This window comes from Glycine soja, chromosome 3 (assembly GCF_004193775.1).
Source record: "Glycine soja cultivar W05 chromosome 3, ASM419377v2, whole genome shotgun sequence".
Taxonomy (NCBI): domain Eukaryota; kingdom Viridiplantae; phylum Streptophyta; class Magnoliopsida; order Fabales; family Fabaceae; genus Glycine; species Glycine soja.
In genome coordinates this window covers 32,367,947-32,440,035 of record NC_041004.1, presented here as the reverse complement: position 1 = coordinate 32,440,035, position 72,089 = coordinate 32,367,947, and the positions used below count along the sequence as shown (strand labels likewise).

Below are 72,089 nucleotides of genomic sequence, written 5' to 3'. Positions count from 1 at the left end.
ATAAGTACGAAAGACACACAAAGCTAATGTCTCTAGGTTTTAAGTTGAATGGGACATCAAATTCACTTGTATGGTTTGCTCATGCATCATTGATGAAGATCTCTTAGTGTTACCCATTTGATTCCCAATAAATGGTATCAGAGTCGATTACTCAACTAGGTGACCGTATCGGCTCAAATGAGTATAATGGAATTGGCAATGGATTCAGGCATGGAGATTCCATGTATTGAAAGTCTTCCTGACGATGGATCCATGTATGATAATCAAAAGTCTTCTTATCAACATGGAGGTTGGCGACATGTCCTGTTATGTGATCTAATGGCAATGTAATTAGTATATAAAGCATGCCAACATCAATGACTAAGGTCTAAGGGCGTAACGACAAAGAGCATACTAACAAGCGTGATTAAGCTCTAAGGATCACTATTGAATACTCATGGATTCAAAAGAGCCTTTGTTTGAGGAGGGAATGTGACACCCTCTATCCCAACATACATATAGATAAATAAAACATATAAAAATACTTATAAACAAATTCACATTGGTAAAATGTTCACATTCACTTTATTATTACCAAATAGAAGTTATTAAAAGCATATCCGACTTAGAATAAGATCGTCAAAGTTTACAAAAGAAATTTTGTTAAAATAGTGAGGTAAAATAAAATAAAGTAACATCATGCAATTAAAATAAAAACTCATCCCTAATGTCATATCCTATCAAAGCATTGTGTCCCAGCATCCTCTAGCACGAGGTTCTTTAAAGTCATCCACCTAGTCATCTGCTCCCACAAACACAAAGTTCAAGATCATCACTGGATCCAAACACAAATAGCATACAGGGAGTGAGTTATCACATTAAAAAAACAAATAAATAAAGACATAATCAAAATAAATTATGGAAGTAATTATAACATAGCTTAACTTAATACAATCCATGTCACTTCACCACTTTATCATTTAAAATTCATTTCTCAAACACCAATCACATTACGCATGAATCACATACTCAATCAAGATGAAATAACACTCATCAATTTCATAATAAACAATTAGCAAGCGTTATGCAACACGTATACTAAGATTCAAGCCTATATGCAATGTGATACCATATCAGTGAAAAACCACCCTGGGACACATAGGAGTACATAACAAGACACACCACACAATGGGTATGTCAGGTCACTCTCACTAAGTAAAATCATAAGGTGACTAGTCAGGGTCACTCTGTTTTGTGAGAATGCTCCAACCACATGGGATCAACATAGGCTTAAAGGAGCACTCAAACCGAGTGTCTTTATCCCCAAGGCTGAAACTCTGAAGAATCCGTTAGGGCCTCACCTTCATGATTCAGGTCCAATCCCTAAAACAATTTTTGCACGGAAACACTGCTCATGAATTATACAATACCCACGACCTCACACTCGTGTTTCAAACACATTCAATACATTGCGCTACAATTTAACGCTGGTTCCTTACTAGGAATCCTACACTTTCCCTTTAACACTGGGCATAAACACTTTTCTCAAGGTAAACACTGGTCGGGTTATTGTATAATTCACAGCTCACAATACAAGTATTGTCATATTAAGTCTTAACCACATACTTATTCACTACCAAATCTCATGTCCACAATTTAACATCTAATAATGTCACAATCCACCATCACATGTTTACGTGTATCTAACAAATTAACACATTCAACTTTGCACTTATACTCAATCTCAATAACAATGTTATAATCTCAAAGCAACATGTTATTTCACAATTCATCACATATTCAATTTATAGATACTGCTCGTGAATTATACAATACCCACAACCTCACACTCGTGTTTCAAACATGTTTAACACATTGCGCTACAATTTAACACTAATTCTTAAATAGGAATCCTACATCTTCCCTTTAACATTGCGCATAAACATTTTTCTCAAGATAAACATTGGTCGGGTTATTATATAATTCACAGCTCACAACACAAGTATTGTCACATCAAGTGTTAACCACTCACTTATTCACGGTCAAATTTCATATCCACACTTTTAACATCTCACCATGTCACAATCCACCATTACATGTTTATGTGTATCTCACAAATTAACACATGTTGAGCATTACACTTATACTTAATCTCAATAACAATATTATAATCTGAAAGCAACATGTTATCTCACAATTTATCACATATTTAATTTATCACTTATACACAATTTCAACCACAATTTTAAGATCTCAATATAATTATTTATCACGCTAAATCTTATTCAAAAGAGAAACAAATCATACAAAAATGTTTCTCACAACACGGGGAGTAAAATCCCTAAAACAGTTCACATAATCATACAAAAAGAATTACAATAATTTGTATAAAAAAAATAATTAAAGAGAATATTATTTAGAGTACAATTCATGCTAATTAACAAAAAAAACTCAATTTTTAGGGTTCATACTCAACACAAAAACACACCAATTTCACGATAATTTCTCATTTGGACATCAATTGGTTTGTCAAACATGTATAATTCACAGTTATAATTGTAAAGATAGAATCAAAATTTTCAAAAACACCCCAAAAACCCATTCTAATTTATACTCTAAGGATCCCTACACATATTCTCACTAGTCCCTAATTGTGAATAACTCATCCTTTACCTCTAGTGGTTCCCTAACATTCCTCAAGCTTTTTCTCTTGTATCTCTGATAAGGTTTCCAAACGTTAGAGAGAAGGAGAAGAGATTGAAGTCTTCATTCCATTGTCTACGTGTAATGAGTATTTCTCCCTCCCCATACATTATACTTCAAATCCCAATGATGAAGATGTGCGGTAATAAATTGCAAACCTTGTGCCCCAATTTTACAACAATCCAACGGTTAACGAGTCCGGGACTTTGGTTTTACTAGGACAAATTTTGGATCTCTGTGGGAAAAGGAAAGGCTATGATGCAAAGGGAAATTCTCTAACCTTCGACATTTTTTCACACATTCCAACGGTAATAGTGTCCTGAAATGTGTTTCAAACCTGATGCTCAAATTTCACAACAACCCAACGATTAATGATTTTGAGATCGTCATTTTATTGAGATATATTTGAGTGTATGTGGGAAAAAGAGAGGGTTTTGGGAGGAGGAGAAGGGAAAATGAAATTGAGAGGAAGAGGAAGCGTAGAGATGTATCGTCAGCCTCTGTTTATAGCTAGGGTACTCTCTACCTATTATTTACTCTATTTTTATTTATTTATTTATTATTTTATAAATAAATACTCTATTTTATTTCCTATCAAAAGAATAAATCAAATATCCTTTTTTATTTTCCTTCAAACCATTATTTTAATAAAGCTATTTCTGCTTATTTATTTAATTACAAAAACCTCATTATTTTTTTTCTAAAATTCTATTTATTTTTAATGAAAAACCTTTTTAATTTATTTCACGAAAAATGGGATGTTACAGGGAACATGCCATCTATAAGAGACTTACCCCGAAGGACAACATTGTTAAAGTACAATTTGTAAATCGAAGGTCAGGTCCCACAATAGACAAGGAAAAGTTGAGCAATACATGTGTGAGAAATAGTCACAAATCTAATGTCTTATGTGTCAAATTCACTTGTGTGATTTTCTCTTGGCCCATTAGTGAAGATATCTCTTGTGTTTTAGCCTCCTTGTATTTCCAATTGTTATTGACCACTTTAGGACACTATTCATTTTTTGTCACTTATTTCGGTGTCCCTTTAGGGGCATTTTTGGTGTTTGGAAAACATTATAGATTTTTTTTCTTATTCATTTGAAAAGATTTTGTCATATATAAAAATGGAGAAATTAAAAGCCAAAAATCTCACCCTAGCAAGGATGTTTACCAATGAAGGATCATTTTTAAAAAAATGACTACAATTTTCGTGAGTTGCCAAATGTTCTACATCATCTTTTGAATTTCTTTATTTTGTTATTCCCTTTTCGTTGGGTAATGGGATTTTTGTTGAAATGGTGGTATGAGAAATGGATAATGTTTGTGATAGAAGTGACAAAAATTGGGTGTTGTGGTTTTGAAAGCAAGTGGTTGGATATGAGGTTTTTAGAGGCATAATGGTTGAAGATTTGATGGTGGGTCTTGTCAAAGATCTCACAGTGTGTTTTGTGAACTTCCATATTTTGTGTTGTCTTTCACTTTTTTGTTAGGTGGTGTATTTTGGGTTGTTTGGTTATACAAAAAAAAATGATAGTATTTGTGATGGTGGCAATGATGGGTTTTGTGGGTTGTTGAAGGAAGTGGCTAGATACTTTTTTTTTAAAACAAACTTTCAGTTTTGATAGATTATTTCATTGTTTGAAGTAGTTTATTTGGCTTTTGAGGTGCTTGTATTTCAAGTCGAATAGTTGATTGATGATTTAAAGATGAGTTTGTTTGAAGTTTTGTAGTGGGTTTCATCTTTTTATGTTTATACCTCTATTTTATTTTAAATAGGTTTTCTTCATTAAATGTTTGATTAGTTTTGTAAATTATTTAATGTTTCATTAGTGTCGTAAAATAACAACTAACTAAATATTTTTCCCTAAAACATTTATAAAATGGAACGAAAGGAACATAATAATTCTCATTTTATCATAGGAAAGTTTTCTTTAAAATATTCTACAAGTCAAGCAATTACTAAGGGCTACATGATACCTAAATTTCATTTCACGATGTTCGTGTTTCTTTTATTAAATTAATAAACATAATTGAATACTTCATTTTGTATTATTTAAAATATTTACTTGTTATTTTCTTATACTTAACAATATAGTATAAATTAATAATAAAAAAAACTATAGTCAAAACTAATGATAAATATAGTATGTGATGTATAAATAAATTATACATTAAATATAATTTGTTGTTAAATAAATTAATAATAAATAATATTTATAAAAAATTAATAATAATTTATCGACTAGAAATAAATTTATTTTTTGTTATTATGTAAATCAATGATAATATACAATGTTTTATATTAATTTTTTAAGTTAATAAAATCTTCATTTTGTATTCAATTTTAGAAAAAAAAATTAAATATAAATACGTGGATTTGTAATCCTAGATTGTCTTTTATTCTTCCAGTTGTGTTTTTTCATTATTTACTTTTTAAAACAAATTATTTTTTTATTGTTGGGTGTGAAAATTTGTACAAAATGTTTAAATAGGGGTGATCAAATAAACCCAACCTAACCTAAAATCGAAAAAACTGAAAAGGTGCATTTTGGGTGGGTTTTGGTGGGTATACGAGTTTGATGGGTTGTAAAAATGGGTTGAAATGGGTTTTGTTGGGTGGGCCAGGGTTGGAATTTTGACACATTGGTTTTCCATCCTAGTTCTCATTGTTTTTCCATTTCCTAGTTCTCGTTACCATCCTAGTTCTCATTGTTTTTCCATTTCCTTACATCGTCTTGTGCCTTTGATTTCAATACTCGTGGACAATGACCGACACTTAAGGTTTCAAAGGTACAGAATTTGTACTTTTTATTTTACGACTTGTATTTTTTTTTTTAAAACTAAAGGAGTTATTTGACACATGAATTAGACTCCTTATTTTTTCATCTTGGTTAGGTGGTTCTTGATGCATTTTTTTTCTGTTTATGGCAATTATCATGGTCTAGATTCGAAGGTAGATTCTGAGATTAGAAAATCTTTGAACTAGGAACATATATACTTGTTGTTTTATTTTGTATAAGTGTGTTTCCTTTAGTAAAAAATTCTACCTATTTATTTTTGAAAGGTTGTAATTTTAAAAGAAAGATGTGTTCCGTATTTTGTTCCCATCTTAGTGTGTTGTTAACTGGTCTTGCATAGCACATCTAAGTTTTGACTTGCATTTGGGACTTAGCAGGTAGCATTGGAGCTGTGCAGGTATTTTTTTTTTAATCGATACAATTTTAGATTTGTGCTTTCTCGATAACTCTTTCCATGTAAAGTTGTAAACTCAATAATTTTAAAATGTGTTATGTATTTTGTTTCCATTTCAAAATATTCATGTTTTACCTCAAGTTATTTTTTTATGCAACTAGATTTATGCTTTTTAGGTTTATCTTTCCATGTAAAGTTGTAATTTCAACTGGAGCAAATTACCCTGACCTCCCTTGTGTTGAGCACTTCTTACACATAACACTCAACTTTATTTTCACCCTACACTAATCTCCCATAATTTTTGGTCATCTATTACACTAGGATCCCCCTAAATCACCAACACTATAAAATAATTTAATAGAATCTAAGCATGTGACTTGCACATACTTTTTAATGATTATTTTCCCTCAAATACCATTACCCTCTTCCTTGCCCATGTAAACAAGAAACAACACGCATAAAAAATTTCATCCATCAATTTATACATGTTTTAGTTTCTTGATCGTTCCTTTAAAAAAGTTTCAAAACCTCCTTTAAACAATGCCATATCCACCAATAAAGGTTTCATCATGGAAATTTTTTTGGTTGTTGTTGCAAGCTCTCGGAAGGTAAGTATTTGAGCCATAACAAGCCATTAGACACGAGCAATAATAACATTTGGTTCTATTTAGCAGAAAACAATAACAATTGAATGACATCCCACTTTTAAAACTATAGCAACATTTTTAGAAAAAAGAACAATTGATAAAAAGTAAAAGGAGAGAACAAAATTAGGATAAGAAAAATCTTTCTAAAAACCAGCGTCAATGGGGCATGAGAAGTTCCACCAAAAATTATTTCTCCCCTTGGACACCAATAGTGGCATTGAAGAAGAAATTACCTAGGCAAAAATCAAACATCTTAATCATTGACGATCTTGTGTGCCCCAACATTGCTGGAAAAGTGCAAAGCCATGCACAACGCCTATGACAACAAGAGAGTCATCGGAGGTCAAAGCCGGCGTTAATGGTAACTAGATAACACAATAGAGAGAGATCTGATTGCGAGGAGGTGAGATTTGGTGACTTTCATATCTTTAGGGGCGCTGTTTCTGAGGGTGTTGAAGGTAACAATGAGGGTGGTCTTGTCATGGTTCATTTCACTGCGGAAGGTGAAGAGGCATCACAGGGTGATGGTGCAGAGAGGGGTGCATCGATCGGTGAAGGTGCAGGGGTCAAGGAAGGGAGAGGAGAGAAGTGTGAACTGTTTGTGAGAGTAAAGGGTCACTTTGTCATTCAACATAAATGTAAATCGTTGACTAACATTGTCTCGTCAAGGGTGGCCTAAGTAATGTGAAAATAATTTACAAGGGGTGTTAAATGTCATAAAAACAAAACACATGAGAGGTCAATATAATTTACTACTTAACTGATCTTTAGGTTTCATGTAGGAATCAATCTCATTACTCCTCCTCCTCATTCTCCACAAAATTAAAGAAGAGGAAACTCAATACTAATGACCTACGCAAAACATTACTTGCATGGGTTGGGAGCACTACACCATAATGCTTGAAATTAAAGAACCCGCAATAGCTTGTAAGTTTTATCACCATAGGTATTTATGTGACCCTAAGAAATCACATATCTACTATGCTAAACCATCTTAAGAAATGTCTTGTATATATTGGGCCTATTTGCCTGTTCCTAGTCAAACAATGCTTACTTTTGGCTTGGGTAGGAGTGGCGATAATTTAAATTTGGTGCTAGCCATAGGTTCCATGTAGAAGTAGTACTGACCTTAAAAATTATATTTAATTAGAGGCTTTTTTTTCAGAATGAAATATATTATAAATTTATTTTTGTATCACTATTAACCCATTATAGACATTGCTATTCAATATCAATCTAAAATATAAATATGAATTTTTTTGTTGCTAATTAGAATATAATTAGAAACTGATTTTTTCCGTAACTGTTAAATGATTTCAGATTGGATAAAATAATATGTATATATATATATATATATATATATATATATATATATATATATAATTAGAGACTAATTTACCAATTTCTAGTAAAAATATTATTACAAACTAGTTTTTCAATCAATATGTAAGATATAATATACAAATATAAATTCTTAAATTTGTTCAAATTTAAATTTATAAAATAAGAATCTATGACGCCTAACTATTAGTTGCTTTCAATTTATATTAAAAAGAAAAGGAATAATTTATCTTATTAAGATTTTAAAAACTTTATAATATATAAATATAATACGAATATAGTCAAACAATATATATATATATATATATATATATATATAATCTATAAAATATTTGTAATATTATTAATATAAATATTTTAATTTTATGTTAACTGTATTACTATATTATAATTAACATTTCTATTTATTATTTATGAAGTATTGAATATATTATTAATATTAATTTTTAAACTTTATATTCACTGTTAATAAAAAAAATGAAACTAAGAGGGAGCTTAAACCCTAACTTGCACCATTTGTCATCTAAGTGTTTCTTTGGTTTGACTTATGTTATTAATGTTTCTTTCAATTTGTACGTTGAAAGTTAGTTCTAAACACTAGGCGACACTTACAGATTGTACTTTTTTGAAGATATGTTGCACAAAAAGTATTTGTGGTCCCTACTCTCTCTCTCTACATGGTAGCAACCTCGTGTCAAGCGTCAAAACTATTAGAAAATGGCTAGTTGGAATCTCTCATTGGATCGAAGCTCTGAAGTCTATATAAAGCTTGAAGGTGTTTGTGTTAAGGTTGTTGAATTACAAGAGAATAACCTGAGACAAAACAAGCAAAATATTATAATGTTGTCAATTTAATAGACAAAGAAAACTTGAGCAAATTGAGTGAATCTTAACTTTGCTAAGTTAGTGAATTTCATTGTATTTGAGCTTGTTGTGTAAACACTCTTTGAGTGATTAGAATACATTTTCTATCAAACATATATTGTTTGTGAAGGCTAGGAATGACTTAGTGACAAAGAATACTTAAGTCTTAACTCATGAGGAGATTAAGGGTAGTGCCATGAGTGGTACAAAGTACTCATTATAGCCAGAAGTGACATAGAGAATACCTGATTGTAATCAAAGAATTGATTAATGGAACCCTTCAAGGTTTGAAAGACAATTGGACATAGCCCAAGAGTTGAGGTGAACCGGTATAAAACCTTAGTGTTTTCTTTACTCTTCTATATAACTATCTTTTTTCTATAAGTTACTTCTACACTACTGTATCCAAGTTTTGAGAACTAGTTTTCGATGCACAATTCCATTTTGAACCCCTTAGATGAAACCCATCGTCTATTGATATCTGTTTAAGAAAAGCTTTTGAAAGTTTTCGAAAGACTAAGTTTTTATCCATAAAACTATTCAACCCCTCTTCTAGTGTGTTTCAGGTACTTCAACTTTTTTTTCTAAGTTTAAGTGTTGTTTTTGTTGTCTTTATTTGTGGTTCGATTGTGTTTTGCAGGTGCTTTTTGTGGCGGTTTATAATCACCACAAGAGGATATTTAATGAAACCTCTTTGTCCAAGTGGTTAGTGTTATTATTCACTACTAAGCTTTTATCTATGCTGATTGAGGTATTGACAAATTTTCACAAGTTCTTACTATTTGAAATTTTAGGCCTGCAGGAGATTCAGATAATAATAATGTGAAGGTTGATGTTGTTGATGATTATAGAGTTGAACTTGAGAAAAGTAATATCCTTCTAATAGGGCCATCAGTATCAGGTAAATTAAGTTTTTCCTTTTGGTTGGGTGTTTAGTGTTTATATTCTTCTAGTTTTTGTATAATGTATGATATGATTCTTCCATTTTTCAAATAACAAATTGCTTGAGTGAATGGAGAATATATGATTCTTAGCCATGTTGCTTCTTGGTTATATAGGTATATTCTACTATGAAATCAATTTTTTAATGATTGAGGTTGGGGACCAATTTTGGACCTTTTGCTTTTTATAACTTCATTTATTTGAACAATCATTAATGCCTTGTTACTAGTGTTACTTGTTTTTCTTTGATGTTTTTTCAAGGACAAGGAAGACATTACTTGCCAAAATGTTGCCTCGATTTGTAAATATTAGCCGAGAGCTAGGCGACAATGTAGCTTTTTTATTGCTGTCAAGTAACTATATTCTATTATGCTTTGCTATATTCTATAACGATAGGTATCACTAGTTGTATAGTCTTTTACAGATTGGTAAGTTATGTTATGATAGGTGGTTACGTTGGGGATTGATGAATATAGGGAAAGAGGTGTGAGTGAGAGAGGAGGCAAACATAACATGAATTGGAGAGAGGAGCGAAACCTCTGGTATAGGAGTTGTAACTCTAGGGGAAGTGTGCTCTTGTTGGGTATAATTTCTGATAATTGAATGATACACCTAATTTTTCATTCATCTTTTACGGTTTCTGTGACTCTATTCATGGTGTTCTATCACACTAGAATGAAATGTTGTTATGACTTGCTACTTGCAAGTGTGACAAGGTTTTGATGATGCCAAAGTAGAATTAAACAAGGTTGCTTCAACAAACATTCAAAGGTTAAGCATTGCTTCAAGATTAATTCAAGGTCAAGCAAACAAAGATCAAGAAAACGATAAGGCCTCAAACAATCTCACTGGTTGATTGGTTTTTGCCTTAAAACAAATTGTTTTCAAGAGATCAAAGGCTTTGGTGATCGATTACCAGGCAGTGTAATCGATTACCAGAAGACAATTTTGAAAATCAGTTTTTCAAAAGGGTTTTAAAATTTGAATTTTAAATCTTGTAATCGATTACCAAATGTTTGTAATCGATTACCAGTAACGACAATTCAGAAAACACTTTGAAAACTCATGACCCTTCAAAATATAACTGTGTAATCGATTACTAGAAACCTGTAATCGATTACCAGTAAGAAAATCTTAGAAAAGCTTTTTGAAAAGACATTTCTTTAAACTATTTTGAAAAAGCACAATGGGCCTATATATATGTGTGTGTGTGTTTGACTTCGAAAAGTAAGAGAGAGATATTCTAAGAGAACTTAATTATCAAATGCTCTCTCAACAACTATTGGGCAAACACTTGCAAATCTATTGAGAATTCATCTAGGAACTTCAATTTGCATCATCAACTCCAAAGGAGAGAAATCTTTTTGTTCATCTTAGAAACTCAATTGTAATCAAGAGATTGGTTGTCACTTGGATTGTGAGAATTGTAATCAAGAGACTGGTTTTCTCTTATAGAATCTTGAACACAAGGGTGAGGGAACCCAAGATGTGTTCAAAGTTTGTAAAGGATTTACAGAAATAGTGAAAAAATCTCAAGTGGGTTGCTTGAGGACTAGACATAGGCACGAGAAGTGGTCGAACCAGTATAGATCAAGTTTGCAATTTTCTCTTCCTTTATCTTATTTATTTTATTGCAATCAATTTTGTCTTGCACATTTAAAGAAGATTATTAAATTTATTTTTGCTTCTTTTTCTGCATTCTGAGCCTATCATTTAAAAAGGGGTTAAAAGTTTGCCAATGGGAAAATTTGAAACTTCATCCCCCCCCCCCCCCCTTAAGTTATTGAATTCACTTGTTCAACAACAAGTATATGAAAAAGTAAAGGGCTAAAAACCTCATAATTTAACATATCATTTGTTAAGATACATCAATTTCAAATGTTTTAGTAACGAGGTAAATAATTTAACAACAAATATCACAAGTCATCAACATACTGGTTTAGGACTAACTTGCCAATATTGTTGTATAAAGTTCATGCTCTAATTCTGGTAACCAAAAGCTACTTGAAAGTTTCTCTATTATCTCCTTTTGTAAAGCTCATGGACCAAACATGTTGTAGAAGTTGATAGTCCTAAACCATTTTTCTAGTGGGATCTAATAACTGAGTACCCTAACAATCTTGTGAAGAACTTCGTAAGGGCAAAGTCCATTGATCTTCCTGTCACTGCATTAACCCTTTCTCATTTAGTCATCCAAATACATGTATGATGTTTATGGTAATATTATGGTGTGTTAATTAAAGATTTTCATGGTGCTAATTGTAACTCTTTAATTTTTGTATTGTTTCTATTTTCATCATTTTTTTTGTTTTGGACTAAAATTTGGTAAAATTTAGTTTACATTGCACCCTATATTGTGAAAACACTCATACGACAAGATCTAATAAATTTTGGAATTTTGCTAGGTGTGGGCATTGCAAAGGTCTTTCTCATGTAAGTATATCTTTGAGGTTCCTTGTTATAAATTTAAGGTTGGGACCTTTAATTTTCATTAAACCAATAATGTGGAAACTGACTATTTTTTTTCCTCCAACCTATGGGAAAGTTGGCACAACATTTAAATTGGAGGAAGATGTATAAATTGCAAATTTGGATGCGGATAAATATAAGGATTTGGCTGAAAAGTGAGTTTTCTTTGACTGATCTATTTTATGAAGTAATTGTGTTTGTTCTAAATCTTATAATTGAATTGAACTTTATAGGTTAAGGCCAGTAGAAGTAAAATTGTTTTTAAAGTTCCTTGATTGATGTGAGATAATCTAGAATTGTCATTCTATTGCTTATTATATGAATCATTATTTTTTTTTAGGTGAAGAATCTTTCGATGGAATCCATTGATTTTCCTATTGAAGATGAGTAAGTAATTGACATCTATCGATTATGTGCAAGCCTCTTGTTCTGCCTCTAGATATAATTCTTTAGTTCCTATTTTATCCCATGTATTTCCTATTTATGCATCTATCAGTTTTCTAATTAAAGGATCAAGCACTCCAATGTAAATGCTTTATTATTATATATTTGTGTGCCTAAAATTAACTAAGAGTATAGTATTATATCTTATTATTAATTTTTTTGCAAAAAAACATTAGTTGGTCTAATTTTGATGTAGAAAGTGTCTTTAAAACATCAGTTTTGGCCAAAACCGATATGATAAGTACATTCAACATCAGTTTTTTTAGCAACGATGTAGGATGCGCTTCAGAATAAACAATTTTGATCATATTTCTACATTACTTTTAACCAGAATCAATGTAGATAATGATTTTCACCATCAATTTAAAAATCGATGTTGAAAATGTCTACTTTCAATGACTGTCATTTCAAGCATCGGTTCTAGAAGTGATGTTGAAACTCCTCCAAAACCAATGTTAAAGCCTTTTTATGTAGTAGTGTGGATTCCTTTAGATTTTTCTATTGATCGATAAAAAGAGCTTCTCATGCTATAGTATGTATCAATGTTGGTATTTTATTTAATATATTTGGTTAGAATAGATAATTAATTGCATTTCAATTGATTTTGTCCACAACTACCCCATGTCATCAAGTTTAAACTAAGTTTGAGATGAAAGGGAAAAAATTAATAGGAAAACCACAAACACCTTCTCATGGCTATTCTATTGTAATTGTAACTAGTTTTAATGGTTAAATTTATTAGGTATTGAGTCAAAATTGAGTGACTTAGTTTCTTGTTGTATTAGGAAACACAGTATTAACAAATGAAGCACCAACTTGTGGAGGATAACATTCATTTGATCCTTAGGCCATAAATTTGGATTGTTTTAAGGTAATGACAAACTAGTAAATTAAATAGTTTTTTTAACTAAGAATAGGCTTTAGTACACTAATGTTGCCTCCTAGTTCCAGAGCTAGTCCTTGTGAAGACCCTTCTCCAACTGTGAAATTATATGGTCTAAATAGTACCCCTGATGTAACTGAAATGTTCACTCTCTTAGATGAATTTAAAGTCAATGAATAGTTGAAGTTGAGTTTTTTTGTGACACTTTATGCTAAAATACCCCTTAAAAGTTGTGTTGATTCTCCTTCTAGTTGGGTTTTAGAAGACAATATATGTTTACACTTGTCCAAGAATCTCATCTAAAAAAATTGGTTGCTCTAGTTGTAATACATGTGCCAAAGAGTCCTTTTCTAATGATATTTCAAATGTCATGTTTTGTTTTTTACCTTGGATGATCTTGAAAAAATTCATTGTCATTACTTGGCTTTACCATTATATTACATACTGTAATTGACAAGAAGTAGTTGGAGGTCGGAGCATTAATCTCATTTGTTCTTGCCCGTCAGATAACTGGGGGTAGTTTGCTTGTAGACTCTTGAACAAGATAGTGTTTCTTTTTAATGAAAAGTATATGAAAAATAAATAAATAATTGGTCTACAATCAGGGGTTGTGTTCATTATTTACTTATCTATTTTTATTTACTTTATACTTGAAACACTGTTTTCCCACAAACAAGAATAGATGAGATGAATTCTCCTACATTCTCCTACCCCCAATTGCTTCTTTCCAATGAATGTCTATGATATATGTTAGATTTCATCTTAAAACCAATTGGCATTAAGTGAAGTTGCCCAACAGGTATATAAGTTGCACTCCAAGGATTGAGGCAGCCGATGTGGGACTTGGGTATTTTCCCAATACACCCCCTTCACGCCCAGCACTTATTGGGCTTGGTGCGTGAACCACAAATGGTGGGTGCTCGTCGCAGCGGAAGCGAAGGCGAGGTCCCAAGGTCAGAGCCCGCTCTGATACCATGTTAGATTTCATCTTAAAACCAATTGGCATTAAGTGAAGTTGCCCAACAGGTATATAAGCTGCACTCCAAGGATTGAGGCAGCCGATGTGGGACTTGGGTATTTTCCCAATAATATATAATGACAAAGCCAAGTAATGACAATGATATTTTTCAACAAGATCGTCCAAAAAAAACACAAGACATTTGAAAAAACAGTGGAAGAGTACTCTTTGATACACCTTTTGCAACTAGAGTAGCTGATTTCTTTAGATGAGATTCTTGGACAAGTGCAAACATTGTCTTCTAAGACACAAGTATAAGGAGAATCAACACAAGTTTTGAGGGATATTTTAGCACAAAGTGTCACAAAAGATACAACTTCATCTATTCAATCGACCTTAAATTCTTCTGAGAGTGAACATTTCAATTAAACTAAGGGTAATATCTAAAGCATATACTTTCACAGTCGGAGCAGGATCCTCAAAAGGACTAGCTCAAGAATAGGTTGCAACATTGGTGTAGTGAAGCCTATTCTCTACTCAAAAAATTATTCAAATTCTTTTTTGTCATTACCTCAAACCACGTTCCCTAATGCAATAGATTTCTGGTTTAAGGTTGCTTTTCATTCCTCATTATTTAAAGACACGTGATTTTTTTTCATTCTTAACCCATGTAGTTGTGAAATCCTTCAATTTTTTTTCTGCAAAAATTATAAGCAATACTTTAAACTCTTATTGTAGTTAGTCACACTGCATTCACTATGTTAAACCCAACAATCTTAAGCCAATAATTTTCAAGAATAAAAATGTTTTACGGAAATTGCAATGTAGGGGTAAGACTTCTTGCCTTTTTGTTCTATTTTTGGGTCACGTAGTTTGTAATATATTTGAATTTTTAAGACTTCTTGCCTTTTTGTTCTATTTTTGGGTCATGTAGTTTGTAATATATTTGAATTTTTAACCTTTGATTATGTGAGTATGTGCTGATTACATACTATATTCAATTGAATGGACTTATGGACATATAATTAAGATCTATTGACCTCTTTATAGTGTTTCATTAGATATAGTATATGTGTATTACATATTAATTATATCACAATTATTTATACAACTTTTGCTTTGGTTATATTCTTGTTCAATAATAGGGTTCATTTGTTAGGGTTATCGGTTGCCAATCAAGAGCATAAATGTGTATTCTACCCTTGCTCTTATGTCGAGCATGAATTATATAGTAGTTAATTATGTTAAACACCTAATTATATCTTCATGATTCCTGAAGATAGGATATGATTAGGCAAGATATGATTAAATATGATCAATATATAGTTAGAATATGATTAAATATTATCCCCTAGGGTCCAGGATATAAGATAAAGGCACTAATTGTGTAGTTGGGCATAATCTATGCTTTGGGTCGGGCCAATCAACACCCAAACCATTAGGTTAGATAATGACTCTGTTTGTTGGGCTCGGCTCAATAGAGACCCAAGGGTACAATTCTAAGCGTAGTGTAATTTTTTAAAATTAACATTTTTCATTAAAGAAATGCTACCACGTCTTATCCTTATTTCATTTCTTTTAAATTTTATAAGGTTTCATTCATATGAGTCATGTTGCATATATAGTATATTATTTGAGCTTGCAAAAAGGAATGGACCTATTGGGACAAATAAACAAAGAATATGCAAAAAAAAGTAAAAGATAAAAGAATGAGAAAATCAATCAATGGAACTTAAGATAACAAAAATGTGAAAATTTCTTATAATTTACACAGAAGTCCTCAACAATGATGCCCGAAACTTGTTCATAATGTTTGGGAAGGGAACCAAATCATACGAGTACCAATGAATATTTAGATATGTATCCATAGGGACCTGCATAATATTAAGTTCATTTGACACATTTTGCTAACAAAGGTTTAAGGACAAGTATAAAATGCAGTTGAGAAGTAATACTAATTAAGAGAGAATTAAGTAAAACTAAATATTCAACAAAGATTGAAATAAAACCATTTATGATTTTTTATCAAACCGATGGTATGAGATGAAATGATTAAAAATCAATATGACAAATGTTGTCGAGGTTTGACTTCATAAAACACCATTCCTTACGTATCCCCAAACACGTAACAATGAACTCACATCAAAGTACTAAAATTAACATCCAATTCTTAATCCCTAATTCTTTAGGTGGATTCAGGTCAAATTTCCTCATCATATCCATAATTCCTCAAAAGCTTGAACAAGGAAATTTGTATGAAGCACAAGAATTAAAAAGATAAGATCAATAAATAAAGGCTCATTCCTAGATCATAGATCTATTGAGTTCTCTATTTCAGATCTTGAATCAAAATGTCATCACACATGAAAATGGGTGCATACTTGGTAACTGCAGTTTGTTTGGTCAATAATCAATAATATAACATCTCTCAGAAAGAGATCGAGGCAAAGGTCTCACCTGAGATAAAGCAAGTGTAAGATCCTGCATAATACGTAATTGGATTTTACTTCCATAACAAGCAAATAACATTTTTAATCCTGGGGAGCACTATTACATATTTACATTGCACATACTGTAAAAATTCTTAAGGGGTTTCCTAGACTATCAATGATAGGAAGCAATAGGATCTTGAAACCTATGGTTGTCACAAATAATCAATAAGCAACAATACATAATGATGTGTACCTTTCTCCATAGGAAGACTTGTACCTTTCTCTATAGGAACTTCTCTCCGGTGCACTTTGATTTCTTTGAAAGAGGAGAGAAATAAGATTTCACTTCCTTAGGCCTTTCTTTTCTGTCTCTCTCCGTTCGTGATGGCTATGGGTATGAGAAAGAACACTTTCTGGTCAGGAAGGGGACCTTATTTCACGTTAGTGGGTATTAAGCCCCTTTTATAACCACTACTCCCATCAAGTAGCAGTTAGTTCTAGAAACTTCTCCTATTAAGCCCAATTACAATTTAGCCCTTAATCGTTAATTATTTACTTATTAGTCCCTACATAAGTCACATGTCTCTCACATGAGACATTAATTCTTACATTCTTCCACTTGGCGCATGTGACATTAATAAACATTATGGACTAAATAAATAAATAGATTAGCTAACATAATGCGCATTAAAATTGACTAAATTGTTCTATACATTGGGTACATCATAATTTCATGATTAAGAATAGGAACCAATTCGAGTCATGGCGGTTGTACATCATCTAATCGATATAGTCCCTTCCATATACTACAAATTAGTCTTCTCCTTAATATGACCATTAGTTAGGAGTACATAATTGGTCCAACATAATGTCTTCATTCAAGACAAAACCTGTTAATATTACTCTAACACAAACATGCATGCAAACATAGAGAACATGTAATCAGAAACATATCATAATTGAGCTCAGAGTGTCACTAAAAATACATAAGATAAATTACACTTAATGATCATCAATAACAATAATGCCCATACTTTCAACATGTTCTATAATGTCTTGGACGGTAATCCCTTATTCAAAGGGTCAACTATCATAAGGTTTGTGCTAATATGTTCTATTGACACTCTTTGTTTCTAAACTTTTTCCTTCACGACAAAGTACCTCAATTTCATATGCTTAGCACCCTTAGAGTACTTGTCGTTCTTACAAAAAATATTATTGCGGAGTTATCACAATACATTTTCAACGGCCTAGCAATACTGTCAACAATTCCAAGCCCTGAAATAAAGTTCCGCAGCCAATTAGCCTGAATTGTAGCCTCAAAACATACTACAAATTCAGCTCTCAGATGCAACAACAACTGATGCATACAAAATTACTTTCATTTGTTTTCGTTCCATATCATTTCTAGGACATTGTGCGAGACTAACTTTGTCTCATTTCTAAATTAGAATAGGTGATGTTAAACACCTTTCCATCTTGAATCTCTCTAGTACTTTATCGATATATACTTTCTGAGATAAGCCTAACAATCCTTGTGATCTATTATGGAATATTTCTATCCCTATCACATAGCTTACCTCACCCATATCTTTCACTTCAAAGTTTTTAGAGAGAAATTTCTTAGTCTCATGAAGAAGACCAAGATCGTTAGCTTCAACCAAGATATCATCAATATACAAAATTAGAAAATAACCTTACTCTCACTGACCTTCCGATACATGCACCGATAAACAGTATTTTCCTTAAATCTAAAGGAAATAATGGTATCATTAAACCTCAAATACCATTGGTGGGAAGCTTGCTTTAAGACTGTATATTGATTTCTTTAGTATGCACACCATGTGTTCATTTCCTTCAACTGAGAACCCCATTGGTTGGTCCATACAAACATTCTCCTCTAAATCTCCATTCAGAAAGGCGGTTTTCACATCTATTTGATGTAGCTCCAAGTCATAATGGGCTACTATTGTCATGATAATCCTGAAAGAATCCTTTCGTGAGACCAGTAAAATGTCTCTTTATAATCAATGTCATCTTTCTGAGTAAATTCCTTAGCAACAAGTCTAGCCTTGTAACGTTCAAGGTTGCCATGAGAGTCACGTTTAGTCTTGAAGACCCACTTACAACCAACTCTCTTACAACCCCTTGTTAATTCTACAAGGTCCCAAACACCATTATGTTCCATGAAATCTATCTCTTCTTTCATGGCATTTAACCACTTCTCAGAATTATCACAACTTATAGCTTGTGAAAATGAAACTGGATCATTATCATTAATGCTTAAGTTTGTTTCTGTTTCATGTAAGTATACCACATAGTCATTCGAAATAGCTGGTCTTCTTTCTCTTTGAGACCTCCTTAATGCTACTTCTTGTGGTTCTTCCATAATAGGTTCATTATGCATCATGGGTTCATTATTGTGTTGCTCCTCTTCATTAATTTTGTAGCAATAACTGAAGGAGCAATCACCTTACTGTTAGAGGCATAAGCTAAAAGGACTTACACTCTAACTTCTTTAATTTCCATTTCACGTGGAACTGTACTCCCACTGATTTCATCATTTCCAATGAACCTTGCATTTCCAGTTTTGACAATTCTCATACTATGATTAGAACAATAAAACATATACCCTTTTAACTTTTCTAGATAACCAATGAAATATCCACTGATTGTTCTTACATCCAATTTTCTTCCTTGCGGATTATAAATCCTTATTTCTGCCTGACAACCCCAAACATGCAAGTGCCTTATACTAGGTATCCTATTTGTCCACAGTTCAAAAGGTGTTTTTGGAACTGCCTTACTAGGAACCCTATTCAACAAATACATGATAGTTTTCAAGGCATACATCCACAAAGATATGGGTAAAGTCTAATTGATTAACATACTCCTAATCATATCCATTAAAGTTCTATTACGCCTTTCTGATACATCATTTTGTTGTGGTGTACCGGGAATTGTGTATTGCACACAAATACACGTTTTTGAACAAGCTTAGCAAATGGACCTGGGTGTTGCCCAGTTTCATCATATCTTCCATAATACTTATCACCTCTATCATATCTAATAATTTTCACATTTATGTCTAATTTTCATTTTACTTCATTGTAGTAAATTTCTAAGGCATCCATTGCCTAAGAAATCTCGGGCAGTAAGTAGACATAATCGTAACGTGAATAATCATCAATAATGGTGATAAATATCATTCCTTTCTGAAAGAACTAACATCAAAAGGTCCACAAATATCAGTATGCACAATTTCAAGAAGCTGAGTGCTTCTTGTAGCTCCTTTCTTTGTATGTTTTGCTTGTTTTCCCTTAATACAACCCACACAAATATTTAGATCCGTAAAATCTAGATAAGGAATAATTTCATTCTTTACTAATCTTTTCATCATTTCTCTAGAAATGTGACCTAAACGTTTATACCACAAGAAAGCAGATCGTTCATTCACTAAACTATGTTTAGTGTTAACATTATGATGCAGAGTCAAAAAAGTTTCAGCATACAAACTGTCTAATTTCAATTTATATAAACCATCATAAAGGATACCAGTACCAATGAGATGATTGTGCTTAAATAAATTGAAACATTCATTACCAAAATTAAAAAAGTATGCAGTAACATCAAGTTTAGATAATGAAACTAAATTCCTAGATAAATTAGGTACATAAGGAGTTTCCAGTAAATCTAAACGATGTTCAGTGTTGCGTTTTAAACAATAAGTCTCAACTATTTCCACTGGAGCTTTCACTTCATTCCCCATGAAAATAAACTTCTCATTTGGGCTAATAAATTGGAATGTAAGGAATCTCTGCATAATGTTAGAAACATGAGTCATACATCCAGAATTAATTCATCATGTATCATTAGAAACTACAGTTAAGTTTGATTCAAAACATACATGAGCATTAAGCTCACCATTCTTTTCGAACCAAGTCTTACACTTTAGGCAATCCTTTTTTTTTTTTTGGAAATATCTTAATTTCACAAAATTGACAATTATTGCCCTTTGATACCCTTCTTCTGGATTTGCAAAGAGTCGTCGTTGTTCTTTAATGACCATTTGCCTTTATCATGCTTCTTCGTAAATTTCTTTTCAAGCTCCTTGATTCCCTTGGTGGCTAACATAATGGACTAAGTGACTTCCTTGATTCTTAAGCCTCGTTTCTTCCTGAACTAACATATTGTGCAATTCATGCACATTCCATTTATCTTTCATGGTATTATTGTTCATTTAGAACAGGCCAAACTCATACGGTAATGAGTTTAGAATAAACTGAACAAGAAAGTTCTCATTCATAGCCATTATATTCCCAAGGTCTTAAGTCTTGCTGCAATGTTTGTCATCCCAATGACATGTTCATACATAGTACATGAACCATCAAACTTCATGGTGGTCAATGTACTCATTAATGTCCCAGCAACAGACTTATCAGCTGTTTGAGAGCGCTCTCCCACTAATCACATAAACTTTTTAGCACTTTCAATTTTAGGGAGAGTTGTCTTAATATTGTCTGCAACTGTCATTCTCATCAACATTAGGCTGAGTCTGTTAGATCTTTCCCAAGTTTTATAATGAACTTTCCCTTCATTGCTACTAACATCAATAATAGTAACAAACTTCTCTTCCAACATAGCAAGATCATGATCCAAAACACCGAGGTGAAATTGGACTTGCTCATTTCAGTCAGAGAAGTTAAGCCCATTAAAATTGGCTCAGATGATACATAAGAATCCAATGAATTCAAAACCTTTATTACATAATAAAATTCACATAAGTGTTTTGAGACATAAAATACATGTCATACATATGATTCATTCAGATAACAGTCAATGTATATTGATGTTCTCCTTTGGGTGATACATCAACACACAACATACAAACATAATGATGCTAATAAAATTTTAACATTATTTGACAATTAAATATGCACCAATTAGTAGTATCTATTTCCTTTGAGCATATAAATAAAACTAATGATACACACAAATTGCCTACAATTATATTCATTAATTATAAGAACAACTAATCAACCTTTGGGCGATCCATAAATGCCTTATAATAATGAATTTCAATTACCCATAAACCAATAATCATATAATTTAGCATCCATTATTCTATGAGTAATTGGAATAATCATTAAGTTGGAATTAAATAACCTTACAAATTTAGCCACTTTGGTGACTAACAAATTCAACATACATTTAATTCCAACCAAATATTATTGAAATAATCATTAATTTGGAATTAAATAACCTTACAAATTTGGCCACTTTGGTGACTAACAAATTCAACATACATTTAATTTCAACCAAATATTATTGAAATAATCATTAATTTGGAATTAAATAACTTTACAAATTTGACCACTTTGGTGACTAACAAATTCAACATACATTTAATTCCAACCAAATATGTATGGCCTGCACATACTTATTGCTATTAACAATTCATAGCCATTTTATTAATTTCATTCCAAGACATAAAATAATATTTGCATTTATTTGTGTTTTTGCATTCAAACACGTTCAAACAAATATGTAGCATATACATATATTTATTGCTACAAGATATAAACTTTCGATCCTTCAATTACGTTTAATAATAATTTCCAGAAGAAAAAAAAAACATAAGTGGGACTGGAAATAGCAAAATGGGTTACAAATAGCAATATCCAAAATTTCTATCTTTCCTCTCCTAGGAACGTAATGCGCAGTTTTTTTTCAATGAATTGGAATTGCAACTCACGCTTTCTTTCTCCATTATAAATATATAGTGGCAGCCACAATGACTTTTTCCAAATTTACATAATATTTATACCCTGTAATCAACGTAACATACGTGCTAGTGCTTTTCAAAAGGTTGAAACTTACGCTCACAGTAACGTGGCTTTCTCACATCATATGATTTTTTCAAAACATTGGGAATTAAAAGGAAGTAGGCCCGGGAATGCTTTCTTCATGAATATATAAATAACCTTAATGGAATTAAATCTGGGCAGCTTCCTCCATTAAAAAAAAATGCAGCAGAAGCTTTCTTTTGAAATTTTTGTATAATATTTCATTCATACAAAATCTCATACTTTGCAGCGGAAAAACATAATTAATGCCAAAAGCATATTATCAAAACATAATACATGTAAAGAAATTAAAATCCCTAAATTTCATAATAAGGGTTTATACATAATTGAGTGAAATTCAATTATCCCTAAATTTCATAATTAGGGTTCACACATAATTAGGAGAAATTAAATCATTCTTGGAGAATCATAAATTTCATAACACATGCTCTGATACCACATGTAAAAATTCTTAAGGGGTTTCCTAGACTATCAATGATAGGAAACAACAGGATCTTGAAACCTATGGTTCTCACAAACAATCAATAAGCAACAATACATAATGATGTGTACCTTTCTCCATAAGAAGACTTGTACCTTTCTCTATAGGAACTTCTCTCTGGTGCACTTTGATTTCTTTGAAAGATGAGAGAAATAAGATTTCACTTCCTTAGGCCTTTCTTTTCTATCTCTCTCCATTCGTGATGGCTATGGGTATGAGAAAGAACACTTTCTGGTCAGGAAGTGAACCTTATTTCATGTTAGTGGGTATTAAGTCCCTTTTATAACTACTACTCCCATCAAATAACAGTTAGTTCTAGAAACTTCTCCTATTAAACTCAATTACAATTTAGCCCTTAATCGTTAATTATTTACTTATTAGTTCCTACATAAGTCACATGTCTCTCACATGAGACATTAATTTTTACACATACATGCAAAAGATAAAGTTTATCAAAACTAAATCAAGTTCATGTGTGAATGAAAACAAAATAATTTTTAATCATCTGTCCATCTCTTTTATTAACTTTCTAATTGCTCAAATAATTCTGGAACAAAGACAATAGACAGTAAAGATATGTTTGGCTTAGTAAAGAAAGTAAAAGAAAAGAAAAAGATAGGAGTGGAAAATAAGATGATTTTTAGGTTATCTGATAGGAGACAAAATGAAAGGGAAAAAAAATGGATTATACGTAAAATCGTATATTTAGGTCATCTTCCTTTGTCCCCTTCCATCAAACAACAGAATTTTATTTTCTTCCCTTGCCTCTTCAACATGTTCTAAATCATATTGTTGGAAAACCTATGGAGAGAGGAAAGCTGATGTTACCTTTATATACTAAATAAACATCTTTGTGTACGATTATACAACATTCAACTCCCAGCGATGAGAGGATCGGAGCTTTGTTAATCTCATCCAATATGAAATATTGTTTACAGCGCCTAATCTTTTGCTTACCTACACGAGTGACACAAACTTCCTCAAATTCTCTGGTTCCACAATAGTAATTTAATGAAGTGTTGCAATGCATCTATATCAATATATATATATATATATATATATATATATATATATATATATATATATATATATATATATATATATATATATATATATATATATAAAGTTAAAGTGTTTTAGGCCTCTTTGTAAATCAAATTAGTTTTAGTTTTCACTTAAAAAACAATAAAGTATAAGGTTGGTCTATAGTGATAAAGGAAGAAGGAAAGAAGGAAGAAGCAGTGGCTTCAAACTCTCCCACTAACAAAAAAAAAACTAACAATATACTAACAACAAACATTTGCCTAGTGATAACTAATAATACTAACAACTAACAATACAACTCTCTAAAAGAAAGTTGACAGTAGAACTTGAATTCAACTTCAACATAGAACCAAATATATAAGAATTTACTTTAAATCATTTCAACATGATTTAGATGATACAACCATGAAGTGAAACACTCAGATAATTGGTTGTAAATGCATGCCTAGTGAGAAAAGTACATCTTGAAGAAAATCTGATGTGGTTCGGTTTCAGAGACAACAGTTGCAGTGATGCAAACTGCAACAGAGATGTTTTCAGGGTATTTTCCCATGGCAACAGATACTGATATCCCACCAAGACCGTGACCAACAAGAATCACCTTTTTTCTCTATAGAAAGAGAGTCCAAGAATGTCATCAAAGGTTCATGATACTCTGAAATTGAATGAACCTCTTGCATATGCTTTGGATTAATTGATAGCAGAAGCAGACATGCGGTTGTGACATTGTGACCTTCTGATTTCAGCTTATTGGCCACCTTATACCAACACCATGCACCACGAAAGGATCCATCGACCGGCACATAAGTGCCTACCATTAACACAAAGGAGGAAATAATGAAAAAATAAAACAAATATGACCAAAAAGTACCTTGTCTTTCCTTTCTTCATTGATTGACTTCTATAGAAACTGAGCCGTTGGGACATCCAGTAACGAAGGTGAAAGGATTAAGATGTCCTTCACCTTTTGCCTATAAAAAATAAGAGTGACTCATCTGTACGAGTCACTGTTCATGCGTCATTTTCGTTCTCCTTCTTTCTTCACTTTTCGAGTTGTTATGATTCTTCTTTTTTCTCTTAATTTCCTGTGTTGTGTCGTTTCACCCGTTGATGCTTCTTTTTCTTGGGTGGGTGCTAGATGTTGTTGTTTTGGATGCTATTAATATTGGTTTGATATTGTTATTTGAAACAATGTCACAAACAAAAATGACTTTTTTTGGAAAAATCTCATACGGATTAGCAAACCATATGATCATACGGATTGACTTTTTTTTGTTGAATTTTCTTCTAAATTTATTTTTTTTGAAATTTTTGTTTGGATTGTAAATATATATTTGTCAATTATTATTTAAATTTTTTCGTAGTGTAATGTTGTTTTCTAATATTAGTGAAATTTTATAATTTTTTTCTGATTTATATGTTAAGTATTTATTTTATTTATAAAAAAATATATTAGTTATTACTAAGATTAGATTAGATTAGATTAGATTGCTAAAATTAAGATTAGATTGGTGAAATAATTAATTTTTAATATTGTTATATTATATTTATTTAACTTCTAAAAAAATAAAACAAATATTTAAAAGATATTGAATTTTTTACTTATAAAAAATATTGAAATCATAATTAAAAATAATTTAAATTTTTTAGTTACAAAAATTATTTAAACGAAAATTTTAAATAATTAAAATTTGTTATAAAAATATTAGTTAATGGTTTTGCTGACTAATGTCCTTAAAACATTAGTTAAAAAATTAAAAAAAAAAAAAAGAAACATTAATGATAGAGATTATATGAATCAAAAATATTATGTACAATTCTAATAAAAAAATATTTTAGTTCGTTAATAAATATTCTAAAGTAGAGATTAACATTTGCCATTTTATAATTAGTCATTTTTGTCCATCTTTACGTAACCTAGGACCCTAGCGTAAGGTAGGAAATTCACCAATTATAAAAATGCATGTAAAACAAAGTTTTAATTTTTTAAGTATAAAGGCTAAGGACATTTTTTACTCAATATGTTTTTCATTGTATAAAAAGTAAAAACAGTGTTTTTATGCGTAAAATGACAAATAACAAAACGCATTATAGATGGAAGTCGTTTAATTTTAACTATAGTTTCACTAGCACAATTTAAAATAGGTTTAAAATTAGTTGCTACATTCTAGTTTGGGTGAATGAATCACTTGATTATAAGTTCAAACAACATTAAATATCTTTTTTTAGGATAAAAAAACTTATCAATTTTATTATTAACTTTATTTAATAATAAAAATATCTAAATATAAATTACATTATTTCAAAATCTATTTTAACCAAAAACAATTTTATTCAAAATAAATTTTACTAATCTTCAAAATTCACATATAAGTCGTTGTACTAATGATATTGGACTTAATTTCCTTAAATAAGATCTCAGGTTCAAGCCTTATAAATGAAAAAAAAATAATTAAAAAGAAAGAATCCAAATAAAAGTGATTAACTAAATTTTTTTATTTCCTTAAACAAGGTAAGCATTATGAATGAAAAAAAAAATGTTTGAAAGGAAAAAATCTCATTAAAAATCATATTTCGATAGGATTTTAGACAAGTCAACAAACATGAAGTGAAAGCTCTTGGATAATTGGTTGTAAATGTGACTAGTCAGGTGAGGTTTTGAGAGACAACAATTGCAGTGATGAAAACTACAACAGTGATCTTTTCAGGGTATTTTTCCATGGCAACAGATACAGATAGCCCACCAAGAGTGTGACCAACAAGAATCACCTTTTCCTCTGGAGGAAAAGAGACCATGAATGTGATCAAAGGCTCATTGTACTCTGAAAATGAATTAACCTCTTGCACCTGCTTTGGACTGATACCAGAAGCAGCCTAGTCTAGAGTTGTGACATTGTGACCTTTCTGATTTCAACTGATTAACCACCTTATATCAACACGCACCATGAAGGGCTCCATGGACCAGCACAAAATGCCCACCAGTAACACAAAAGGAGTGAGAAAGAACAAAACAAGGATCACCAAAAAGTACCTCTCTTGTTTAAACATCTTCATGATTTTGACCTTGCCTTTCCTTCCTTCATTGATGACTTTACTAAAACAATGTAGTATTTATATATGACTAACTCATTATGAAAAACTGTTAGACTAAAATTATCGAGTTAATTTAAAAGTCATGTTGAATATTCGTTATTTTTATAACAATTATGAAAGACTAACATTACCAATTAAGTTAATTTAAAAGTCGTGTTCAATATTCGCTATTCCTATAACAATTATGAAAGATTAACATTACCAAGCTAATTTTAAAAGTCATGTTGAATATTAGCTATTCCTATCGCAATTATGAAAGACTAACATTACCAAGTTAATTTAAAAGTCATGTTGAATATTTGCTATTCCTATCGCAATTATGAAAGGCTAACATTACCAAGTTAATTTAAAAATCATGTTGAATATTCTTGTCCCTTATATGCATCAGTTCTTTGCTAACTATTTTTCCCTGTAATAATTCAATAGGCTTGTTTTATACTCATACTGTCATTCTTTGGTTTTCAGAAGGCGATGTGATATATAATTTTATTCTAGAAATTAATTAATTTATTGTAAAGTGTATTGTCCTTCAAGTCAACACTAATTTTTCTGTCTATTTGTTTATGCCGAAGTTATTCTTGACTTTAACAGGCATCTATAGTGAGTCAATACCTAACTTTTGGGTCATTTCAGGATTTGAACCCAATTTAGGATGTACCAAAAAGAAGGAAGCAGGTAAAAAAAATGTTTTGGGACACTGATCCGGGCTCATTGTCCTCTGAAAAACACAAACATAGAAAATACAATAAAATAAAAAGCAAAAATGAAATAAAATTGTTGAAAATCGTGTTGTAGCCATGCAGCAGGTGGATAGTTTGCTTTTTTTTTAGAGGAGACAACTTAAGACATTTCATTCATAATAATACCAGAAATACAATGAGGAATATAATGAAAAACATGAGTAAACATAAAATTAATAATTATAATGCAGTGTTTCTAACACTTAAAAGAATAAAAATGATATATTTTGTATTTAAAATATATTACAATAAATGAGTTTTTGAAACATCAATATTTTTTTCAATTATGTGAAGACTACATATATTCACACTAAAATTAATTCTCACTTTTAACTCTGATGAATAAAACCATAACAAAAAAAAATCCTTTTCTACTATTCAAGCTTGGATACTTTATTTTATGTTTGATGCATTTTGCTCTTAAGCAAAAATTTATATTTAAACTACTCATTACTACCATTAGATTTAATAAAAATACAAAGTAACTCAAAAAAATTAATCCTTAGAGTAACTTAATCTTCACAAATGATTTCTCCCCACAACCTATAACCAAGTAAAATTATAGCCTGAGTTTAACTGTCACAATATAAAATAATTTTCCAGTTATTCAATCACAAACCATATTTATTATGATTTTTTAAATAATTTTATAAAAATCAATAAATATATCATCCACATGATGCAATTGAATGTCAGCATAAAACTACTTCTCTTATTTTCTCTATTGCATTTCATTTTACAAGCATTAATGAAATACAACCAAAAACGATACGAAAATAAAATTCTTGATGCTCATTGAACCTTTTATATCTACAAAGAAATATGTAAAGGTCATCAAGCAGGCATAGCAGCTACGCCTAAAATTTCTGATGCTCAATTGAACCTTTTTACAATTGCAGTGAAGATGTCGGAAAAATAATATAAAGACAGAAAATCCCAGATATAAAACCCTATCCACCCATCTCACGGAGAAAACCATTCTCTGCAAAATTGAGTACCCCAAAAAAGCACTAGCCAAATAACTTTTCCCCTCTACACAAAAAAAAAAAAAAAAAACATACAATAACCATCACTGGCATCTAAATAAATTTTTCCAACTTCCTTGATGTTTTAGCATTAGGTTGCCGGAAAGTTTCCAACCTCAAGTTAGAGTCTGAACGCATCTCGTTTAGAACCGCGTCCCCCTTCTCGCTTTGAATTACCTCCAAAGTGCTTCCAAGAACATCAGCTGCAAGTCCAACTTCTAAGAGACTACCTGGCTCCTCTCCACCATCATGTATTAACTGCCCAATCTCCTTCAAAGAAACTACATTCTCTGTTATGGCTTTTGCAAAAATTCGGCCAAGAAACTCTGCTGCTCTGGGAGCATCATTAACAGCATCCTCCAATGTACTGAGAGCAGATTCAAACCTAGCCAAAACATTCAAAGGAATGAATAATATGACCTTTGTCTTAACAATGAATGAATTCTCTCTGCTAGTCACTATATGGTTATTAATTATTAAATAAATCTTACCCTTTAATGAGCTGAACTTGATTCAAGGTTCCATGCTGAGATTTCACAAGGTTGACAAGTAGTTTGGCCAAAAGATCTCTTTCCGCATCCTTTCTCTCAAATGAATCCGTGACCCAGAGAGAAACCAAGGAAGGATGGAAGCTCGGAGAGTTCAAATCTTTGACACATAAAGCAAGTTCGTTCTCATCTCTAGCACTGAAAATTGCATAAATTTCAGTCAAATGATTAAATGACAAGAAAAGAGGGAAACAAATTCATCAGTATAAATTCAAAAAAAAAAACGAGAAAAAATAAAACACATCTGCCTGCATCAGCATACATTGTGAATCTAACTTGGTTAATAGAATACTGCAATCTAACGATTAACATTTGCCCCTGATAAAAAAATAAAAAATATAATACTACAAGCATAACATAAATTCCATCATGACAAAGTTGCAACAAAAAAAAAAAAAGATTCCTGAATTTGACGTAGGAGCAGAAGAAGCTTCACATAATCTCCTTTCTAAATCCAAGCAAAAACATAGCATGATTCAGTATCACTCCAACTATTACTATGATATTCACCAGAAAAATTGAAAATCTCTTATATACACATGATTTTACTTAAAGGATGATATGTGTGCAGTAAGGTGTTGGTTCAAGCTTCCCAGCAAGAGTATAACTGGCCACAAAAGCTGTAACCAGGATGATAAAAGTACCACAGAAAAACATTACCTGTAGTATTCTCTTATTGCTGACAAGGACATGTCCCTCAGTCGTTCTTCTGGCCAAATCTTCTCTGAAGAAGCATTCTGAGAGACCATTGACCCTTGCAAATGAGCAGGAGGTTCAAGATTCCGATCTGCACTCCTCCAGTCTCTGTTATCATGGTTTACATTACGCTCTGGAGCACTTGATTGATCATAAGCAGATGGCCCTGAAGACCTAACATTACCATATCTTGAAACAAGATCCTCCCTTGAGCTATATGGTGTGCACTCCGATAAATTGCTGTGACCATTAAGACCTATATTCATTCTATGAGAGTTTCCATGGACAGGAAGCACATCAGATATTGGCAAATTGGAAATTGCTGTTGATCCTCTCGTAGACATTCCCCTACCGAGACCACCTTGGGGTACCAAGTTTATAGAATCATCTCCTAAGGGTCTTTGAGGCAAAGGAACCGACAAGGTCCTAGCCTCATAAGATTGTCGTTCCTCAAATCGAGCATCCTGAGAAGCACCATACCCACGAACTTGAGTAGGAAGACCACGCAATCCACCCATTTGAGAATTGGGAGAAGACAGCATAGATCCTCTTGGACCAAAATCCATGGGATTCCGTCTAGCTGATTGATTGTTACCAAGACCGCGACCTGGCCTACCAGCTTGGGCCTGCCTCTCCTGAGCGGCATCCCTGTGCACCTCCTCAATCTTCTTTGGACCTTCTACTTTCCTCCTTTGTTGCCATTTATTCTTTCTCAAATCAATGGAATCTTTCAACATGAACCTCACCCTAGAAGATAAATTCATGTTGTTTGACAATAATTTCATCCTTTCAAAATATGCATCCATATGTACCTTGGCTTTTGGATGGTCAATCATCTCCCCAATAGTACTCATCAGCTTGCACAAAGCTTCAATGTCTTCTTCATCTGGATCCTGATACTGACCCAGTAACTTCTTGATACACTCATGCATTATTCTCTCTGTCAACATTTTCTTCTTGTATAGTTCTCCAATCAATCTGATGTTTCCCAACATGCGTCTTCTAGCCTTAACTCTTCTTTCTTCTCTTTCCTCAGCAGACTGCTTAACCTCACCCTCATCAGCCTTATTTGCTTCTTCTTCTTCTCTTTCACCCCTCTCAAATTCCTCCTGGCACTTGTTTAATAATAACCTTTTAAAGGTTATCTTTTCATTGTCCTCACTAAAATCAGGCAACTCAGAAGCCAGATGAAAACAAAAGTTGGCATACATTTCACAAAAGGTAGGTTCCATCAGAGCCTTCTCAAAGATTTGTGAGATGACACCAGTGAGGGTGACTGCATTGTCAATATTAACTGCTTTCACCTGTTCAAAAAGTCTATCAAAATTCTGCGGAGTTAGTTTGTTCAAGATAGCCTTCAACTGCCTCTGCTTTACCTCTTCCACATCTGTTGCTTTACCCACCTCATACTTATTCTCAGCTTTGTGCATCATCTGTAAAGGAGTTTGGGTAGGAGAAGGAATTAAACCCCTCTGCTGGAAGCTAGCAGAACGCTGCCACCTCTCCCCATCAGGATTATTTCTTCCACCATGATTTCCCACTGATTGCATTGGCCCAGAAAGGATCCCTCCAACATATTGTGGTGGTGTCTGTGCACGAGGGTTCCTTAAGACACCAAAATTGCCTCCTTGGCCAGATCGGAATCCCACATTACCTCCAATGCCATCCAAACCACGTCCAGAACGAAAAGCACCAGAAACTCTACTCCATCTGTCATCCTCCATTACCACATCCCCACGGCGATCCATCCGAGACATCCCACCTGGTCTATCTACAATTCTTCCAGGACTAGGATGTGAATCACGCTCGAAAACATGAGAACTACCAATATTGGCACTCATCAAAGATTCAATGTCTGTGGTGACTTCAAAACCTTCAGGAAGATCCATGCACTGCTCTGCAAATTTCAGAAGGAAATCACGTGAATACTTTTTGGCTGTACTTCCACTTCCATCACCAGCTTGTTGAGATTTATCATGAACCTCCAGTTTGGGGGTAGACATGTCAGCAGCATCCTCCCAGTCATCGAGTTCAGCTTTACTGTGACCACACTTTTCACTTGCTAAAGCATCTGACTGAGCAGCATCTTTTGGCAACTGCTTCAAAGTGGTGGTACTTTCTGTGCTCTCAGAACTTAAGACAGCTTCTTTCATTTCCTCAGGTCCCTTGTATGCATTATAAAGATCAGATGTTGACCCAGCAGCATCTGCTTTCTGAAGTATCTCTCTTCTTTTCTTCTTCCCTTTAGATGTAGTTTTCACCTTATTTGGTTCTATAGTTGGTCTATCCTTGGTACCTGACTCACCGCCAGTATTCTCTGAGGCATCCTTGACATGCATTGATGTTGTCTCTGGAAGATCAGCAGACTGCAGATCTGATATGCCAAATTTTCCTGAAACAAATCTATTAGTAACTACACTATCATTTGTTCTAAAAGAGACATCCCTAGAATAATGCAATGTGGTAGTAGTACATGTCCCTAAATTATCACCTATTACACATTTTGCATTATAACTTGCAGATTCATCCAGTATTCCTGTTAAGACAGTGCTTACAATTGCAGCATCTTTTTCAGTTAGTTTAATTTCTGTTCCATTAAAGTACATATTTGATTTGTATCCTTCAGGAGATGATGGCTCATCACTTTCATCATAATGCTTTAGTTGTTTACCTTCAGCTAATTCATCTATCTTATCAGGATTACTATTGTGCACTCTGTCAACAGTTTGTGCACCAGATACAAAAGTAGAAACTTCTGCAGACCCATTGGTTTTCACTTCAGCAGTAGAAGTGCTACTAGGTATTGTATTAGATGTTGGAAGGTCTTCAGTGGTAATTTCCGCAGAATGGTTTGTTTTAGTTCCTACAGGTTTGGAAACTCCAGTATCAGATATACCATGGTCAACAGCATGAGAAGGCATATTATCCGCTGTGGGAGATTGTACAGAAACCTGTGGGAAAAGACAAAGTACACATTATACTCAAGCACACAAAGACCACATGCATACTAAAAAGTACATCCACTATGTTCAAGTGTGTGTATCTGAATAATAATTCACTCAAATACCTGATGCTGTGATAATTGATCTTTCTTCCCTGGTTTCTTATCCTTCAAAGAGTTGGACCTACTAAGAGATTCCCTCCTGCCTTCATTATTAGACACAACTGGGACAGAATCACTAGACAACTTGTGCTGTTGTAAAAAGATTTCCAAACAAGTTTCAGACCCTTTTTGCAGCACAGAGGAGCTAGCATCACAAGATGCTGTTGAACTAGGGGATTCTGTATTTTGAACATCAGAAATACTGGAATTGGACAATGATGAGTCCACAATAGCAGACGTACCACTTGGCTTAATGGTCAGAGATGCATCCTCTGTTGGAGTGCTAGCTTTATTAATAGATGGGGAACCACGTGATGATGAATTCATGAAATTCACGCCTTGCGGACCATGATTCACAGTAAAATTAAATATTGGTGGCTGAGAATTAGGAGACATCGGGTTACTTGTTAATGGAAGAGAACTAGGTGGATAATAGAGAGAATTGGTATTGTATGAGCTGGAAGAATAGTAGTTCGCAGGATGAGAAGCCGGAAAAGATTTACCAGGTGACTTAGAAGGTATGTTAGGATGTGACCTAGCACCAGATGACCCACCATCTGAATATGCATCTGTCCTTTTATCAAGCCTCAGCTCTTCGTGTGTCTCAGGATGAGTTATCTTTACAGTAGTTTTTCGAGGAGCAGCAAATTTTCCTCCTTGCTGCTGGGGATATGGAGGGCCGATACCAATGCCCATGCTACCTAATTGATGGGGCAACTGATGACCCATTTGAGGAGCAAAACTCATGTTTTGGCCTTGATGCCTGATCCCCTGAGGATGCATTGGATGAGGTTGAAGACCTGGAACAAAAACTGGCTGTTGCACCTGTGTAGCATTGCCAATTGGTAAAGGCATCGGTATAGGCATCTGGTGGGATGCCGCTGACATACCCTGAGATTGAATCTGTGGATTAGCACCGCCAAACTGTAAAGGAGCCTGTGACTGGTGATATGGAGTTGACATTGAAATCCCAGTTACAGGAACAGAGGACTTAGGCATCTGGCTTGCCGGGGTCAAAGCTGACACATGAGGATCCTTTTTTGCCTTAAACCCTAGATGATTCTCCCAACTGTCCCCTGCATTAGATTGCTCAGAGACGCCAGCATCTTTCCTAGGTGGTTGCTGCTGCTTTGGAACAGGAGGAATTGGCACTGAAGGCACAGATTTGTAAGAGTCGTGAAGAGCCTGAAAGTTAAGGAATTATACATCAAACAAAAACTTTCATTAGTATGAAAAGACAAAACAAGTTTAACTTCAATTAGTGAATACTAATATCTCTAATAATGTAAATGTTAATTAGACATACAAAAAGCATAACAGCAGTCCTTTCTCAGATTCTATCTCTAAACCAGTTCATGTTCATAGAATAGAATCTAAAAGAAATGCTCTTTAGTTTGGAAGATGTGGATACTGGCCGCACCACTCTGTATAATAATGCAACATTAAGGAAAAAGAGGTGAAAATTAATAAATTGCACACCTGATCACGCTTCTGCTCATCTAAATTAGGAGGAGCTGAACTTGTACGAGCAGGAATCTGCATACAAGAACATGATCAATTACTCACCCAGAAGTTCCATAATATGAAATGTGCCAGACATTGATCAATTATTATACAAGAAACTTACAGCCATCCCATTAACAAAGCCAGGAGTAATGGATCCAAATTGAAAAGGGAATGCCTTAGACGCATCTCCTGGGACAGACATAAATATTCAGATTACTCAAGTCTCACAACACAACTAATTGTTAATAATAAGGAAAATCATTATCCAAGAAGACTATTTACTATGACCCAAGCTACAAAAGAGTTGTTAATCACATCTAATGTAGACAGTACACAACAAAAACCTACAGTACTAGCATACCCTTAGCAGGGCTTGAGGGAGGGAGTGGATCAGAAATCAAGGGGGCCTGTAGAGAAGTTGGAGCTTTTGGAAGAATTCCAGCACTCCTATGAGCAGCTGGTGATTCAGATGACTTTGTAGCTGGCCCATCTGATGCTCCTATCATACAACATAAATGAATGAATTCCATAAAAAAAGATGAGCCTAATTTACCAAACATTCAATAACCTCAACATCAGCAGATTCTTCCTTAATAAAGAGGGGTGGATCTTCCACAAATCCTTCAGCAGTAAAATTCTACTGAACAACATAACCAGACACTAAAAAGCAATGAAGAGAAGAATTACATTTTTTTCAAAAATAAATAAATATTTTTCTTAAAGCTTACCATGTAATTGTGGCTGTACATGGGAACCATTAATGGTTTGGGCAGTAGATGCACTATTGGACTCTGTTGAATGCCCTGGGGGGTTTACCCTAGATTGCCCACCTTGTGCATTATTAGACTTCTTGTTAAAACTAGAACAAGCAACACACAGAATCAATAAAACAGTATGGAAGAAAAAAATAAATCCAATAAAAAAAAGCACTACTCATGATGGTGTGGGAAAAAATAATTTAACAAATAACAAATCATCAAACCACATGTGACAAAAATGAGAATTTGATAACTCTTTAATTTAAAAAAGAGAAAAGAAAAGATTTTCACAGCTTCATAATTTAGTATACACTCGTACAATGTACATTTAACTTTTTCATCCATAATAACAGTACACTTTACACTCTAAAACACATTCAAATTCCACAAAAAAAAAATCCCAAACTCCACCCTTCAACACTATTCTATTCTAGGAACAACATCTAATTCTTTTCATCCATCATAACACTACACTTTTCAATATAAAATGCATCCAAATTCCACAAAATAAAAAAAGTAGAAAGAATTCCCAATCTACACCCTTCAACACTATTGTACAAACAATAAATAATTCTAATCTGTTACATGCTTTATCACAATAATAATGTCAACACTTAATTATTTTCATCCATCATAGCACTATACTTTACACTCAAACACATCCAAATTCCCAGCCAATATATATATATACACCTTTAAACTCTATTCTACAAACAATAATTAATTATAATTTTCTATATATTTTATCACAATAACAATTTCAACATTTAACTCCTTTCATCCATCATAACACTACACTACATACTTTAAACGGCATCCAAATTAAAAAAAAAAAAAAAAGATTCTCAATCCACACCCTTCAACACTAATCTACAAACAATAATTGATTATAATTTGTTGCATTTAATCACAATCAGAATGCCAACACTTAATATTATAACACATTAACACATCCAGTTTCAAAAAAATAAAATCGCAATCTACATCCTTCAACATACATTTCATCACAATCACAATAACAGCTAATTCCTTTCATCCATCATAACACCACACTTCACACTCTAAAACGTATCCAAACTCCAAAAACGCAATCACAACACTACTCTACAAACAACAATTGATTATAATTTGTTACGTATTTTTATCACAATCACAATGCCAACACTTAATCAATTCTTTTTATACAACACATAACCACTACACTTTACTATATAACCACATTCAAAATTTCAAATTCCAAAAACAAAATAAAATCCCAATCTACATCGTCAACATTATTCTAACAACATCAATCAAAGATTCAAAATTCAGTCATAAAAACAAAACCACAGACACAAATTGGCAAACCCTAACTGACCTCCGGCTAAAGGAGAGTGAACTGCTCGACGGCGCGGCCCCGCCGCCGCCGCCACCCCTGCCATAGGAGCCTCCTCTCTGCTGATTGAAGCTGGCGGATCGCCCGGTTTTTCGATAAACCGCGTCGTTCTTCTCCGACTTTGATTGATTGAAGGACATATATTCCAAACCTCACAACAACACAAAAACAGTTTTCACAACCGAAAACAGAAGAAGAAGAAGAAGAAGAAGAAGAAAAACAGAGAGAAACCGAAACCGAATCTCTCTCTCTCTCTCTCAATTTTCGTTGAAAGAACCAAACTTGTAGATCCGCGAAACCATCGCAATGCTCTCAAAAACCGAAAAACATAGATTAAATATTGCGACGCGGAAAAGGGGGGCAGAATGGTAAATAAGCGCAAGTTTTCAGGGAACAGAGACTGAAGAGAGTGAGAGTGTGGGTAGGGTTTTGTTTTGTGAGAAAGAAGAAAAAAAAGAAAAAGAAAGGAGGGGGGAAGAAGAGAAGAGTGAGAGGTAACCAGAAACCAGAATTTTTTAGGAGAGAGAAATAAATTTTAGAGAGAGAGAGAGAAAGAGGTAACAAACTTAGGAGTGAGAAAAGGGTCAAAAGAAGAAATAGGTTTTTCAGGAGATCACAGGGTTGCGGATTCTGTGACACCTATTCACATCCCCTTGTTTTTCTCTCTTTTTTATTTTTTTTATAATTTAAAAAATTGTTTTATTTAATTGCATTAAATGGTGTTTATTTACTGTATTCATTGTTTGGTTTGGAACTTGATATTGTTGTTGTTTTTCTGGCTTGTGTGGATCTGCTGGTATCTTTGTCAATGTGACATTTGTGTCATCAGCAGAGAAATCATACGATGAAGTGTCATAAAACTGTGATCATTACAATTATATTTTCAAAATTTTAAGAATATATTTATTTAAGTTAATAATATGTAATGTCTTGTAAAAAAAATTAAAATATATTTTTCTGGTCAATGTCAATTGGACAAATGCCTCCAAAATGACTGGGTATATCTCCTATTCCAAAACTAGTCATTCGTCCTAATAGATTTGAATTTTGTTTTTTAAATATAATATTTTATATATCAATTATGTATACGATGTAAGAAAGCTATAAGGGTAGATTCGAATATGTTAACCTTGCTTCAAGTCATAGAATGACACATTATAACTTTTTTTTATAAGTACCAAAACATTTTCAAATATGAAAGCTAAACTATGTAAATTTATAAGGAAGGAAGGAAAATATATTTAAGACTAAAAGAAATAATGATGTAATGGATATATAAAAATTGATATGAGCATAAATAAAATTAATTATTAATATGATTTTTTTTAATGATTATTACTATAAGAAAAATATCATACTTCTTGATAGTACTTTGTTATTATATAAGAAAATGTAAAATTACTTTGCGTTATTCATATATTATTTATTTTACTGTTTTCTGATAATAATTTTTACTGTTTTATTGTCTATTGTTAGAAAATAAAAAGAATTAAATATTATTTATCTATTTTAATAAATTTTAAAATATTATAACTTATGTGTACTCTGAAAAGTAAATTATTTTAGAGTCGTAATAAAAAAAATATTTTAGAATTTAATTATTATATACTTGACAGTTTAAAATAATTAAATTATCAATCAATTAAAAATTATCGTTGATATAATTTTTAAATGATTAGTATAAAAATTAATAATTTTTTTATAAATGATAATATGTAATTAAATAATAATATAAAACTTTTTTTTATAATCAGTGTATCACCTTTTTTCATTATTTTATAAAGAAAAAATATTTTTGATTTTGGCAACATATATGACCCATCTTACATTTATATTCTTTAGCAGTAAAAAAAAAAAAAAAAACCAATAATTACATCAACAACAAAATAATGCGTCAATTTGTTTTAGTGACAAGATCTATGGAAACAGCTTCCAAACTAGCCAAGTCATTCCCCAAGATGGATGAATACACATCTAACCACATATGCATGAATCCGTGATTCTAATTCTAATTATAAATTAATTATTTCACTAAAAAATTATAAATTAATTAACTTAAAAAATATATCTTATTGCTTAACTATATTTTGTGTCATATAAAGAAGCCACAATTGGTATTAAAGTAAGAGGACGACTAATCAGTATATATTTTAAGGATGATAATTAAGAAATTAATTAATAATTATTATAAGATAATGATTCGGCATGCAAGAAATATAAATATAAAAACATTCCATAAACAAATACTACTGTAATATTATTTTATAGTTTTTTTAGTAAATTACCGTCGTACTTTTTGTATTTTTTTAAAATTGCACTCGATGTTTATTTATTTTTTTATATTACTTTTACTCTTTTATATTAACATGATTAACTAATGTCAATTACCATTAACTAACGTCAATTGAAATATGTAAGTAAATATTATCTTAATATTTTTGTTAAATACTCAATAACAAATTAATAATTGATCTTGTAAATGAATTTTTCTTAAAGACAATAACAATAATAGTTATTCCTTTAATATTTGACTCTTACGTTGCTGTTCACAATTGAAGAAGATACAACTCTTTAATTGACACATCATATCAAACACATAGTCATAAAAAATAAATAGTTCAAAGAAATGAGTTAAAAACACAAATGTAGAAGAAAAATACTAAAATTTATAGCAAAAAAATCATATTTAATCAATAGACATTGTTGGGCATGTCCAACAAAAATGCAACAATCAAACGATCTAGCACGCATAAAAAATTGAACTAAGAAAAAAAAAAAGGTGTTGACACATGCGTACCAACAGGTGAGTTCACGACCAACAAAAAACTGGTTTTACATCCAATTAAAAAAAAAAAAAAGAGTGTTAAAATATTTTAAGGTTGAAAATGATGTATGTCTTTTATGAAATCAAGAGTAAGAAATTAAAAGTCATGTGATTAACATGTATTTACTTTTTGTTAAATCATTAAACGGTTACTAGGAGGGAGGGAATCTAGGTGTATTGTGAGCTAATAAATTAAAGAGTTTTTTTATATGGTGCAAAAAAGAAGAAGTGTCCAGTGTAATGTGAAAAAAAAAACACAAAAGATGCAAATATAATTTACTCTATTTTTTTTAAATCCATTACCTTATTTAATTAGATCTTATTATTATTAATCCATAGTTTAAATATAAACTGTATTATGATATAAATAAGGCCACTATTGATATTAAAGTAATAATTCGACATGCAAGAGATATAAATAAATAGCATTCCATAAATAAATATAAAGAAACTTACAATAGAATTAAACTTTCAGATTTCCTATAGCCTATATAATAAAACCACCATAATATTAATTTATAGTTTTTTTTTAAACTTGATACTTAATTTGTTTAAGAAGATCTTATTAGTATTAATCTATAGTTTAAATATTGAGTGTATTATGTTCTAGTTGGGGCTTGTAGCTCTTGTTATTCAACAAACAAAAAAATGTTCTTTAAAATTTAGATAAAATTGGCTTTATTTCTTATATTTTAAAATTAGTAATTTCTTACATTTTAAAGGGATAATATATATCTATCACATTTCACAAAATACAAAAACTAAAACCATCATTTTCAAAACCAAGTTTGATTGTTGATCACTGTGTATAATGTCATCATGCATCAAAGGATGTGCTAACAAAGCTTGAAGAAAGTTTTAATATTGTTTCATTTTCCTTTCCTCATTCTTTTCTGTCAATCTTCCTCACAGAAGAAATGCATTGGTTCAAGAATTCATCAAAACAGTTGGGATTGATTTGAATGAATATACTTAACATCACATAGCACACTGCATAGAAAGACAGATGTTACGTTGTGCTGAATGTGTATAAGTGTATAACCTTGAATTTGCTCAAATCAGAATCTTTTCCTTCGTTCTCTTGAAATTGTTATGGCAAAAATGTATACAATCTGTTCTTCACACTGAGAATTATGGATGTGCCGAATATCTATGTATAAAAAGTATAGATTATAGAGCAAGTCCAGCTTTAGCAGAAAACTTTACTAATTTAAATGGGAATTAATTATATCTAGAGAAACAAATGAAAAACTTGTAATAGTTAGAGGAATCAAATTGACAAGCAGAAGTCAATGTAATCTTACTTCTTAGTTGAGGCTTTTATTTGAATTAGGAGCTACTGCAATTTTTCCATCTCAAGTTGAGGAATATTTTATATTAAAAATTCTTGGTGTTATTTCTTTCTTATTGCTCTTTGTAAACCACTTATAAAGAGAACTCTTTGGTACCTGAGTTCAATTTTTATGAATAAAAAAAAAGATATTATCACACTATGATTCAAGACAAAGAATATATTATCACTTGTGTTTAAGATATGTTCAAATTGACTTAAGAAAATTACTTTTGTTGGAAGCTGGTGATAGAGAAAATCAATTTTATTGCAAAGATTTGCACAAACAAATTACAAACAAGAAAGAATAAGCAAAAGGGAGAGATTGATAAAGAATAAGAGCTCCTAACTGAAGAGCAATAACTATGTATGATTTTGATCTTCATTGAATGAAGCTTGTTCGAGCACATATATTAACCTATAACATTGCATAAGAATCATGGACAATACTCGAATTCATGATTTAAAATATGATGCCTAAGAACAAATCCACCGTGTGAAATGACTGGTCAAGTTAGAATATAAAAATGGTCATAGGATGATCAAATACTTGAACACTTTCAAAGGTCTTGTTAATTAGGAGATCGAGTTGAAAATCAATAGCTTCATACCCTTCTTCTATTCTTAATTGGGTCACGTTAGTCGTTACTCTTAGTAACATAGTCTCAGAAGGAAAGCGTATAGCAAAATTCAATCAAGCACAAACCTGAGTTTAGCAAATCTCTTTGTTTATGCCGTTGCCAGTGTTCATGTTCCGGATATAACCATATCACTTATCAGTTCAAAATTTATAGCCGAAGAAATTAAAATTAAACACCAAACTTGTCACCACAGTCCACAGCCACAAGGTGGGGAAATTTAAATTCTTTATTACTTATTGCTATCAATTAAAATTGATGAAAAAAATCCCTCCTTTTTTTTACAACCGGAGACAATATATTTATCACTGTGTATAGTCTCATCATGCATCAAAGGAGGTGCTATTGTGCTAACAAAGCTTGGAGAAAGTTTTAATACTGTTCCATTTTTCTTCCCCCATTCTTTCCATTTATTTGCTTTGACTTCCCTTCTGTTAAACGTCCTCACAGAAGAAATGGATTGGTTCAAGAATAGGAAGGTCACTTTTATGATTCATCCCATTTCAGTTTCATAAAAAAAAAACTGGTTTGATTTGGATGAATATAATTGCACAAGGAGAGTTACACTGCATATAACACTGTTTGATGTTACATTGTGTTGAATGTGTATAACCTTGAATTTGCTCAAACCAGAATCTTTTCCTCCATTCTCTTGAAATTTTAATTATGGCAAAATTGTATGCAATATGTTCTTGACATTGAAAAATATGGATGTGTCTAAATATGTATATATAATAACTATAAAGTATAGAATAAGTCCTGCTTTAGCAGAAAAATACACTAATGCATTAACCTTCTCTCTCTTATATACAATCAAGCATAGCTAAAAAGTAACAAGCTTAAAAATACCCAAAGCACAAATTATAAAAAAAAAAAAAAAAAAACTCTCTATGTTACAAACCAGCTTTCTCTAAGTTACTTATCATCATATATGTTACAACCATCCCAGATTTTCCCCTTCTGTTTGGTTTGGGTTGATCAGATTGACCCGCACCCATGACCACCCCAATGAAAAATAGCCAAAGCACAAAGATACAATGTAAAATAATAAAACTCTTATATTACAAACAAGGTTTCTCTATGTTACAAACCATTATTTCCCATTTTGTTCCTTCATTTTCTTATGCAACTTTTCATTGTATTCCTAGAGCTTGGATTCTCTTAACCAGTGACAAAGAGCAAGCATTTCTTTCTCTCCAATCTTCCCTGCTCTCCATGTTCTCCCCCATGATTAATTTGTCATTGCCATCAAGAATGCTTACTATCTTCCTAGTACTTGGTCTTAATTTTGGGTCAGAACTGGTGCATGCAACTCCTAAGCTTACCAATCTCATTAGTTCCTTGTAATTGTACTCTCCATTTAGTCCTATATCTGCTAGTTCCTCAAGTGGTCTCTTTCTCATCTCAAATTCATGAACCTTCTTTACCAATAGCACCTCAGGTTGCCTAAAATCCACAGCCTTAAGTCCACTTACAATCTCAAGCACCACAACACCAAAACTATAAACATCAGCAGCTGTGGTTGCCTCTCCGGATTCCACATATTCCGGTGACATGTAGCCGAAAATCCCGCAAACCGACTTGCTCCTGGTGGTGATTACATGATGTCCATGCTCATTCCTTGACAAAAACTCAGCCAGAGCAAAACTACCTAATCTTGGGGTCATGTCAGGTTCAAGAGTCACTGCTGAAGAGGTTATGTTCCTGTGAATGACTTGTTCATCCCATTCCTCATGCAGATAGAGAAGAGCAGATGCAAGTGATTTCACTATGTTATACCTATGATGCCATTTGAGGACAGAATTACCATTTTTAGTAGCATTGTTATGATGGTGAAGTTGGTGACTAAGAATCTGCTAGCTGAGTAATCATACACCACAAGCATCTCTCCTTGCTCAGTGCACCACCCTCTAAGCTGCACCAAATTCCTGTGGCGAAGTTTTGCCAAGTTCCTTAGCTCATTGGAGAATCTTTGGCGCAATGCAGGGCATGTCTTCAAGCCAAGGCGTTTCACCATGACATGGTAGTGGCCATCAAGGATGCCATGGTATGCAGTTCCAAAGTCAAGCTCAGCCACCCTTTGGGACTCTGAGAAGTTACCCGTGGCTGAAACAATCTCCTTGTATGGTATCTCCCTAGGTGCTTCAACAAATGATGGCTGATGATGCATCACTCTCTTGCTACTCTTAGAAGAGCTAGTTCCACTGTTTCTGTGTTCAGCTTCAGCAGTTACATATATAGTCTCTCCTGTGGCTGTGACAAATTTGGAATTGGAATTAGTATGATTGCTAGTGCTAGTAGCAATTTCTGTTCCTGAGCTTGTGCCAGTGCCTTTTGTGCTGTTTGGACTAGTCTCAGAAGAGGAAGACAAAGAGATGTACATAGGATGGCAGTGAAATGAAGGGAGTGTTGGCAACTTGTTTGACACGTCAGAAAGTGCCTCCACAATCCACTTCATGCTTGGCCTTAATTGAGGGTCATGGAGTGTGCACAAGAGGCTTATGTGAATCAAATGCTCCATTTCAAAAACCTTGTAGGAACCATCTGTTACCCTTGTGTCCACAGCAGCAACAAGCCTTCCTTCATCACTAAGCCTTCTGATCCAATCAAGCAAGATGATTTTCTCATCAGAGTATGTGAGATCAATAGCCCTTCTTCCAGAAACCACCTCCAACACAACAATCCCAAAGCTGAACACATCAGATTTTGAGGTAGCAATGCTCCTTCTCTGGAAGCTCTCAGGGGGCAAGTAACCAATTGTGCCACCAATCCTTGTTGTCTCACTCAGTCTGAAATGCTCAAACTTTCTTGATGTTGATTCTTTCCTTGTCTCATACTCATACTCAAGCTCATGCTCAAGCCACCTTGCCAAGCCAAAGTCCCCCAACCTAGCATTGTAATGAGAATCAAGCATCACATTGCTGGTCTTCACATCCCTGTGGATGATTTGAGTCTCCAACTGCTCATGCAAATAGTGCAATGCACATGCCAAACCCTTCACAATCTTCCCACGCCTCACCCATCCAAGTGGCTCCTCCTTCATGTTCTTTCGAAACAGAACACGGTCAAGGCTCAAATTAGGCATGTAATCATACACAAGGTAGAGTTGATCCTCAAAAACACACCAACCCCTCAAGGGGACAAGGTTCTTGTGGCGAAGGTGTGCCACTGCTGCAAGTTCTGCAGCAAAAGTCTTCTCAAATTGACCACCTTTCCCTGCCAAGCAACACTTCACAGCCACCACTGTTCCATCACTAGGCATAACAGCTTTGTACACTTTGCCAAACCCTCCACTTCCTAGAACCTCCTCCTCAGAGAAACCCCTTGATCCTATGTAGAGCTCAGCATAGCTGAAAATCCTTGGATGATTAATGTTGCTGTCCTTTCCAATCATGGAAGATAGTTGCACACCCTCCATGTCATGAAACACAACACAAGAACTCTTGATCTGCTTGGTTTTTCTTCTTGTCCCATGTTGGCATAGGTTGTTCCACCACTTTGTCTCACACAACCTAGTCAAAGAACCATGAAGAAGGGTAGCAACAACATGGCCTCCACAACATGCACCTTGAGGGTGTTGTTTTCTGGACTTAACTTTTTTTTGTGACCCTTTAATATTTGTTTGTGGAGTTGCATGAAGTGGCTCTAGTTTATCATAATCTGAGGGCATGATAAGGCACAGGTGAGTGAGCTGCATAGTTTTTGTGTTGTGATAATGAATTAATATTGAAAGCAAAAGCAATTAGGACATGGAGATGATGATGGCAATGAATTATGTTATGGCATTAATGTTAATGGTGTGAATATGATGAAATTAAAGATATTGGAAGTTTGGGTATTTGATGATGATGGCAATGGCATTGTTAATGGGACGTGTATGGGATTATTCAACGCGTTAAGTTTGCACGGTTGAAATATTGAGTGCAACCATTTGCCAAATTCGAACCTACCACCACCTCTGATATGACGTCGCCAAAATCATTATTCTTTTGTAATTCTTTTGTTTTGTGTCTGTTGCGTGCTACCACAGGACTTTTTTGTTTTTAGGCTACATTGTTTCTGTTTTAAATTAAGGGAGATCTTTATAATATTAAACGCGAGCCATCATCACCAACATCACCAACACAGATGATAGGTTCATAAATAATTATGTTCCTTAAATATGTTTATAAGGTTGAATTTTCTGATCCTATGGTTAGTTAGAAAAAACTTGATTAAAAGAAATAAAACTTATTTCAGTGATTTTTACAACTAGAAGATTGATATTGGGTGAATAATATTAAAAATATTATAACTAATGCATAAATTTGACGTTGTGATTATGTTATTTGAGTTAATTATTAGGTTACATGCTTGTACTAGCTTTACATTAAATATTTTGTATGTTGAGCTAAGTTCCTATAAAGATGACATAACTAAGAATTAGTCTTTGCATGAAAAAGAAGCTAAATAAATTGTTTGGTTTGAAAAAAATGTTTTTTTTATTTTATTTATTTATTTATTTTGTTTCTTGTTTGTTGATGTTTGTACAGGAAAAAAGAGTAAAAATAGAAAATAAAAACAAAAACAATAAAAAAAGCCTTTTTCCACAATTTTCTATACAAGCATATGAAAATAGAGAACAAGATAAAAATGAAAAATGAAAATAGAAAACACTTTGTTAAACCAAAGAACCTTAAGTTTTAGCTCTATACAAAGACGGATAGAGATTCAAACTTAAGTTTTTCATAATTGAAGATTAAGAAACTGTAATAATAGGAACCAATGTTTACTAAAAATTAAGGGAGCATAATCCTTTTTTTCACATGAGAGGACTTAATTAATATCTATTTTGTAAAACGGATTTACCAAGTTGGTTAAACAGAGTTGAACTAGTTTTTGGAACACTTAATTAACGAACGAATAATTCAGGACAAAAGTAAAAGGTTCTGAACATGCAAGATATTCTTATGAAAAGTAAAAGTTAATATAAAGGAGAAAGAAAAGTATCAATGAAAATGATGAAGCAACAGAAAAAACTAACATTAGTTTTGGCTGTATGTCAACGGAAGTCTTTGTCAGCTGCTTAAAAAAACAGGTATATAAACCTTTTTCCCAAATTATATAAAAAGGAAAAAAAAAAACAAGATACCGTACTTTAATATTTATATAAAAATTATAGGTTGTTCACGCATCTGTTTTCACGATTTGGTTTTTCATTGAAAATCATGAGCTTGTTTGCGTAACTTTTGGAAAAACTCAGTTGCCATGTGTTATTTGTTTCAGTTTTAAATTACGGGATTTTTTTTATGTTTTTAAAAATAATATTTATTTTTAAAATAAAATAATTCAAATATGAATTAATTTTTTTATGTTCTTTTGTTTCCTTTTGAGAATTTTTCTTTTGTTTTACTTTAAAAAAATAAAAAAATTTAAAATGATCACAAATGAACATGTCATTAGTAAATAACTAAATATATATATAAAACCCATTTTGAGACCATATTTTCGGACTAATAACTTAATGATTAAGCTTCTTTCCTTAATATCTAATATCAGAGGTTAAAATTTAGTACTCTAGAGGATGGCCGGCGTGCAACTCTAGATCTTAACAAAGAAGAAAGATTTTTCGTTGTAAGATAAAAATTTATAAAACAGGAAATGGAAAAAATATGAATGAAAATGATGAAAAATCAGAAAAATTACGTCAGTGTTGACTATATACATCAAGGGATGTCTTAATCTTTTTTTTTATCATAAAAAGTTGGAATAAATTAGATTTCGAAGGCTCACCAATAATTGTTTATAAATATACTTACATCATAAAAGTATTCACATTAAGAGAAAAACAGATACTTTTGGTGTATGTAAAAAGAAAAAAAAAATATCTAGATTGCTCACAGGTTATCTTTTTCTTTTTGAATAGTTATTTTTTTGTGTAAAAAACAGAAGGTTTTCTTTTTCTTTTTGAATAGTTATTTACGGCTATTACTTTTGTATGAAGATGAACATTTTGAAAAATATAAATTTGTCACTGAATTTATTTAAACTCTTTATGTACAACACAATTTTTTATACATCTTTTTGTGCATATATGAATATGATGTGCATTAACATTTTACAAAGAATAACTTTATTTATATTTAAATTTTCTATAATATTTTTATAGAGAAATCAAAAGTGTAAAAATTGTAATTTAATCACAAATTATCATGTATGATAAATTTATTAACTTTTATAATAATTATTTAAAAATTTATATGAATAATAATTTTTGAATAATTCACAATCTAATTTTTTTACACTGAAAATGCATAGTGATTAAGTTTTTTTTACACCAAGTTCTTTTTATGTTTTCCATCATATTATCATACATTTTTTATTTCTTTTTATTATAAATTATACGAGTGTTTTGAATTGAGCATGAACAGGATTTTTTTTATAATTTAATAAAAATAAAAAGTATCTGTTTGAACATGGGTACTAGCCGTCCGAACAAAAGTTTTACTTTACTTTAATAATTAAATAAATTTCCTATCAACTCAACAAAAGATAAGTGTACAACCGTTTGGTTGAATTTAGGACAACTCCTGTAATCAGTGAATTTAGACCAACCCCAGTACACACTTACCTAAAAATTAAAATTAAAGCAGGTCTAAATCAGATTAGAATCATATCAACCAACCATGGAAAATATCGAACAAAACCACCCACAACTAGCAGTTTAGTTAGTTTACTTAACCTGCTTCCACCAAGTGTAGTTTCAACTGCTTAATACAATCATGTATTAAGAAATTGAAATGTTAAAAACAATAAATAGGATAAAGGTAGGTGGGGGGTGTAAACATTGTTGAAAAAGAATAGTAAATACAACTTTAATCCCTTTAAATATTTTGATTTTCAATTTAATCTCCCATTTTTTAAAGAAAATACAATTTAGTTCTCATAAAAAATCTTTTCCGTGGTATTTCATTTATGATGTTTATTAAGTATCTATCTACATGTCTCTTGAGAATGATGAATCAAATAAGAACGCATAACATTCAGAAAAATTAAATGGGAATTCATGATGTTTAGAGAAACTAATAAAAAAAAAAAACCTGTGATAATTAGAAGAATCAAAATGACAAGCAAAAGCCACTGTAATCTTACTCCTTAGTTGAGGCTTTTATTTGAATTGAGAGGTACTGCAATTTTTCCTTCTCATGTTGAGGGATTTTCCTTTTAAAAATTCTTGGTGTTATTTTTTTTTTTTATCTATTTTCTTATTGTCCATTTTATAGACCACATGATAACAGAGCTCTAGGAAACCCAAATACACAATCATCGACATATTTACAAATTAATGAGGCTTCAGATCTACAGTCAACTTATAAATATTTATGATAGAAACAATGATAATAATTCATCATTACCAGGACAGTTAATTCATCATACCTCTAGTGGTCCCAGAGTTTGGAAAATATACTCCAGAAGGGGTAAAAAAGGGATTTAAGGCTCAGTTAGTTAGCATTCAAGAGGTGGCACGAAAGAGGGGGGCAGTACGTTTCCACAATATAAGGAACAGTCAGTAGAGAGAATATGGGGGAGGGGGGGGGGGGGGGAATTTGGCAGTTAGATCTAGAAGGAATGAAGAGGATATTCTAGTATCCTATAGGAGCGTAGCTCTGGGCCCATTTTGGGATTGACACATTCCATTCTCTGTACACGTTTCCATTTTTCATCAATAAAGCTATCTTTTCTCATATTTTCATAACCATTTTACTGCTACATTGATTATTGTTCTGTTAGTTCGTATCAAACTGGTCCGACTTGTCGGATTCATCATTCCCAGAACCAGTGAATGCCCCCGAAGAAGGTTAAGATGGATGCGAAGGTAGCGGCATTAGAAGGAGAGATGTCGGAGGTAAAGTCGACGTTAAAAGACGTTCAGAATGCGGTGAAGACTAGCCATGAAAGTCTCATGGCCATGTTTGAGCGGTGTCTAGGGAAGGCGATGCTGGAAGGAGAAGGTAGTGCGAGTGGGAAGGGGAATTCCTCCGGATCCGGGCTTCATAACCTCAGTCGTGATGCATTGACAGATTTTCGTCAATCCATAAAAAAGGTAGAGCTACCGTCCTTCAACGGCGAAGATCCCGCTGGGTGGATTTCACGTGCGGAGGTGTATTTCCGTGTTCAGGGGACGCTACCGGAGTTGAAAGTGAGTCTAGCTCAGTTATGTATGGAGGGAGCTACGATTCATTTCTTCAATTCTCTGGTCGGAGAAGATGAAGGCTTGTCGTGGGAGAAGTTGAAGGAATCACTGTTGGCCAGATATGGGGGTCATGGCGACGGTGACGTATATGAACAATTAACAGGGCTTAAACAGAGTGGGACGGTGGAAGAATATATCACCGAATTTGAGTATCTCATGGCTCAGATTCCGAAATTGCCTGATAAGCAATTTTTGGGGTATTTTCTTCATGGGTTGAAGGCAGAGATTAAAGGACGAGTTCGCAGTTTCGTAGCTATGGGGGAAATGAGTCGCGCAAGGTTGTTACAGGTGACGCGTGCAGTAGAGAAGGAGGTCTGTGGAGAAAATGGGTCGTCTAGTAGGAGAGGGCTCAGATTTGGAAGCGGGTCACACCAACCCGGAACTCATGGAGAGGGTCGAGGACTTTCGGATTGGGTTTTAGTGAAGAATAGAGAAGGTGGAATGAATGGGGTTTCTAAAAGTAATCCTATTGGGCCTAGAGATGAAAGAGCGGCCCATGGCGATAAGAGAAGGTATGGGCCTCGTGATCGTGGGTTTCAACACTTATCTTATCAGGAATTGATGGATAGGAAACAAAAGGGGCTTTGCTTCAAATGTAAGGGGTCTTTCTCTCCTACACATCAATGTCCCGATAAACACCTTCGGATCCTTCTTGTTGATGATAGTGATACGGAGGAGTTAGAGGGCCAAGTTCTGGCGATCGAAGTGAATGAGGCGGAGGACGATGAGATGGGAGAGATGAGTCTGATGCATTTGGATCAGATGGCTAATCACGCTCCCCAAGTTATACGTTTCCAAGGTGAGATCAAAGGAGTTCCGGTGCTGGTGTTGGTAGACAGCGGGGCGACACATAACTTCATCTCTCAGAAGTTGGTAAGCAAGATGGATTGGCCCATGGAGGAGACTTCACAAATGCGAATCAGGTTGGGTGATGGGTTTCAAACCATGACACGAGGAGTTTGCAGAGGGGTGGAATTGAAGATTGGAGGATTCGGAATTCAAGCAGATATGCATATGTTTGAGTTAGGGGGAATTGATGTTGTGTTGGGAATAGAGTGGTTGAACACTCTTGGAGATATGGTTATGAATTGGAAGAAGCAACTCATGAGTTTTTGGAGTAATAAAGAGTGGGTTACATTACAGGGCTTAGGGAGCACCAAAGAAACTATGGTGGCTCTGCAGAGTATTTTGGTGAAGCCTGAGCAGTGGAGAGAGAGGAAGTTAGGGAGTATAGAGAAACAGGAGAGTGGAGCAAAGGAGAGCCATTTGTCTCAACTACATAAGGAAAGGTTAGGTCAGTTATTACACAATTCTGTTTCGGTGTTTGCAGAGCCTAAGGGGCTACCTCCAATCAGAGACAAGGAACATACCATTCAGCTAGTCGAAGGAGCAAGTCCGGTGAATGTAAGGCCCTATAGGTATCCTCATCATCACAAAGATGAGATTGAGAAACAAATCAAAGAGATGCTGGCTACAGGAATAATCAGGAACATCACCGGCTCTTTCTCTAGTCTGGTAATATTGGTGAAGAAGAAGGACAGTTCGTGGCGAATGTGCATAGATTACAGGGCCTTAAACAAGGTAACCATCCCGGATAAGTTCCCAATACCGGTTATAGAAGAGTTGTTAGACGAGTTGCACGGTGCTAGATTCTTTTCCAAATTGGACTTGAAATCGGGATATCATCAAGTAAGGGTCAAAGAAGAAGATGTATACAAGACAGCCTTTCGTACTTATGAGGGGCACTATGAATTCCTAGTAATGCCTTTTGGCCTTATGAATGCACCTTCCACATTCCAAAGCCTCATGAACGAAGTGTTTAAACCCATGCTTAGAAAATACGTGTTGGTGTTCTTCGATGATATCTTAGTATACAGTGCTGATTGGGAGTCCCATTTGCAACATTTACAAACGGTGTTGCAAGTTTTAGAGGACAATGGATTAGTAGCAAACAAGAAAAAGTGCTTATTTGCTCAGAAAACCATTGAATATTTGGGGCATGTCATATCCCAAGAGGGAGTCGTTGTGGATCCTAATAAGGTAGTCAGTGTGACCCAATGGCCTACACCTAAGAATGTGAAGGGAGTTAGAGGTTTCTTAGGGCTGACTGGGTACTACAGAAAATTTATCAAAGACTATGGCAGGATAGCTAAACCGTTAACGGAGTTAACAAAGAAAGACGGGTTTAAGTGGGGGAATGAAACTCAAAGAGCTTTTGAAGAATTGAAAGAGAAGCTCACTACAACACCTGTCCTGGCTCTACCTGACTTTAGTAAGACATTTGTAATTGAGTGTGATGCCTCTAGGAGTGGTATAGGGGCAATTCTATTGCAAGACAAACGACCGATAGCTTACTTTAGTAAGGCATTGGGAGTACGAAATCTGTCCAAGTCGGCATATGAGAAAGAGCTTATGGCATTGGGCTTGGCTATACAACATTGGAGACCTTACCTCATTGGCAGGAAATTTATTGTGTCCACTGACCAAAAAAGCTTGAAGCAACTGTTGCAGCAGAGAATATCCACTGCAGAGCAGCAAAACTGGGCTGCAAAACTACTTGGTTATGACTTTGAGGTTGTTTATAAGCAAGGCAAACTGAATAGAGGAGCGGATGCCTTGTCCAGAATGCACGAAGGAATGGAGTTGAGGAGTATTACCTCTTTTCTGCAGTGGGATCAGACACAATTAATGAAGGAGGAGGTGCAGAATGATGAGGAATTACAGAAAGTAATAGCTGAACTATCACATGATCCGGTTTCCCGACCTGGATATGTCTACAAACAGGGAGTTTTACTGTATGATGGGAGACTAGTCCTTTCAAGACATTCAGCCATGATTCCTACATTATTGAAAGAGTTCCATAGTACTCCACAAGGAGGGCATTCGGGTTTCTACAAGACATATAGAAGGTTGGCGGCAAATGTTTATTGGGTGGGAATGAAGGGAGTAGTGCAGGAATTTGTTAGAAGTTGTGATGTGTGCCAAAGGCGAAAATATTTAGCGTCTTCACCAGGGGGCTTGCTGCAGCCTCTGCCCATACCTGAACGCATTTGGGAAGACATTTCTATGGATTTCATCACCGGCTTGCCGAAATCCAAGGGGTATGAAGCCATTTTTGTAGTAGTAGATAGGTTGTCTAAATATTGTCACTTCATTCCTCTTAAACATTCGTATACTGCTAGAAGTTTGGTTGAGATTTTTAGTAAGGAAGTAGTCAAGTTGCATGGGATACCCATGTCTATAGTGAGTGATAGAGATCCCATTTTCATGAGTAATTTTTGGAGAGAATTGTTTAAGGCCCAGGGAACTCAACTCAAGATGAGCTCGTCCTATCACCCGGAATCCGATGGCCAAACAGAGGTAGTTAACCGGTGTTTAGAGACGTACCTTAGATGCTTCATCTCTGATCAGCCCAAGACTTGGATGTCATGGCTACATTGGGCTGAATACTGGTTCAATACGTCATTTCACACTACTACAGAGTACACCCCTTTTGAACTAGTCTATGGTAGACCTCCTCCTGTGATGAGTAGATGGGTTCAAGGGGAAACAAGGGTTGAAGCAGTACAAAGGGACTTAATAGAACGGGATGAGGCAATCAGACAGTTGAGAAGCCATTTGCTCAGAGCACAAGATAGACTGAAGGCTCAGGCTGATAAGAAGAGAAGTGATAGGAGTTTTGAAATAGGAGAATGGGTCTTTGTTAAGTTGAGAGCACATAGGAAAAATTCTGTGGTTACCCGAATTAATGATAAACTTGCTGCTAGATATTATGGACCTTACCCTATTACAGAGAGAATTGGAGCTGTCGCCTACAAATTGAGATTACCAACAAATTCCAGAGTTCATCCTGTGTTTCATGTTTCATTATTAAAAAAAGCCGTGGGACAGTACCATGAGAATGAATAGCTGCCAAACCTTATGGCAGGAGAGCAGGAAGAAGAGTTTGAACCTGAAGCGGTGCTGGCTGTGAGGAGGGTACAGAAGCAGGGTGAAGAGGTGAAACAATTACTTATCCATTGGAAGGGGAAGACAGTAGAGGAAGCTACTTGGGAGGACTATGTCATGTTCAAAAGTCAATTTCCTCAATTCAACCTTGAGGACAAGGTTGCAGCTGAAGAGGGGAGTATTGATAGAAACAATGATAATAATTCATCATTACTAGGACAGTTAATTCATCATACCTCTAGTGGTCCCAGAGTTTGGAAAGTATACTCCAGAAGGGGTAAAAAAGGGATTTAAGGCTCAGTTAGTTAGCAATCAGGAGGTGGCACGAAAGAGGGGGGCAGTACGTTTCCTCAATATAAGGAACAATCAGTAGAGAGAATATGGGGGGGAATTTGACAGTTAGATCTAGAGGGAATGAAGAGGATATTCTAGTATTCTATAGGAGTGTAGCTCTGGGCCCATTTTGGGATTGACACATTCCATTCTCTGTACACGTTTCCATTTTTCATCAATAAAGCTATCTTTCCTCATATTTTCATAACCGTTTTACTGCTACATTGATTATTGTTCTGTTAGTTCGTATCAATTTACCTATCCAAGCATTTTCCATCGATTTCCAAATGCTTATTTTCTATTGAAGCAACACAAAGTTCAAACCAATTGCAGAAAATAAAGACAGGTATATATAAAATCTGGATCCAAGGGGTAAATTACCATTGAAATAGTTTAGTTGCAGGAAATGACGGTAACTTATGATGAAACATGGTACAACTTGTCAACAAAACTCAGTTAGCAATCAGTGGAGCTATAGCAAAATTCAATCAAGCACAAACCCGGGCTAAGCAAATCTCTTTTATTATGTAGTTGCTACTAGTTCATGTTCAGGATATAACCCTATCAGTTCAAAATTTACAACTGAAGAAATAACAATTAAACACCAAACTAGCCACCACATCCACAGCCACAGGGTGAGAAAATTTAAAATTTCCTTCATTACTTTTTTCTACTACTTAAATTGTTAAAAAAACTATCCTTTTACAACCATAGCCAATAAGGCACCCTTCCAAAGATATCCTCTAAAGCCCTTGAATTTCCCCAGGAAACAAACAAAGCTATGAGTGGCTAATTAAGCAATCCTTTTCCAGTTCCAACTCAGTGCTTCTAGAGATTCACTCGAAAAAGGCCCATTTTCAGAGTCAACATTAAATTTTCATTTTTTGAGAGAAAACAAAAACCACAAATTACAGTGCAAAATAACTAGGGAAAATATGTCATTGTCATTCAGTTACAAAAAAATGGAAATAGAAAATAAACACAACACATTCAGTTTCTCTAAGAAATGTTCAGTTTTGGGGTCAAATGTGAATTATCTGTCATCACCATGACACATATCCTTCCACAGTTCCGCATAATGACAAGATAATGATCACAAGAAATTATAACTGCAGCACAGCTATAAAACAAGGGTTCTAAAGATTTAACAACAGAGCAGTAAGGTGGAGAAAGAAATAATCCACATCATTGATGTTTAGAGTTAATAATAAGAAATTTAACATTCTGTGATCACTAATAAAACAGTATTAAGTATGCGACCAAATGGTAAGCAACAATCCAATATAAAATCCTAAAGAGAAGGAATAAAAGTGAACAATAACAACATATAAGATTACTATTATCCATTCAAAGTGGTTCAGAAAATAAAAAGAAAATTAACTCAACTTTGTTTAAAATAATGTGCAGACAAAAACAATAAACTCAAAATTTGATCCAAAGTCTAATATTTCTGAGTAATAAACACACTATGCAGTAGCCCTAGACAAAAAGGCTCTTCCTGGTTGGCAGTTAGCCAATGGTCCATGGCACCCAAGAAGCTGCAAAATCACAAAACAGAACATGTGAATTTAGAAGGACAATTACACACACTAATAGTAACCAACAAAAGGTAACCAATTGAAGACAAAAGGCAAATTTCATTCAGAAACACAGTTCAATACATTCCCCAAGATGCAAGTTAACAAGTAAAAACGCCCTCAGCATGATTAAATCTATGTGCCATACAGTTTCAATCACAGTATATTGCATTGTCAAGCAGCTCCACATTACCTTGGCATTCACACCATCAGGCATAATCCTGTACTCTGACTTTAACTTCAAAAAATCATTAAGGCCAAACTAGGTGAACCCCGTAAGCAAGAATTTAAAAGAATAATACCTAGAGTTAAAACCATGCACAAAAGAAAAAGGTGCAAATCTATCGATAATAAATACAAGTTACTTTTCATAATTCAAATTGAACTACTGTGGACAAGTTAGTAGCCATGTCCAGATACATACCACTTCATGCTAACTATAATCTTTTGGCATCCGGGGAACTTAAACTTAGCTCGATGAGGGCCTCTTGTGCATGATGGCTGTTGCAGTCCATACGGCGGACAGAAAGGAGGACCTGGCCAATAGCCACTGTAGCACAAGTACCCAGCGGCTTTCCAAATTCACCTCGCATCCCGGTCTGGAGCGTATCGGCTCTGGCACATGAAAGCATTTTGTTGATCCTAAGAACATGGAAGTGATGCAGCCTGACTCTCAAGTGGAATGCATCCCTTTCCAGCGAATTTCGTCATGTACTTGTTGCAAGCAATCCTGGCAGCCTCCAGCGCCTCACTCAAGACATTCTACTTCTCCCAACTAACCAAATGCACACAGAAAGGAAACTCATCAACACCTTTCTTCTTCATGCCAACATCATAAATCCTGATCTTGGGATCAGGAACACCGTGGCAAAACCGCGATTTCTGGTATGGTTTGTTTTTAATTTGTCGGCAACATCTTGCAGGTCCTAAATCAAACACTATAATTAATAACCATTCATGATTGTCAAATCCAGTTCTATAATTACAATAAAAAAAAATAACACATTCAACAAATCATGAGATAGTAATTTGAGACAAAATAGATAACAAATTTTCCAATAAAATGAAATCACACAGCTCAAGGTTATTTCAAATAAAACCTAGTTTTACATTCAATTTGCAGCAACCACAAACTAACAATACATATCAGCAGCATATTCCATTTTCTTAAAAAATTTCAAAAAAATTCTTCAAGAAATCGAACGAAAAATTACGAAAGAGAAAGGTGGTAATTGCTTACTTCTTCCATGGCTGTGTCTGGGTTGAGGCAGAAACTAACCCTAGAAACGGGAAAGCCGGAAAGAAAGAGGATTTTATTTATTTTAGTTTAGTTTATTTTTTATTTTATAGGTTTAATTGTGAATTTTATTCAACTTGTTAATTTTTTTTTCGAATTTTACTCTTAATAAATTAATTGAATGTATTTTACTTCCAATTTTTTAAAAAAATTATGAACTTTATCATCTTTCATTTTACTTTTAACTTATATTTTTTTATCCTCAACTTTTTTATTTTTTGACAAATTTTGTACTTAACTTTTTTTGACAATTTTTTTCCTAATTTTTTATTTTTTGGAAAATTTTACTTCAACTTTTGTATTTATTAATGGATAAATTATTATGGATAAAATATGCAAGTTTCCTAATAGTACCAAAAATTAAAAAATTAGAATAAGAAATGCAATTAAGCCTAATTAAAAAGCTTAGGTTTAGTCTATGTTTTTAAAAATAAAATATAATTCTAAAGAAAAACAACAAAGTTGGCAGCAATAATGAATTTGGTTTTTAATTTTTAGAGCAAATTACATAAATATCCTTGTTTAGGACTTATTACAAGTGCACCCTTATACAAACCTCCCCTATTTTTTGTAATTTCATTACATAGCAACCCATCACATGACATGCACATGTTTGTTTAATGAATTTTTAGGACAAAATTGACTTCATCCCAAACTTGCAAAATGTAGGGTGTGAGAGTGAAGAATGCTTTAAATCCTAAATTAGCAAGTCCACCATCTTTGTCCACCTCACCTCATACTCTCTTTGGTACCACCACCTTTGTCCACCTCATCCCACTAGTGTTATCGAGAAAGATGGATCTAAAATTGAAAACCCAATTAGTATCCATCCTTTCTCTTTCTGCATTTAGGAACCACGAACCTTATCTCCCCCTCAAGAACCTTCAATCTCCCAATGAAATGCATCCTTTGCCCCCTTTTTATGCCCCTCCCCCTCCTCCTTTTTGCGACCACCCTCACCTCACGTGACATGATATGTTGCGACATACCCCCTCCATCGACCTTGAATCTTGTCGTATCTTGGTCTGTCACCCTCATTTAAAAGGATATATTTAAAATTAATCTTTTATTCATTAAGCTTTTTTTTTCTCTTTGAGACCTCCATAACTTGCAAATGATGTCAAACCTGCTAGATCCTATTCAAACTAACAACAAAGAAATTAACAATGCAAACTATTTGAAAGTTTCTCCTCGGAAAATTCTAATACATAAACTTTTTTAGTTGTTGATAAAATCAAATACATACATTTTTGTGGAGACCTTTAACTTTCTAATTTTATCTTTTCTTCCCTTATGGTTTTAGCAACCATTAACAAGGGCGGGGAAAGTGGGCGTTGTTTAGTGTTTTATTGACAAGGGTATTTTTTTACATTTAGCTCAAAACTTAACAATGCTAGTAATGGTGATGATTTAGGGGAGGCAAAAGTAATGCATTTTAACGGAGGGAGTGTGAGTGTAATACTACTTTCACCCTTATTTATAAATCTCAATTACCCACTCCCATTTGGGGTGATTTTCAGTTTCTTGTTTATAGTTTTGAAATTCTATTTTAAAACAAAAACGTGTTTGGGTAAATTTGTGGTGAGTTTTGATATTTACTAGATTTTAAAACTATTTCTTTACCATAAACCACAAACAATAAAAATTCCCTATGTTTGTTCACTCTTCTCTTTTCTCAAGCCTTCTTTCTCTGAAATGTCATTGTTGTTGCTCTCTCTCTTGTGTGTGTGTGTTGTTGTTGCTCTACCTCCCACACACGTTGTTGTTGTTGTTGTTGTTCATGTGCCACTATTGCTCTCTTTGTCTCTCTCTCCTTTGTTCATGTGCCACTATTGCTATCTCTATCTCTCTCTCCTTCATTCATGCGCCACTATTGCTCTCTTTGTCTCTCTCCTTTGTTCATGCCCTATTGTCTCCTCCGTTCATGGTGGTCTCTTCTCCATTTCTTCACACCGTTCATCGGCTATTGCTCCCACCCCCAGTCTTCTACTTTCCTGCCCCACTCGTCATCGCTCACGCCCATTTCCTGTGAGTATGTTTTCTTTGTTGCCTTCTCTATTTCACTCACTGTTTGTATGTGCCTTTTGATTCCCCTCTACGAGTCTGTGTTGGTGTTTTCTCTGGGTGTGGTGTGACGGAAAAATTCTTCTCATTGTCAATCTTATGAATCTTGTTAGAAATTGTTTTTGATAATTTGTGCTAAGTTAAAATTTAGTTGAAATTATCCCTTGATCTATTCAGTTAAGATATTTTCTATTATTTTATGATTCAAATGGAAAAATTAATTTTTTGTAAAAAGTGTAGTTTGGAAAATTTATTATTATGCTATGTTTGTGTTGCTTATGAATTTGTGTTGTTATTTAAAAGTTTTGGTGAAGAAAGGTAAAGAATGCCTTGTCTAATTACTTGAATTCCAAATGTTTTTAAGAACATTGATTTTGTCATGGTCTAAAGGGACAATATTTTGAAGTGTTCAATCTATCCTTGCTAATTGGTTTGAACTTTGGAAACATTTTGTTCCTTTTTTTAATGTGCACGTGTATGTGAATGTGCATTATTTATGTGACATTTTGTCATGTTGAGTGTTAGTCATCATTTACGACTAACTTTTATATTGAAAATCTTTATAAATTTATGTCTTTCCCCCAATTTATGGTTCTTTTTGTAGAATTGTACATATTTTTATGTTTAGTTTAATTTTTGCTCAGTAGATACTCCCTATATTGTGAATTAATGTGGTTCAATTTCAGTTTCAAGTGAAAGGATGAAGAATAAGAAGGTTGAAGCAGTTGGTGTCTCGTTAAGCGAGGCTTATGCGCTTAGTGAGCAACATCCGCTAAGCGAGGCACTCAGCTCGCTTAGCGGGTTGAGAGAATCTGGAAGAGAATCTGTCATTCATGCACGCGCCCAGCACGCCATCAGCTCGCTCAGCAAGTCATTTGTCTCTTCTGGCGCCTAGCTCGCTAAGCCAAAATTCACTAACTCGCGCTTAGTGAGAAAATGGCGCTAAGCAAGTCTTTGAGATTAGAAAGCCCTTAAAATATTGAAGTTGGCAAGAAAGAAGGAAGGACAACATATGCAATAGAGACACAACATAGGCAATAGAAGAGAGCGGGAGAGACGCAGCAGAGGCGAAAACAGACCAAGAGATAACCAAAGATCTCAGCTTTCAAGAGGATTCTAGGTTTAGGAGTGATTATTAGGTTCCAAGAGGTGGAGGAGACATCCCCACCACTGTTTAATCTGAATTTTACTTCAAAAACCTCATCTTGTTGCTGAAAGGTGATAACTTGCAATGGAAGGCTAAATCTCTTGTTGGGGATTTCTGCTGAGCCTTGATGTAAAACTCTTTACTATCTATTTAAAGTTGTTTTTATGTGTTCATTGCTTTTATCTGCATTAAATTCTTGCATGCTTGTAACTTGATCACCCATTTGTGTGTAAAGTTAGAATTTTTAGCATTGGAAAGTGTTTTAAATCCTTAGAACTTGATAGAGCAGGCTAGAGAATTGTATGTCTGTTCACAGAATGCAGGGATTTAGTTTCTAATATGTCGTAATCTTAATGCAATTCATTTAGGCTAAGTTCGATGAGTTTAAATAGAGTTAGTCCATTCGTGTGAGGAATCATGGTTTAGGGTAATTGCTCTCGGCATAGAACACAGAAATAACCTTAAATAGAGAAAAACACCTAATTACATCAAGTTATTCAGTAGAAAGACCCAACATTTTAATCATCTATTTATCTCTCACGATTAGATAGTAAATTTTGTAGTTATCTTTAGAATTACAGACAATATCTTTGTTTATATTTCCTGGTTTCATACAAATGTCTACTTGTTGAATGAACGCTTTTCTGAATGAAACAAGTTCTCTGTGATTCGATACTCGGTTCTTACCGTTTTATATTACTTGTGACTCAATACACTTGCTAATTAATTTTGCAGATGGGTGAGTGCGAACAAGTTTTTGGCGCCGTTGCCGGGGAGCTTATTTCCATTTGGAAAGCATAATTCAGTTTGTAGGCATTGATTCTTTATTCTTTGATTAAATTTTTGGGTGAATATTTACTAAATTTATTTTTCTCTTGATTTGGTTAACTGCTGCTCTGTTTAGTGTTTTTGTATGCAAGGTACCCTTCTGCAGGTGATTTAGTTCCATTAGATTTGGAAATATAAGCCACTTGTAGGAGGAACAACGCAGAGAGAAGAAGAAAAATATTGCAGGAAAGAGCAGCACAACCAATTCCAGAGGAATCTCAATCATCTGAGTCGTCTTCTATTTTTCTAGAACCAAGATAACCTGAAGTAGGTGCATCTGAGGTTGATATCGTGGCTAGAGATCAACCTAGGAGGGTTACTCTTGAAGATTATTCAAGATCATAGCCAGATGGCCCAGTCTAGCTCCTCCAGGCTCGGCTTCCCAACCCTTATTACAACTCTTTGCATGGCTCGAGGGGTAGTTCCAGACCCCTCACATTCGAGTCCTTGAGTCCCGCTATTAATTTGGCGTATATCAAGAAAAATTGCTGGAACCCGGATGATCCTTCGATCACATTTCCGGGGACCCGCAAGGCTCGAGCTCGAGGACCTGAGGGCCCTTTTTCTTCTACTTCCTTCACTCCTGCTTCGACTTCTTCAGTTCCAGCTCCCATTCCAGCTCCAGTACCTACCCGCACCTCCGCTTAGAGCTTAGATCTTATGGTGCTGATGCTGCAAAGCCTCCACCATGGCTTATGCCTGGTGATGCAGAGTATTCATAACTTGGCTCAGCATTGGCCCATCATTAGCATGGAGGATTTCATGGCTCAGGTGGCCTGGCCAGGAATCCATCCTTCTTCTTAGGGGGGGAGGTGAGGCTCCTATAGCCTAGGAGTCGCAGCCAGAGGCCGAGGCCCAACCAGAGGTTACATCAGAGGCTACTCCCCAGACTTCACCTGCTACGACACCATTTGTGGAGGTTTCTGAGGAGGAGGAAGGCGCCGAGGACACTGACTACGCAACTAATATGGCAGCAGCGCAGAGCACCTGGGATCCCTGGCCCACAACAGCTTAGGAGACATCTCAACCAGCCTAGGATGCTTCCTCCTCACCTCAGGATGAGCATGCACCAGCACAAGATGAGCCATGACAGGATTTTGATTTATTTTTCTTGCTTTTGATACATTTTATGTTCAGTTTATGTTTTTAGTTTCAATTTTATGTTTCAGTTTATTTATTTAGCAAACTTTACAGCTTTTTGAACAATTTACAGTTTTGATTTGAATATGCAGTGGTTTGAAAATTCTATGTTTGTGAATGATTTGAATTGATCGATTGCATGAATTGACTGAATTGCGATGCTTAGATCACGTGCTTTGAATAAATATGTGGTAACTAGAAGAGAAAGAACATGAATTAGGGACACAATTGAAAATGTTAGCTTGTTTGATAGGTAAATTGTGAAGGAAATCATTAGCCACAACCCCGTGAGTTGTGTGAACTTTAATTGTGAGTGAACGACTAGCATTGGGTACCAATTTTTGCATGAATCTCTGAATACTGAATGAATGCATGATTTTGGAAATGATGAAGGCCATGATTGAATGAAATAGCTACTTAGCCAAAAAGCTTACCCTGTTTATGAATGATGAATCCCTTGCACCCATGTTGAGGTTATTTTTGATTGATTGAGCTGAACGTTGAGCCTGTTAAGTCATAATCTCCATCTACCTTTCCTTATGTTGTAGGAGAGCATTATGGTTCAAAGCAAATTTGTCCCAAATTTGGGGGAGATTGTTGGGTGATGATAATGGTGGTAAGACAAATAATAGCCACACAGAAATTTGTCTAGAAGCAATAAATAAAAGCTGCTAAAATAAAAAAAAGAGGAAGAACAAAATTCAAGAATAAAAAGTGTGTGCTATTATTTGAAGCTAAGTGCCTTAAATGTAAAAGGCAAGTAATAGAAGCTGGAATAAAAAGGAAAAGAGTTGATCTAAGGACGAATGCTCTCCTAGAACTTAAGCTTTTGCATCCTAGAAAAACCATGAATTGTTCGCAGCCCAACCTCATTACAAGCCTAGAAAGTCCTTCGGATTTAAATTATGTGTTTGTAATTGTATGTCATGAGATGAAATTCAAAAATTGAGACTTGTGTTGGTTGTTGACTGAGAAATTGCCTAAACACTTGTGCTTGAGTGAAACAATGGCCGTGAGGATTTGGCTTGATGAACCTTCCTTGATATCTGTCTTTCCTGCTAGCTTATTTCACTGGTGTTGCTTAATAACCATGTTCATATCTTTGAAATTCTGCATATCTTTAGAAGAAGCTATTGGTTGAAAGCATTGCTTGCCACTTGTATTCATGTGATTGAATTCTTTGGAACAAACACAACTTTGAATAACCACTGTGACTTTATCACTTGAGGACAAGTGAACTGTTCTTTCTTTGCTTGAGGACAAGCAAAACTGTAAATTTGGGGAAGTTGTTAGTCTTCATTTACGACTAACTTTGTATTGAAAAGCTTTATAAATTTATGTCTTTTCCCCAATTTATGGTTTCTTCCGTGCAATGCCCGCGGAAGAACTTCTTCCGCAGGTATCCACATAAGAACTTTCTTTCGCTGTTGTTAGTAACATAGGCGGAAGAAGGTTCTTCTGTGGATTTAATGCAGAAGATGTTCTCCCGCAGGAATTCATGGAAGAAGGTTCTTCCATAGTTTTAACGTTATCTACGGAAGAACTTTCTTCCATGCATTCCTGTGGAAGATCTTCTTCCGTGGGCGTGCACAGAAGAACCTTCTTCTGCAGTTATTAATTTCAACTGCGGAAGAAGTTTCTTCTGTGAGTTAATTTGTTTTATGGTTTTTTATTTTTATAGATTATTTTGTATGTTATATTGGTTAATTGTATTTGTAATGTATGTCAAACATATAAAATTCGTAAGATATTATTATATTAGTTGGTTGAAGTGTTGATTTTTTTGCCTAGGTTGAAGTATTTTTTGGTGATACGAACTATGTAGTTATAATTTTGAAATTAGGTAATTAAAAGTTGAATTTGGTTGTTGTTAAATTATTGATGTAGATGTAGATAAAATATTTGTATTAGGTTGTTAAATGTTGAATTAGTCGATGTTCATAGTTTGTCAATTTATTTAGGTTGTTGTATTGTTTAAATTATTTAGTTGAATGTTGAATTAGGTGATAGTTATAGTTTGAATTAAGATGGACGAAGATCAATGGGCATATTACAATACAATGTTTGAAGAAGTTGATATGGATTTTGAAGATGAACAACATTTTGGTGTGAATGAAGGACATATTGGTTGTTCAGACACTTTTAATACTTCTCAGGTAATCATGTTGATAAGTTTCAGTCGTTTGGTTTAATGTATGATTTGTGTAAAAAGTAATATCTCGGGGTTGTGTTGTAGGTCTTTGCAACCCGAGACGACGTTTTGCAGTGGGCTCGAATGGTTGCCCATGAAAACGGTTTTGTTGCAGTAATTATGAGGTCTGATACATATACTAGTAGTAGAGGAAGAACTTCATTTGTGTTAATTGGGTGTGAAAGGAGCGGTCAGTACAAGTGTAGGAAGAAAGAATTTGTTAGAAGAGACACTGACACTAGGAAATATGGTTGTCCCTTCAAGATTCGTGGGAAACCAGTGCATGGAGGAGAAGGTTGGATGGTGAAGTTGATCTGTGGGATTCACAACCACGAATTGGCGAAGACCTTAGTTGGACATCCATATGCTGGGAGATTGACAAATGATGAGAAGAATATCATTACTAATATGACAAAGTCGAATGTGAAACCAAGAAGCATCCTGCTAACGTTGAAGGAGCACAACGCCAACAGTTGCACCACAATCAAACAAATCTACAATGCAAGAAGTGCATATCATTCTTCAATCAAAGGAGATGACACTGAAATGCAACACCTGATGAGGCTTCTTGAACGTGATCAATACATTCATTGGCATAGATTGAAGGATGAAGTTGTGGTGCGTGATTTGTTTTGGTGTCACCCAAATGCAGTTAAGTTATGTAATGCGTGTCATCTTGTTTTTTTGATAGACGGTACCTATGAAACAAATAGGTATAGGCTCCCATTGCTTGACTTTGTGGGGGTGACACCAACAGGGATGACTTTCTCTGCTGGGTTTGCATACCTGGAGGGTAAGCGTGTGAACAATCTTGTATGGGCATTGGAATGGTTTCGAGGCTTGTTTTTAAGAAACAATCGCCTCCCTGTTGTTATTGTCACAGACAGAGACCTAGTCCTCATGAATGCACTGAAAATTGTGTTTCCGGAGGCAGGTTTCACATAGACAAAAATGTGAAGGCAAAGTGCAAATCGCTAATTGGTCAAAAAAATGTCTGGGACTACATAATGGATAGCTGGGGTACTCTGGTAGATTGTCCTTCGGAACAACAGTTCCCTGACCACCTTCAAAGGTTTCAAGTAGCGTGTTCCCTGTGGCCAACGTTCGTTGACTATGTATGTGAGGCATGGATTGTCCCACACAAGGAGAAATTTATCACAACCCGGACGAATAAGGTGATGCACCTAGGCAACACAACAACAAATAGGTATTTAAATATTTTATTATTTTAGTCAAGTTTCTTTAAATGATTGTTAGGAACATGATTGTTATTAATTTGTCTTGTCTGTTGTGTGTTTTAAATGTAGGGTTGAATTTGCTCATTGGGCTCTGAAAGGGTATTACAGAATAGCGTTGGAGACCTCTGTAGTGTTTGGGATGCAATGAACAACATGATCACGCTGCAGCACACTGAAATTAGAGCATCATTCGAAACAAGTATGCATGCCGTTGGACATGTTTTTAAAAAACCTTATACAAGAGGCTTTTGGGAATGATTTCAAGGTACGCTTTAAATGAAATTTCGTATGAGTTTCAGCGTGTATGTCATTTCAGAGACAATCCGTCTTCTTGTGGTTGTGTCTTGAGAACCACGCTAGGTCTTCCTTGTGCATGTGAGCTACAAAGGTATGATGGTGGCAACATCCCACTCGATGCAATCCATATGTACTGGAGGAGACTTAGTTTTTTAGACTAGGGGCTTTGTGAGGCCGAAGTAAGCATCAAGGAAGAGATGAATAAAATATATAAAAGATTTGAGGAACTTGATGTCTGCGGCAAAGTTATTTTCAAGAGTAAACTTCGAGAATTCGCGTTTCCTGATGAGAACTCCATGTGTCCTCCTCCGTCAAAGGTTCACACCAAAGGTGCACGGAAGAAACTGATCAAGAGAAGCCAAAGATCTACAAAGCGTGATCCGTCATATTGGAAGTATGTTGATGCTTATCATTCAGTTCAAAATAGCAACACTTCAGTCAGACACAATGCATCATGTTCTGAACCACCGAAGCCAGCAAGGATGATCCCGATGTTGGATCAATTTGCGCCATTTATGTAGGGTTTCATTGAGGACGTTGTTGATGTGAAAGCAGATGGTAACTGTGGATATCGTTCAGTTGCCGCTTTGTTAGATATGGGAGAAGAATCTTGGGCTGTGATGCACAACGAATTGATTAAAGAACTTGGCAAATGGTCGCAATACTACATAAAGCTCCTTGGTGGCACAGAGAGACTTGAACAGCTGAGGTTGTCCCTACATGTGGATGGGTTATCCAAGGTATGTTGTTTATGCTTTTTTTTTTTTTATAAATAATGTTTACATGAGTGACACATTTATGTTTTTGTGATTTAGGTTAGTGTGGACAAGTGGATGGATATAACGGAGATGAGATATGTCATTGCGTCAAGATATAATGTAATCCTTGTATCGTTGCACGACAACAAAGCTTCACATTTATTCCTCTCAGAAGTCAACCACTGCCCGATTCTTCTACGTATCGCATGATATGCGTTGGTCATGTGTTTGGAAGTCATTTTGTTCAGGTCCATTGAAAATTCATTTACTCAAATATTTTCAATTATTCAATAAGTTGGGTTGTTCGTTTAACTTATTATTTTTATTTCACTTACAACAAGTTTATTTGAAAGATCGTTGTCCCTTACTGCCTATGGCGTTGTTGTGGTCAAGCAATTCATATCCTCAAGCAAAACAGTGGCCAACTGAATACGTAGGTAGAATGCAGCACTACTTAAGCCTAATGACAATTAAAACAATGCACGTAGACCTAAGCAAACACTGAAGTTGTAACATTTATGTATCTATATTTACGATTGGATTTGTGTTGATGTAACATGTCAGTATTGAAATACTAATGAATTGTTGCATGAACAAATCAATCTGTTGGTCTATTTAAAAGCAATTACGTGGTTGTCATTGATTGACGTGGCACGACAATTACTGACGTGACACGACACTGAAGGACGTGACACGACACTGCTTTACTTGTAAACTTAAAAACAAAAAATGGTCATAAGTCTGTTAAAAGTGAAGCCACGCACCTGCATGCCATGTATATAAATGAGACATGGCCAGGTCCATCTTACTCAACATCAAGTGGTATTCACATTCTGTCAAAAAAAAAAAAAAATTCGACAAACAATGGCATTCTTAGGAGAAACTTCCTCTCAGATGATCGTCAACTCAAGGTTGGCCTTCATTTTTCCAAATGGAACCGTCATTCACAATGAGTGTGGGGTTTATTTTTAAAGTTCTACTCCAGTACCCATGCGAGTACCAAACATATTCGATTTTTCAACTCTTAAAAGCAGAATACACAACACCCTTCAGCTAAACGATGATCAAGTTGTGGATGAAATTCATTACCGGCGACCACTGGAAGATACAGGTAACAAAATTCACTTCCAATGTATGCAATTGAAAAATGACATGGATGTGAACACAATGTTAATATGTAATGATCGATTTTCATGTGTTGGACCGATTGAGTTGTTATGCACTGTTGGTAGAACACTAGATGGAATTTTAAACTTACTTGAACGCACTATGACCCCTACTCATGATGCGGTTCTGTATTACAATGGAAGGTGGAACATGCCACGCCAAAACAACTTTGTAGGTTACGCGTTCATAGGAAAAAATCTCCAAAAATTTGATATTCCAAAAGGATGTACCATAAATGAATTGAAGGATTTGATCAAGAAAGTAGCACCTAAAGGGAATCCTCCTCATGAGATTCATGAATCCCAACTTGTAAGGCATTTGTTTTTTCGACAACTTGCTCATTTGGAGTATTCTGACAAAGTTTTGAAATTTGAAATTATTGAGCTGAAATCTGACGATGACGTGCTGAAGGTGTTGGTAGAGTCCAATTACTGGAAACAATTTGTGCCAATAGAAATTTTGGCTCTCTTTAGTAAATCGGTTATGGAAAATGAGGACGAGGTGGTTACGTCATTGTAGGATTGAATGCTAGTTATATTTTATAGTGTTTCATGCAAATTATATTTGTGTCCATCATGTTCAACTGAATGTAATGTGTTAGTGTGTAAACAAGTCTTTGTCGCTTTGTTATGTGTATTATATATGAAAAACGGATCCTTAATGTCGTTGGTACTAATTTATTGTTTTTTTAACTTTTATGAATAAATTTGTATAATTACTTCATTTTTTTAAAAAAATAAATAACAAATAATTTCGACGCTTTTATTTTTTTTGAGTTCCTTGACGTGCAAACATGAGAAATAGCGCCCCTCGAATGTCTTAGGCGACTTAGACATAATTTAAAAAAAATGCTGAACAGGGGTACTTAGGTATTCAAATACCATTTTTTGAGTTCCTTGTTTAATTATTTTATCTTCTGTATTTTATATATTCAAATACCATTATAAAGGAATCACGTGTGTGTGGTTTATATTTAAATTTCAAAGCATATATATATATACATATATATATATATATATATATATATATATATATATATATATATATAGAGAGAGAGAGAGAGAGAGAGAGAGAGAAAGAGAGAGAGGGAGAGAGAGATAAATTATAAATAGTCTAAGTAAATGTGTCTTATCACATACATAAAGGAATACTAAAATTAAAACTTTAAATACAATAAAAATATAAATCATAATCTATGCGGCGTCACCTCTAGCTCTCCTCAGGCAACGAGTCATGATGTCATATAAGTCAGTGCCTTTAGTGACCATCCCGAGGTTGATGACCCGCTCCAAATCCTCAGCGATCGCTCCCAAATCCTCAACCATGCCTTGACATCCTTGGCAGTCAACTTGTCACAGTCAAAATAACAAAGTGAGTATCACATTTTAAAAAAATTTAAATTATGAAAAAGTACATAATTTTTGCTTACCACTGAATGTGTAAAGAGATCGGATGCAACTGAAACCTCCAGGATAGGTGGCTCGATGAGCTCCTCATCATGTGGGGTAGGCGGATGTCTCAACTCAGCACTATCCTCGGTCGACGTGATGAACGGGTGCGAAATCCAAAAAAACCAATCCATGTAGTCTGGCGCCACCTGGCCAAGAACTACACAGATCTCCCTCGCAGGCATTAGATTGTCTGAAAAGTGCAGCCACCGGCCGTCTATATCAGCATTCATCAACGAATCATGAACAAACGGCGGAGGGACGGTCTGAATGTACCCGAACTATCGAACGACCCGCTCTGGTCGAACATAGATGACAATCTGAGCCCAATTGAGCTGGCCCGTGTATGACAAGATCAAGTCAAAGCCTCTAAGTCCCCGGTGCTCAGCATAGGGCATCCAACACACGTCAGTCACAATCAGGGCTTCCATACGTGCCCGGTATGGGGCTCCCTTGATCCCCGTCATATGAGCCTTACCCATAAGCCACCTGGAGGCACGTGGGCTTGCCTCAGCATAAGCATCATCAACGACACACTGTTGCACCGTCAGAAAGTGCTCGTATATCCAGCACTACAAACACGAAGTAAACATCAATAAGAACATGGATTGAATGCTAGTTCAATTTAAATTATAAGTAACAATACTTACCTGAAGTAGTGTAATGTAACCGGCCATCTGCCGTGTAGGGGTCTGCGATGCCTCATTCAGATGCTCGTACAAGTGGACCAATGCAGCCGCTCCTCAAGAGAATCCCCCTGCTTGGACCAGGTCCCTGAAAGCCTGCAGGTGCATGACATGAGCATGGGTTGCACTCTTGTTAGCAAAAAGAGTGCAACCGACCAAGTGGAGGAGATACGTGCAGGCTACTACAACCCACCGTCTGGCCCGACACCTACTCTGGTACACGTCCCGAATCTAGGACAATCGAACATAAGGCCCACTAGCCTGACGGGTCTCAGCTGTAGCTTCCTCAGGGGTGACCTCAAGCAGCTCCGTCAAAAGCCCCACCGCGTCAGAAGTAACCAGCGGCTCGAAGGCATGCAGCGCGCTAGTGATGGCAAGGTGTAGGAGTGACGAAACGTCATCTAGAGTGACCGTCAACTCTCCTACTAGCAGGTGGAAGGTGCTGGTCTCCCTATGCCACCTCTCGACGAAAGCGGATATAAGTCCAGGATCAGTGGTGATTACAGAGCACCTGATCAGTGGACTCGATCCGGTGGCTGCAATCATGCCTTCTATCTCAGGCGCTGGTCTCCCAAATTTATCTACTTTCCTACCATGGGAGACCAACTTTAGACCGGGTCGTTCCTATATTGAATAACAGTTTATAATAATGTCTATATAAAAAACAATCCAACTATAAATAATTATCATGTAATTACTCAACGTCGAAATGTACGTACCTCTCCACTTCAGATGTTGTGTGCGACGTGCTCAGTGAAACCAGTCAAAACCAATGGGTCATGTGGCCTACTAGGGAATCCCTCATTAGTAGCAGGTGAACCCAAGCTACCATCACTAGCCACTCCCTCTGCATCCGCAGCATCGGTGGCGCTTGTCATCTCCGGAGTAGCGTCAGACACATGAGGAACATCCTCATTCAATTGAGGCACATCCTCAAGTGTCTGAGTAACGTCCTCAGTCACATGAACCCATTGCCTACGTACTGAAGCAGTAGGCCTATGACGCCGAGGAACTTCAGGCTGATGCACATCTTGACTCATGTCTTTGCCTCTACCAGTTCCTAAGGCACGACCTAAACCTCATGTTCTAACCATGATCTGAAATCATGAAGAACATTTAGTGTATGCTTGTGTAAGAATTGGCAAAATCAATTTTGAATGAAATTGATTTTAGTTAAAATTGAGCTTGAAGTGAAGTGATTTATGTTGGGATGTTTTCCTTATAAAAGCAAGTTAATAGCAAAATTCAGTTTTTTTTTTCTAATACAAAAGTTACTTGTTCTTTCAATTCAAATATGTGAACATCTAACTAAAATCATGTTAGCTGGTATTTAAATGTGATTTTGAATGATTCAACGGGAATGTTAATCTTAATTATTGATTCTTAATCTCAAATATGTGAACATCTAACTAAAATCATGCTCAGCCAAGCAGAGTCACACAAGTGGGGAGATTGTCAACTACATGGCAGTTGATGTTCAGGACAAATTGATATAATTGGTAACAAAGCTTTGTCTTTACTAATTTTTGTGTGTGTCTATTCTTTTTCTTGTTTGGTTAAGTATTTTGAAGATAGGAGAAAGAATTTAGGAGAAAGAATTCTCTTTCTCCTTCTCCCCCAAGGATTTTTTCTTTCACAACTCATTTATCTTTTCTATATTGACCAACTACTATCCTTATTTATCTTTCACAAATTTAATTCAGTTAGTTAAATAAGGTAGTTAATTGTGAAATGGAAGTGGCCTTTGCTTGAAAAGGAATAGGCATTGTGGGCTAAAATACTAATACCTAAATATGGTCCAGTAAGGGATATGGGAACAATCTTAGGCTTAACATTTTTTTCCAAATGATGGT

General features: G+C 34.4%; 3 protein-coding genes and 2 pseudogenes across 5 annotated transcripts; all 5 read right to left on the bottom strand.

Annotated features, from left to right (window-relative positions):
- Positions 1–24,693: 24,693 nt before the first annotated feature.
- Positions 24,694–25,066, bottom strand: LOC114405150 (putative inactive methylesterase 20). The gene is made up of 2 exons (XM_028367795.1): positions 24,974–25,066; positions 24,694–24,858 (listed from the first exon to the last, which is right to left on the bottom strand). The coding sequence occupies exons 1-2, from the start codon at positions 25,064–25,066 to the stop codon at positions 24,694–24,696; spliced, it is 258 nt and encodes an 85-aa protein (XP_028223596.1).
- A 3,709-nt stretch (positions 25,067–28,775) lies between these two features.
- On the bottom strand, positions 28,776–37,638 carry LOC114406475 (eukaryotic translation initiation factor 4G-like). Of its 3 annotated transcripts, XM_028369182.1 has the most exons (10): positions 37,075–37,636; positions 35,688–35,818; positions 35,321–35,458; positions 35,081–35,148; positions 34,933–34,989; positions 33,418–34,638; positions 33,022–33,301; positions 30,315–32,742; positions 29,598–29,792; positions 28,776–29,491 (listed from the first exon to the last, which is right to left on the bottom strand). In XM_028369182.1, the coding sequence occupies exons 1-10, from the start codon at positions 37,230–37,232 to the stop codon at positions 29,161–29,163; spliced, it is 5,007 nt and encodes a 1,668-aa protein (XP_028224983.1). In that variant the 5' UTR covers positions 37,233–37,636; the 3' UTR covers positions 28,776–29,160. The 3 variants fall into 3 exon arrangements, with proteins under 3 accessions (XP_028224983.1, XP_028224982.1, XP_028224981.1); XM_028369181.1 differs by having other exon boundaries at positions 30,315–33,301; positions 35,321–35,449; positions 37,075–37,638; XM_028369180.1 differs by having other exon boundaries at positions 30,315–33,301; positions 37,075–37,637.
- Positions 37,639–42,924: 5,286 nt separating this feature from the next.
- Positions 42,925–45,764, bottom strand: LOC114406473 (annotated as a pseudogene).
- Positions 45,765–55,703: 9,939 nt separating this feature from the next.
- On the bottom strand, positions 55,704–57,270 carry LOC114406472 (annotated as a pseudogene).
- A 13,197-nt stretch (positions 57,271–70,467) lies between these two features.
- LOC114405149 lies at positions 70,468–71,276 on the bottom strand. The gene is made up of 2 exons (XM_028367794.1): positions 71,007–71,276; positions 70,468–70,860 (listed from the first exon to the last, which is right to left on the bottom strand). Exons 1-2 carry the CDS (start codon positions 71,274–71,276, stop codon positions 70,468–70,470), a joined length of 663 nt encoding a protein of 220 aa, XP_028223595.1.
- Positions 71,277–72,089: the final 813 nt, after the last annotated feature.

Coding starts and splice junctions, on each gene's coding strand:
- LOC114405150 (XM_028367795.1), bottom strand. CDS start 25,066: ATGGTAGGCACTTATGTGCCGGTCGATGGATCCTTTCGTGGTGCATGG. Junction 24,859..24,973: donor TGAAATCAGAAGGTCACAAT/GTCACAACCGCA, acceptor CTCTTTCTATAG/AGAAAAAAGGTGATTCTTGT.
- LOC114406475 (XM_028369180.1), bottom strand. CDS start 37,232: ATGTCCTTCAATCAATCAAAGTCGGAGAAGAACGACGCGGTTTATCGA. Junction 35,149..35,320: donor TCCCTCAAGCCCTGCTAAGG/GTATGCTAGTAC, acceptor TGTCTGTCCCAG/GAGATGCGTCTAAGGCATTC. Junction 34,990..35,080: donor GCTTTGTTAATGGGATGGCT/GTAAGTTTCTTG, acceptor TCTTGTATGCAG/ATTCCTGCTCGTACAAGTTC.
- LOC114405149 (XM_028367794.1), bottom strand. CDS start 71,276: ATGAGTCAAGATGTGCATCAGCCTGAAGTTCCTCGGCGTCATAGGCCT. Junction 70,861..71,006: donor GTAGGCCACATGACCCATTG/GTTTTGACTGGT, acceptor TATTCAATATAG/GAACGACCCGGTCTAAAGTT.